Source organism: Nymphaea colorata, chromosome 11 (genome assembly GCF_008831285.2).
Source record: "Nymphaea colorata isolate Beijing-Zhang1983 chromosome 11, ASM883128v2, whole genome shotgun sequence".
Lineage (NCBI taxonomy): Eukaryota > Viridiplantae > Streptophyta > Magnoliopsida > Nymphaeales > Nymphaeaceae > Nymphaea > Nymphaea colorata.
The window spans coordinates 14,889,860-14,959,401 of NC_045148.1; the positions used below are offsets into that span (position 1 = coordinate 14,889,860).

Sequence of the window (69,542 nt, forward strand, 5' to 3'; positions counted from 1 at the left end):
GAAAAAATGCAGCAACAAAACTCAAATGAACCAAACCCATCTATAAAATTCCACATTAAGATATTAATTATATAGGAATAAGAGAGCTGAGAATCTAGCTCAGGAATTAGGGTGGCTCTTTTCTTCGGGTCTTGTGATTCCATATTTTTTGTGCTTCGCCACACAAGTACAACATGATTATAATAATTAAAAGTACAGTATATAGTTATTAAATAAACTTTCTTCGAAAAGCTGTGGCCGTAGAACCCGTGATATATATTCAATAACAAGCTAAGGAATCATAGTTATTCCTCGTCAAGTAGATCCATCGATTTGCATTTCTTAAATTGACGTGCAGTTTGTGGCCTTTGAGGCATCGTCTTCACAAGATTCCCGTCTGGTCCTAAGCTTTTTATAGCAGAGCCCATGTTGCGGAAAGCCTATATTATTAAGGTTCACAAATGAATGAAATTGATCAAGTATCTCCAAAACTCTGCATGTTAATAACACTCAAACTGTTAAAAGAAGTCTGCTGAATCAATTATTCTTTAGATTGGAAGACCAAAAGTCGATTAATTATTGGGGGAGTAACTTTTTTCTTTCTCCCTGTCCCTCTCTCTCTCTCTCTTTCAGTAATACAGATGTTACTCAAATACCAATCATGGTTGAGTTTATAGAAAGGTGGTTCTTAATTAACAGTAAAGGGAGGAACCTTACTAGCACCGCATTCGCTGGTTTAACTTGCAGAGGGAAAAGGCCCAACCTGTCAGCAGTCTTGTGTTCCAAGCCATAAGGCATCGAGTGAGCCATCACAAGAAGCAAAGTTACTGCAGAAAAACAAGTAAAGATAAAAGCACTGGCTGTCCATGCCATATGCCTTTCCCTTTGGACAAGCAGTTGCAGAGTGACCTTTGTTTTCTGCTCAAGTTTCTCCGCGACCTCCATCGGGTAGTTTTGGCATCATTTAATCTCCATAATAGACTTCATTGGTCATCTTGTCCACGAAACAGTTACTTTGTCATCATCTGCAATCAACTTGATATTTTTTTCTGGTCTTTATTTCTGTTACCGTATCATTTAAAATGGTCTTTCTTCCTGCTGCAATAATAATAATGTCTCTATAATGGACTTGGCTTAATTAATGCCCTTTATTTCTCCTAGCGACATCATTATCGACTTGTCATGGGCTGGGATCTGTTGAATGCATAGGAAATCAGGTCGGCACATTAATCAGCAAAAAGGAAAAGAAAGAGAACACCATGGTTTGGCTTGTTTCATCTCCCCAAGGTTTTGTATCAGTTTTCTTTCATTTAATACGATCACTTTGAATTAATTTCCTTTGTTTTTTCATCTGAAACATCAAAGCAGGCCTACCAAGATTCAGTATGGCCAAGGCAGCCCGACTCTTTCTAACATTTTTGGCAGAATGATCCAATTCTAAAAACTGACAGTCAAAGCAATGCAGCTGAAGAAATATTGGGGAAGTCTTCAAACATGTTTTTCATAGAAATGGTGACTCTAATGGTCATCGTTTAGATTTGCTTGCCCCCCACAGCCTGACTTCCCTCAGGAGGTACTTAATGGACTCAAGAGTCACAACCTAAAAAAATTTTCAATAATTGAGGCTGTGATTTGACGTATGCTTAACGATACACGGTCGGCTGACTCCTGGCAAGGTCGCCATGCAATTTCGGAGTTTCTTCTAATTTGATTTGCAAACACATAACTTATTAGGATTCTTGGCTTTTGATTTGCAAAACATAACTTATTAGGATTCTTGGCTTCCTTGGTTCAGGTTTGGATAGAGAAATCCTATATATATATATATATATATATATATATATATATATATATATATATATATATATATATATATATATATATATATATATATATATATATATATATATATATATATATATATATATTATATATATATATATATATATATATATATATATATATATATATATATATATTCTTCAATAGATTTTGGACTATCTTAGTAGTATAATGCACTTCATGGAGAAGAAATTGCAGGCAGTGGATAAATATTGTATCCTTACTTATGCGCGGAGGGAGAGGAGCCTACCTTGGCCATAGCTCCACCCCAACTAATTGAAAAGAAATTATATTAAAAAACTTGAAAATTTTTAGTTGTGTAATGTATTTTTTGGATTGGGGTTTAGTTTCGTCCTACCCGAATAAGTTCGTTGGACCGTTTAGCTCGCTTTTAAAAAAATCATCGCTCTGCCCCTGTCCTTACTGATTTCATTTGATTTAGGGTTTAGTTTCGTCCTACCGGCATAAATTTTTTGGACCGTTTGACCTGCCCCTAAAAAAAATGCTCCCTCTGCCCCTCTCCTTACTGATTTCATTTGATTCAACCACCACCGTTCTCGATGCAAGTAACAGGCCTACCTCCTGTGTCATTAATGCTCATAATAGTGACTATCTATTGAAAAGTGTAGATGGTGGAAGTCATTTTTTTAAAGATGTGAACGGATTCAATGATTTGCTCCTGGGATCAAGTGAACGACATCCCTGTGGAGATCAACTTTGTTCATCCAGACGTGATTTGACAGATTATACGATTTTCTGGCGACACCTAATCAGCAGGTTCCGTGCCGGCAAGGGACCTGAAGATACGTGCGTAGCGCTCAACTGTGATCGTTATGTTGTAGCCATTGATGCTCCGAACGATCGGTAATTTGCTGCATTGGTCTTAATGTGAGACCATTCTCGAAAGAGATAGTCGGCTTTGAAAAGGTACATTATTAATGCTCATAATAGAGGTTGTTATGAAGGTGGCCTTTGACGGCCCCGGATCTCAAAGGGCACTTTTAAGTTCATGCTTTCAGCAAACTGTGGTTTGATGGCTCGTCTCTGTCCTTAAGATCGTTATTATTACCTCAAATGTCGTGATCTCAAGTCGGACGTAGCGAGTCTGACTTGATGTTCATAGATTTCAATATGCAAGGTTTATACAGTTATCGATAAATGTAATTATCCTTTCTTTCAAACAATTTTTTTCAGATCCTTATTAGAAAACAAGGATCTAATTGGTTTGGTGGCAAGAAAATATTATGGCCTGTAATTTATGGGTGTTTGATGGCAAGAAAATATTTTCACTGAAAAATTGGTTTCTGCAGTGCAGCAACTAGACCTGTTTTCATTCCCCCCTTTTCTGCTTTTACAACATTGGAAAAATTTTAACTTGTTTGAGTTCAAGGCCGATGAAATTTCGCTAATCCAGGATAGCTTGAGACCTTCTCTAAGATATCAGACGCAGCTTTGGACAAAAGGTAGGGTTTATCAAACCCGCCGTAAAAGAAAACACTGACGGAGCCCGGCCACCAAGCGCAGCTGCGTATGTGAAGTTTATTGTTTAGACAGATGGGCAAACACTTGGTGGGCACAAGTCCGCCCTGTTTAGACAGATGGGCAAACACTTGGTGGGCACAAGTCCGCCCTTTGCTTTCTTCCTAAGCCGAGACATATTGCCTAGGTAAGATCACAAGTAGTTAGTCTCCTACGACTACGGGAGCGAGAGAAAGAGAGGGAGGTGCCAAAATCTTCATAAGAACACAGACCTGCAGTCGAATTTGGCACTCAAGAAGCTTCTGTCGCCTGGAATGGTTACAAAAAAATGGACAAATTTTCCTTCCTCGCCTCGATCGCACCATTTTCTTCCCACATTCAAACATATCCTTACAAAATTAACGAAAAGCTTTACGGAGATTCGATGGAAGAACACAATGCAGTGCCGTTCCGTCATCAATAATGTTCCATTGGATTCCTAATGGTCCTCATCAATTTCACACATAATCAAATTCCAAAAGCCAAAACCAAACAACCACAAGATGTATCTCGCTTTATTCCCCGAGAAAGAAAAAGGAAAAAACCCCACTAGGAAATTGAATCAAGGTTACAGATTAAAAGCGAACAAGAAGAAGAAAGAAAAACAAGAGAAAGATTCAACCATACAAAATTGGCACCTCAGATCTCAATGACCAAAAACTTGGGCGGGGGTTTTCTCTTGGGGGGAGGTCTGTCCCATGCCACCCCAAAACCTTGGCCATACCCATAACCTATCCCGATGCCACATCCCGCCCCAACGCCCACCACCAGCCTCAGGTGATTCCACAGCCAACCGCCATAGCCAAACCCACCCACCAGACCAGCACCAATGCCCACCCCACACCCAATGCCCACGCCCCCACCTGGCCCAAAGTTCAGCTTCTTCTCCTGGAGAGCGTCCTCCGACGATTTGATTGTTGGGAACCACTGCTCTTCACTCTTCTTCTTGTTCTTGTTCTTGCCTCTGCTGCCACTGCTCGTAGCATCTTGATTCCACAGGCTCCCCACGGAGCCCTTGATGTGATCCATACTTTGGTCGTCAAGATAAGGATGGGATTGAATATATTTTTGGCAATATGGTCACCATTCGGGAGCGGTACGCGTGAAAGTGTGAACTGTAAATTATACCCGAATACATTATTTTACTGACTCCCATGTCCAAGCCAAGCTTTTGCTACCCTAAAATACGTGTAAAAGTTGCAGATACGAGTGCCTTTCAATCAATCCGGAGTTTGATTGTACGTAAAAGCGTATGTCGACGGACATTAAAGTGTGTTGTTTATGCAAAAAGTATGCTTTTCAAATCACTAAAGCTTGTTGCGCAATAGAAAAAAAAACTTTGGCTCAAGTCTCGGGTACCGTCACAGTTTCCGCTGCTGCTATTTGATAATTAATGGTGCTGTTATTAATGCTACAAAAATCTCCTCAAATGTTTTCGACGCTTAGAAGATCATTGATCGTGTAAACGTTATAGAACCTTTTAGACATCGACAACTTATGCATTGATTCTCTCAAATTAATTGTGTATATTACATATATGTTGTTAAAGATGATTGGAATTTTTTTTCGGACCATGTCATTTAATTACTTATAGCACACAATGTTGACTAGAATTCGCACATATTTTCATAATCTTGGTAGGAGAAAGCTTAGCTCTCAACTGTCCGGAGTCACAAGAGTGGGCCAAGATAATATACATATTGGTTCTCGGAGTGGATGTGAGATTTGACCGAGAAGAAGTTTGTACAATCCATATTGCGGTATCTATTGAATTTTTCTGCTACAATCTTTGCTTTGGTTGACAATTGCCAAAAAAAAAAGAGCCCTAACTGAAATTATGTTATCTTAAAAGGCATCAAAATTGTATCTTTTCAGCATTGTCTTTTAGACTCGGCATCTGGTCAAGTTGAACCAGCTTAAGCAGGGGCAGAACCAAGACTTTTTTTAGGGTCGAGCCAACACGATTCGCGGGCTGGGCCAGGGTCGGGCCAAGAAGAGCGACGAGGAGCAATCGGTCAGGCCAAACTAAAAAAATTTGATTTTTTCAATGTAAAAAAAAAAAAATTCCCTGCGTTCACCCGGACCATGGCCTCGGCAGGCCCCCCTCCCTCCACCCCTGAGCTCAAGGTTCCACAAAGCCAAATTCAGGTTGGCCTGAACTCCTTGCGGGCAGCCCAAACTCGACATGCTTAGTTATCCTGCTGGACTCAAATGTTAACGTTATGCACATTGGATGTCGGGTTTGATGTGCATTCATATTTGAAACTTTTAATATTTAAAAAATGATAATGTGCTCAGAGTTTTTAATTGAGCCATTTAGAGTTTTTAAAGAAATATTAGATGATGCACCAAGAGTTTCTAAGTGAACCCCAATTATTGGTGTCATGAATATATATATATATATATATATATATATATATATATATATATATATATAGAGAGAGAGAGAGAGAGAGCAAAATAAAACATATGAAAAAGTTTTTTTTTTTTTAATCGGACCTAACTAGGTGGTAAATAGTCAGTTCAAGTTAGGCCCATCACGAGTCTCAGTAGCGAACTATCCATCGGATATAGGGACAACCAGTAGGTTGCCCACTTGAAGTTTATAATGCACGAAAAAACACAAGTCCTTTAGGGTTGGCTCTTATTTGGCGGCCTGTAGCAGAAAATTCAGTATATAAGATTATGGCGAAACATGCGCTCTTCGAACGAAAAAAAATCTCTAAATTTTGTAAGGCCTGGACGACGTCTGGCATAACATTCAATATATTGACTATCGTATTGGGCCGCGGACAGGTTAGAGGAGAACAACGTTCAACTACCAAAACAAAGATAGAATATCTAACCATCACCAACACAGCATTTTTGACAAACTGTACATGTCACACAAGGAGTAACCCGTCAGTCCTTGGAAAGAAGATGGTATTTCTTCAATAGCGAAGACCGCTTGATTGTCTGGTATGAACATAACTCTAAACCTTGACGCACCCACATGCAATAATTTCACTCGAACAACTATTTCCTGACTTTTGGAGAACTGCTACATTCTCAAATAGGCAGATTCCATCTCTAGATCAGTTGTTCTCTATTTGCTGCAGTGGCGCTCTGCTAGAATTTCAGAGTTCTTTTGCTTCATCAAGATATTTTCGATGGGCGAAGGTGGCAATGATCATGTTACAGCAGAAAAGGCTGTCGCTGATGCTGAGGAATCCAGGCTTATGGAGCTTGGTTACAAGCAGGAGTTGAAGCGTGATTTATCGTAATTGAGTCATGCTTTTTTTTTTCGCAAGGGAAATCACATCCTTTTTTTAGCTTCTTTTCTTGTGAATTTTCTTGCAAACAGTTCTCATGGATGAGAGTGAACCTTTTCTGCAGGATGATCTCCAACTTTGCTTTTTCATTCTCCATTATATCGGCTCTAACTGGGATAACTACTCTTTACAACACTGGGCTCAAATTTGGTGGGCCTGTTGCCCTTACATACGGCTGGTTCATTACTGGGTTCTTCACCATGTTTGTTGGGTTGTCAATGGCTGAGATCTGCTCTGCATATCCAACTTCTGGTGGGCTTTACTACTGGAGTGCTAGACTCTCTGGGAAAGACTGGGCACCTTTTGCTTCCTGGTTGACTGGTTGGTAAGTAATCGAACAGAAATTTTTCAGTCTGTCATACTTAAAATTTTGCATTTGTAATTTGCGTTTGCCCATTTGGTGGTCTTTCAACATTCACCATGTCAAATAGGCAACTGCCACTTTCGTCTTCATTCACAGTCTCAGTCGAGCAAATCTGGGGGATAGAAGGGCTTTACGTGATTGTTGATTAGTTGTTCAGGAAGAAATGAACCTTCAAGAAACTTTTTCTTGAATTCTTCTTCGATGAATCTCTTTGCTTCTCCACAACAATTCTATTAGCGAAGCATCTAAGAGCAGAGTACTCCACTTATTTCATTCTGTTCTACGAACTTGAATGATAAGCTAACAAAGTTGGATCAAGTGCTTGTATATTGCAGCTGCTAGCTGATGTCTAACTGTGGCTTCCAGATATCGTAGACCACATCTATGCCACGAAGATGATGGTGTAGACATACTTGACATCGACTCTTGAAATCAAGGAACCTTCAGAATATGAGGTTCGAAGTTTTCAAATCTTCAATAAACAACGAAAAAGTATTCATGCATTAAGTGGGGTTAGAGATAACTTTTTAGGCGAGCCTTTCCACTATTTGAGAATGCGACGAAACAAGACTATGTATGCTCAAACTGTCACTGCAATTTATCCAAAATTTTCTCATTTTCCTCGACTGACATCTTTTCATCGGTTCTCTTCAGGTTTAACATTGTTGGTCAGGTGAGTCTTTATTGTATCGTCTATTTCCTTATGGTCTCACGGAGCGTAATCAACTGGACATTTAGTTCATGTTTATCATCTTAGTGGGCAGGAACAGCTAGCGTTGATTTTTCACTTGCACAACTGCTAGGAGTGATCATTCTGCTCAGTACTGGTGGTGCTAATGGTGGTGGGTACCAGGCATCTAAGTATGTTATCATCGGTTTCCATGGTGGAATTCTTCTTATACATGCCATTTTAAATAGCCTACCCATTAGTTGGCTGGCATTTTTAGGACGGATAGCAGCTGCATGGAACGCTGCAGGCAAGAAATGACCACCCTAACAATGTGAGTTTTCTTTCCAAATGATGATTGACATCGTGATGAAACTACTTTTCCAGGTATTCTCGTCCTCATGGTTCTCATACCCTCAATTGCACCTGAAAAAGCAAACCTTGGGTTTGTTTTCACCCATTTCAATGCAGACAACAATGTGGGTATCCAAAATAAAATGTACATTTTTGTGCTTGGTCTTCTCATGAGCCAGTATACTCTGGCTGGTTATGATGCATCAGCTAATATGGTGAGAATTACCATCCATCTTCTCTCTTCAAATGCAATTCTATATAGAGTACACTAGAACACGTGAGGCAATGGCTGGTACTTTTTCTGTTTAGTTATAAATGTGACTCGTGCACCACTTATAACTTTTAATTAAACTTCCCGTTCCATCTTTTTGGACTTTCCCCTTCGACCATGACGCATCTCTATTGATTGCTGGTCAACAAAAGAAAGGCAGAACGGCACTTAAGTTTCCCACTTATTTACTGCAGACAGAGGAGACTAAGGATGCAGATAAGAATGGGCCAAGGGGAATAATAATGTCCATTGGGATATCCCTAATTGTCGGGTGGGGTTACTTGCTTGGCATCACAGTTACTGTCACCAACATTCCATACCTTTTAAGCAGTGAAAATGATGCTGGAGGTTACGCTGTTGCTGAGATATTCTATTTAGCCTTCAAGAATAGGTATGGCAGTGGAGTTGGAGGTATTCTTTGCCTAGCAGTAATTGCTGTTGCCGTCTTTTTTTGTGGCATGGCCTTGATGACGAGCAATTCTAGGTAAGCGCATTATCAATTTGTGTACCTCAAACTATTGTAATCTCCTCTAAAGATGAAATTTCTTTCCAGCATTCTCTCGTGGTAAGATCTTTATTTTCGTCCAAGCAGGACGACCTATGCATTTTCTAGGGATGGTGGCGTGCCATTTTCGTCATTGTGGCTTAAAGTGAACAGGCAAGAGGTTCCAACAAATGCTATTTGGCTTGCAGTCTCTGTCGCATTTTGCATGGCTCTAACGGTAAGTGGGCATGATGATCCTCTCAATTTAGAGTTATCTATGTGCTACCTTTAATGTACTTATTGATCACTTGGTTTGGAAAAATTAACGAAGAAAATTCAAGTATTTCACATCTTTTACTTTGCAATTTTAGCATATTTAACGTGCAACTTCAACTTTGTTTTTTCAGCATTCCTCTTTAGACTTGAAACGTTTATTCATTATCTGACTAAACCTTCCCACTGGTTCGTTCCCTTTGCAGTCTTTAGGAAGCCTGGTCGCGTTCCAGGCAATGGTTTCAGTTGCCACCGTCGGCATCTACATTGCATATGCACTTCCAATTCTGTTCCGAGTAACGTTAGCAAGGAAGTCATTTATTCCAGGACCCTTCAGCTTGGGCAGGTACAGTATCCTTGTTGGATGGGTTGCAGTCCTCTGGGTTGCTACCATTACTGTTCTCTTCTCGCTCCCAGTCGCATACCCAGTCACCAAGGAAACCTTGAATTACACACCAGTTGCCGTTGGCGGCGTTCTTCTTCTGTCAGTTTCTTCTTGGATTCTCAGTGCAAGGAAATGGTTCAAAGGCCCCACAACGTACATCGATGAGTAGGTTTTTTTTTCAACCAAGTCAGCTGTTATATGTAATAATCATTTGGGATTACAGAAGACGCCGAACTGGTTAGAACCACAGGCATTGTATTTACATTCTCCAGTGTCTTTTGCAAGTCAGGATCTAGCGCCTTCAAGTTTCATGCATATTCATGTCTGAAGCACTTAAAAAGCATGTCACAATCACATAAATCAGAACCTGTTTCTAACAGATACCATGGAACAAGCATACAATATAAAATTTTCAAGTGCTTCATAAGGCAATACAAGTAATGCATGAAAATGAGTGTCGTGTGTGTGTGTGTTCCACAGAGAGAGAGAGAGAGAGAGAGAGAGTAACCTCCATAACTTCATATCCATCTTTTATTGCTGCGTGTAAGCAAGTTAATCTGCCAAGTATACAAATTTCGTCGAGACAGCAGCAGCCTCAGACTAAAAAGTATTAACTTTATGTAATATATGAATGAACTCGTATATCCAAAAAATCGTCCCAATCGTAAACGGGAATACATACATGAAGCCTACTCATCCCAAAAATTATTCAACTGATAACCAACCGGTTGGCTTGTGTAAAACCAGGTTTGTTGCTTCATGTTGATTACATAAGCCATCATTAATATCAGTTGCCAAAAATTGCTCAAATGGTAAAATACATGACTCGCTAGATCCTTCCTTGATGCAGTTGCTTTGCAGCTTTGATTTACTCAGCTCCCTTACTGGCCTTGTAACTGTTCACTAATTGCATTTGAACATCTTGGGACACTGGCAAATGCTCTTTGTACTCCATGGTAAACTCTCCCTTGCCCTGGCGACAGAATCGTCCTATCACACAATTGAACATGCAAAAAAGCAAGTCTCCTCTACCTCTCTCATATCATAGCAAACCATATATTGAGGAGATGGTAATAGCAAGAAAGAACTATTAGACATGAATATAACAAGCACAGAAAGTCCCCTTCACCTGTGTCATTGAGCGCAAGGCTGTAGAGTATCCAAACATATTGTTTAGGGGAACCTGTTATTGTGGAAAAATTAATTCAAAATGTCAGAATCATTAGAAACTAATCTGTCCTTAACACGGTACATGCTCAAACTAATATTGCACGTGCATAAAAGGACTGTCAGCAATAGATCATGACAACAGGTAGCAACAGTGTGGCTAATAGAAACAAACCACCAGCCAAACCTCCCAGAGTATGAGAAACAGAAACTACTCGCACCAGAAAATGAAGCTTTGGAAACGACCACCAGAGTGACATGGGCAGTCAGTAAATACACATGCCTTTAGCAAACGTGAAAGTGATGTCTATGCTGAAAAACCTAATATATGCTACATATTCATTGTAAGTTACATATGAAACAAAAATGCATGAAGAGACAACTAAACACTGTTCTTCCGATGGGGGCATAGGCAGAGAAAGATGAACAAAAATTAACTAGCAAAAGATGGTAAACTAAAAGGAAAAGGCAAACTATACCGTTCAAAGGAGAAATAAAAAGTACAGCAAGCCTGGAGTTACTTTCAAATTTCAATGAATTTACTGCTGAAGGCAAGTTTTTTTCAACCATATGACACAGCAAACCAACGTATGTGTTACATGGGAAAGTTCCTAGTAACCCTGACTACCACAGTAGCAGCAAAAACAGCAGAAAGAACGTATAGCTAAATCAGCTATGCAACTAAACAAAATCAACATTACTTTCCAGGCCAACAAATCATATGACATCGAAGAAATGGATAAAAATTTACTCACATGTGCGGTAACTACAGAATCATCACCATCCTGATCATTACCAACAATTACACCTTTCCTCCTACAAATCAGATTCCATTAAAATTTCATTTGAATTTGTTATTATGGACAAACTAGAATTGCAGAATGGCTCAAAGGATTCTGATAAAGCACATACTTGTTAATATCGCCAGTAACAGGACCTTGGAATTCTGTCGGCACTTTCAGCTCCACCAACATTGTTGGTTCCAATATGACAGGTTTGGCTGCCCCATAGCACTGGTCAAATCAATCAAAGAAAGAAAATTAAGCGGAAGGCTGAAAATGCAATGACCAATTCTTTCACATATCCTACAAAATGAGAACCAAAAGGAAGCAAGCCAAATGATTATGGACACTGTAATAACCTAAACAGACAATTACCTGCCTAAATGCATAGATAGCAGCTAACTTAAATGCAAGTTCACTAGAATCCACTGCATGAGATGCACCATCAGTCAAGACGATGCGGATGTATTCAACTGGATGCCCTATTAGTGAGCCACTGCATAGTCCACAAGCAAATCATTACATCAATATTCAAGAAATAACCCTCTCAATATATAGTTGTGTGCAACATACATACGCCTTATAGTGTCACTTACGAATTGCTAGCTTCCTTAAATCCCTTCTCTATTGCTGGAATAAAATTAGAAGGAATCACTTGTCCAATGATCATGTTCTCAAATTCAAACTTTGTGGAAGAGTCAATTGGTAATGGTTCAATATACCTGCACGATGTAACAGAACGCACTGCTCCAATCAATCACGTCTGCACAACTGAGAAATCTACTCTAGTGTCTTATAAAACTATTCAAAGAAGGATAATTTTATCGACTTACTAGGATAAGCTTTACAACTAAAGATGTAATAGCAAGATGTCAAAAATGCCCAAAGGAAAAATTCTAGTAATGATAAATAGCTATTTATGGTTCTTCCATATCTGATATACATTGAGTTTGCCAAGCTCTCTTTTCTTCCAGAAACAAAGATGGTCCAAACCATATTTTGTGTGATCCATAATGAACTTACGATATTCTGGAAAAGATAATCTCCAGAGCGGAACTGGTGAAACATTTGTTTTCCCTTTGCAAGTATCGCAATTTTAGCAGTAAGAGCATACGATTTTACTTTTCAGCATTGTGTGTGCCAAGAATTTCACACGATTCGCCTGAAAGAAAAGATAGGACCATGACTATACAAGTTTATCTTCCAACATTATGCCTCTGAACAATTTCGCAGGATTCTCTACAAGATTTTCCCATGTCAAGTACCTAAGAATACAAAAGAAATAAAGGAACACAAAGGGAAAAAAAAATCCAAGTTTAAGAAGAAAAGCCTACAAGGAACTTCAATTGCAAGAAGCAACAAACCAAGCACGAGGGAAAAATATTTTTCACACAGAAATTACAGCAGTCTGGAAGCCCCAGATATAGCATATAGATTCTGTTTCCTCACCCACTTACCCACACACTCTTCCATACTGTCCTTGTCCTCCACTTTGCTTTTTGTGCAAATAGTCAAATTCAGCTCGCTGGGTGATCGTTTCACGAAAATTAACACGAGGCTTCCCAACAGCTGCATCAACCTGTAGAGAAATCAAAAGATAAAAGGATCAAGATGGACAATAAGCAAAAAGAGTAAGCAAAGCCAAATAGGAAAAATTACCAAACCTTGTACTCCCTTCGGATACGCTCAACATATATATCTAAATGCAGCTCCCCCATTCCAGATATTATCGTCTATATGGAATAACATACCATAAGCTCCTTGCAACTACACAAAAGTATCCTCCATCGAAATAATGGGTGCAGACTACTGTACCTGCCCACTCTCAGAATCTATACCGACACGGAAGGTAGGGTCCTCCTTCTGAAAGCGGTTCAATGCCTTTGAAAACTGAACATGTGTGCCAGCACAAAAGAAAACTGTCAGTGACTAAGTATACACCAATAATGAAATAACAGATGCTCATGGAAGATCCATGCATACTTGCCCTCCAGAATCCTTAGATACTGGTGAAATAGCCAGCGACATCACTGGCTCAGGGACATTCATTGATGTCATCGTGTATTTGATGGATCCATCAGTAAAGGTGTCACCTGACCAAATACAAGAGGAAAATGATATTAAATACATGACTGAAGAAAAGTTTAAATAAAGAGATTTGGACTAATATGCATCAGTAGAAAAGGTGAGAAAAATATATACCAGAGGCACAATCAACACCAAATACGGCAACAATCTGCCCAGCATGAGCTTCTTGAATATCCTAAAAGTACCAAAGTATTACATAATAGACAACATTGGTCAGACACTTGTACTGGAAGCTGCATAGAGAACACCATCAAGAAACACAATAATTAAAGAACTAAAGAGCATTGAAAATATTTATAGTTTGAAAGTTTACAAAAAAGGCACCTACCGTTTGGTCAAATAACAACATCGGAGCTCAACTTTTAAAAGCTAAAGGGATAGGTGACCAACTTTTGAGGGAAATTCTCAAAGAGCTGCCTACTAGAAGAAAACATTAATTTTTAATATAAAATCACAATACCCTTTCTAAAAATAAAATTATCTTTCTTTTCAGCCAAGGGGAGAATAGCTATTTATGAATGGGTATCTTTTCAACAATTTATATCAAAAATTAATATTTTCTTTCAATAAGCGGCTGCTTGAGAGTTCCTCTCAAAAGTTGAGGACCTACTTTTAAACTTTCAAAAGCTGAGAAGTGATTTGTTATTTGCTCAAACATTAGACGCTTTTTTGTAATTTTTCATTACAGTAATATAAAAAAAACTGCAAATAAAATGAGTAGATCGACTGACCTCCATCTCATCTGAATGCATGCGCACTAAGCGAGGAACCTGAACACGTCAAATAGTCAACCAAAAGTAATCTTGGATAAAAGCATCCCTCCACATTTTCCATGAAAAAGAACAGCGGCAACAAAAGTACAAGATTATAATAATAAAAAACATAATAACTCACTCAACTAACATTAGCATTTAGCTTGAGGGAAAAAAGGTTATTACCAATCTGTACAGCTGCCAACTAGCCATGTTTCAGGCCTTCAGCTTTGTTGAAGTATGTTAGACGGGTCTCGGGACCGGGTCCGAATCCATACCCGATCCATCTTGTAGCCCTTGTTGGGCATTACTTAAGCCGTGTAACCCTAATCCTTATGGAAAATTAAATCTTAAGAGAAAGAGAGAGTCTGGCGGCTAGTGGGCAACCAGCTCCTCCTCATCCGTGGTTTTTTTCCTCTTGTTGAGGGTTTTTTCACGTTACATCGTGTTCCTCGTATTCTCTTTCTCTGTACTCGTGTTTCTACATGGTATCAGAGCCCACGAGCATGGGACCTTTTTGGTGATCGTGGAGTTTTCTTCACCCGCCGCCGCTGCTGTCACCGTCGTCGTTTCCGCTGCCGCCGCCGCCGGGTCCGACGCCGTTACCGTTCTGCTGCGTCGTCCGACAACGCTGCTGACACCGCCGCTAGCTCCGCCACCGGCGTCACCGCCCTTGCTGCCGCGTCGTCGCCCTTGCTGCCACGCCGTCGACCTGCTCCCTGACGTCACGCCCTGCTCCCTGCCGTCGTCCTCTGCGCCGTCGCCTTCTGGGTCGGCCCTACTCCAGTAGTGCCCTCCATTGCTGCCGCCGTTCGCTGTCGCCCCCTTTCCTCCCTGCCGTCGCCCTCTGCGCCGTCGATATCGGCGCCCGACCTGCTCCCTGCTCCACCTGACCAGCAACATCTTCCGCCGCCCGACCTGCTTCCTGGTGTTGCCTTTCCGTCTAGCGCTGTCTCTACTCCCTGCATCATTGTTCTCCTGCGGGATCTGCTGCAGAGTTCCAGCACCTCTGCTCACGTCAGTTGCTGCGTGCTCCCCATTGCCGCAGCTGCCCTTTGTCAATGCAGGAGAAATTTGGGTGTTCGATCGACGTGATGGCGGATTCCCCTATGGGAGAGTGGATCATCGACAGTGGTGCTACTCACCACATGACCGGCGATCTTAAAGACTTTCATGAGTATAAGCTTTCGTCAGGAAAGGAACGTGTTTCTCTAGCTGATGGTTCATCTATCTCTGTGGCTGGGAAAGGGAGTCTCTCACTTTTGAACAAGTTCTTTGTTCACAATGCTCTACATGTTCCCCATCTTCCCTTGAACCTCTTGTCGGTTAGCAAGATTACGAAAGAGTTGAATTGCGAACTAATTTTTTCTGTTGATCGTTGTGTTATGCAGGACTTGGTGACAGGGAAGAGGATTGGGATTGGTCTGACTTCTGACGGGCTATATCGCTTACCTATGCGTACTGCTCAGGCTCTCGTGACGGCAGTCAGTCAAGCAACGAAGAACAGAGAGGAGTCCCTTCAATTGCTTCTACGGTGGCATGAGCGCCTGGGACACCTGCCTTTTGGAATTCTTAGACAGCTGTTTCCTGATTTATGTTCCAGGTTAGATATGACTATGGTGTCCTGCGATGTCTGAAACCTGGCCAAACATGTTAGGGCTTCATATCCTTTGTCTAACCATCGGTCTAATGAGGTATTTGCTATGATTCATTCTGATGTGTGGGGGCCTTCAGGGATTCCTTCTTATCATGGTTTTCAGTATTTTATCACCTTTATAGATGATTGTTCTCGTAACACTATTGTCTACTTGTTGAAAGACCGTAGTGAAGTTCCTACTGCCATACAAACTTTCATTGCTTATGTGAAAACTCAATATGGAGCATCTGTTAAAACCTTTCGATCTGACAATGCTCGTGAGTATATGTGTCAGCCTGTTGATAACTTCTTTCAAAAAAAGGGAATTGTTCATAAGACTTCCTGTAGCTATACTCCTCCTCAGAATGGAGTTGTTGAACGAAAGAATCGTCAGTTATTGAATATGACTCGAGCTCTTCTTCTTCAACGTCATGTTCCAAAAAGGTATTGGGGGCATGCTGTGTTGATCAGTGTGTATCTTATAAACCGTTTGCCTAGTCGTGTGTTGAATGGGCAGACGCTTCACTCTATGTTACCGGGGAGTCATGAACCTTTCTCTCTTCCACCAAGGTCTTTGGCTGTGTTTGCTTTATTCACAATCATAGTCCTCACATTAAAAAGCTTGATCCAAGGTCTATTAAGTGCGTATTTCTAGGTTTTTCTCCCACTCAAAAAGGGTATAAATGTCGGGACCCTTCCACTAGTCGTGCCTATGTTACCAAAGATGTCACTTTCCTTGAACATGCTTCCTATTTTGGTGAGAATCCTCTTCAGGGGGAGAATTCTATGTCAAAGGAAGAGTATTCTTCGAGTCAGGAAATTCTGTTTACAGATTTTTTAGACTACAGGCGTGAATCCGTTGGTCCTTCTATTGAGGTGCTTGAACAAGAGAAAAATGGAGAGTGTTCTACTGGGGCAGGAGAGGAATGCAATCATCTGTTTGGGCAAGTTTACTCTAAGCAAAGAGTCTGTACTGAGGAGATGACAGGTGGTGAGAATTCTGCTCCCAATCCAGTTAGTCCTTCCCTGGATGACCCAAGTCGTGCTCAGAAGCAACCTGTTGAAGAAGAGATTCAGACTGTTATTGCAAGTGAAGAGCTTCCCATCGCCCTGCGAAAGGGTGTCAGGTCATGTACTCAACATCCTATTGGTAATTTTGTTTCACATTCTAGACTGAGCAAGGACTACAAATGTTTTGTATCTTCTCTTTCTTTGGCTATGATTCCCAGGAATGTTGTTGAGGCTCAAAGTGATCCCAAGTGGACTTATGCAATGCAAGAAGAGATGGAAGCCCTGAGAAGAAACATGACATGGGAAGTTATAAAGATTCCTGAGGCGGCTCACTTGGTTGGATCTAAGTGGGTCTACACCATCAAGTACAAACCAAATGGAAGTGTTGAAAGATACAAAGCTCGTCTTGTGGCCAAGGGGTTTTGTCAGAAATATGGGATTGATTATTTGAAGACCTTTGCTCCTGTTGCGAAGATGAAGACTGTCAGAGTCATTATCTCCTTAGCTATGATGAAGGAGTGGAAGATGTACCAACTTGATGTCAAGAACGCATTTCTCAATGGAGACCTTGAAGAGGAAGTATATATGTGTATGCCTCCAGGATATGAAGAACCTGGAAAATGTTGCAAGTTAAGGAAAGCTTTATATGGGCTCAAGCAATCTCCTCGAGTATGGTTTGAACGACTTAGACTTGTCATGAGACAATGTGGATACCATCAAGGGAATGGAGATCATACAATCTTTGTGAAGAGAAATGAACAAAAGGTTACTATTTTGTTGGTATATGTTGATGATATGATTGTCACAGGTGATGATGCAGATGAAATAATTAAGTTAAAGAAACTGTTGGCGATCGAGTTTGATCTCAAGGACCTTGGTAAGTGAAATATTTCCTTGGCATTGAAATTGCTAGGTCTAGGACTAGCCTCATGCTAAATCAACGGAAGTACACCCTAGATTTGTTAAAGGAGACCGGGAAATTAGGGTGTAGACCAGCTTCTACTCCTCTAAATGCTGGCCATAAGCTAAGTCTTAGAGATGGGGAGCCTCTCTGTGAAGAGGCCAAAAGAAGATATCAATGTCTTGTAGGGAAGTTGATTTATCTTACTCTCACTAGACTTAGACCTGATATTACCTTTGCTGTGAATGTGATGATTCAGTTCATGCATGCTTCCACGGATGCCCACTTGAAGGCTGTTGACAGGATCTTGTGCTACTTGAAGAGAAATCCTGGCAAAGGTCTTTTGTATGTCAAGCAAGACACTCTTGGAATTGAAGGTTATTCAGATGCAGACTGGGCAGGCTGTATTGACACTAGGAGGTCCACCTCTAGCTATTGTATCTATTTGGGAGGGAATCTCATAGTGTGGAGAAGTAAAAGGCAAGATGTGTGTTCTCGTTCTAGTGCTGAAGCAGAATACAGAGCAGTGGCTATGGGAGTTTCAAAACTTTTGTGGCTAAAAGTATTGTTGACGGATATTGGTATAAAGGTTGAAGAACCAATGAAGATGTATTGCGATAGCAAGTCTGCAATCAACTTGGCCAACAACCCTATGCTTCATGACAAAACAAAGCATGTTGAGATTCACCGACATTTCATTCGAGAGAGAATTGATGCTAAAGAACTTGTACTTCCTTACATGAGATCTGAAGACCAAACAGCTAATGTTCTGACGAAAGCTCTATCTTCAACTTCATTCGAGAGAAATGTATCCAAGTTGGGCATGTTTGATATGTATGCCCAACTTGAGGGGGAGTGTTGAAGTATGTTAGACGGGTCTCGGGACCGGGTCTGAATCCATAGCCGATCCATCTTGTAGCCCTTGTTGGGCATTACTTAAGTCGTGTAACCCTAATCCTTATGGAAAATGAAATCTTAAGAGAGAGAGAGTCTGGCGGCTAGTGGGCAACCAGCTCCTCCTCATCCGTGGTTTTTTCCTCTTGTTGAGGGTTTTTCCACGTTACATCGTGTTCCTCGTATTCTCTTTCTCTGTACTCGTGTTTCTACACGCTTCAATAAGAAAGGTGGAACCAATCTCAGTAAAATCTAGAAGCTTTGTCAATTGATTGACACAGTGACATGTAAGATAAGTTGGGCAAAACAGTTATGAACTAGCACAACTGATTGACACAATTCATATACATGTGTGGTTCGGGTAGGGCAGCTAACAATTTCGTTTCCTTTTCACTGAATGAATAATAAAAGGATAGCTTATTAGTCATTAATCTTATTATTTCTGAATAATGTTTTCACATACACACACCCTGGCTGCACTCACATCTGCACCCTGCCACTCTTACCTTGCACCTGTGCAGATATAGTTGGTCAAAGACTCAAAACAGAGCCAGATGGAGGGGTGATTGATCATTTCTGAGATTCTCTTTCTCTCTCTCTCTCTCTCTGTGGTGGAATGTCGGGTTCAAAAAATAGGCCAGGAGAGTGGATCAGGCTTCAAGGTGAGCATACGCCCACCCTGGCCCATATGTCTTCACGTGGCCCATGCATCACTCCACCACTCCATGCATGGATACAACAAGCAAGGTATATGCCAATACTTATTTAGGTGGATACTCAAATCCATTTTCAAATAATGCATAATGAACTACTGAAATGTTCACTATTAATGGAAGGGGTCTCCCAGCCCGTTTGCAGCGGGGAAAAAAAAAACTAATGAAATGTTCTAAACAAAGTTAGGCAGATTATAGTGCTTTATAGTTTATACAACTATAACATTATCCAAACAAAGAAAAAGTGACATTATTTTAGTATACTTTCTTTTACTTAGATAAACATGTCTAGAAGGCAAGATCTTGTAGAACGATCAAATTTGAGAACCGAAATTACACATTTTTCAGCAAATCCAAGAGAACCACCCTTCCGAGCTCTTGTGAGGCAAATGGAGCCAGATTATACCCCTTTCACCAATGCATCCGTGGAGTAGGAGATATGTACACTTGTATACTTTGGGTGCCAATTTGCAGTTTTATGCCTTTCTTAGTAATTTAGACAAGACAAGATATATGAGAGATATCAGCTGAAATGAAATGTTTTTATTAATTTTACATCTAAACTAGTGAAAATAAGATCTAACTTATCCTGGAATAGCTTAAACTGTCAAATTGGATATTAAAACTTACTTTAATCTTCTTGCCTGTGTTAACATTGACCATAAAGTCACCCTTCCGGATGACACCCTGATAAATTCTGCCAGACCAAAACAAATAGGATACATTCAGCGCAAATGAGTAGCTGGATGAGAAAATAATATGAAGTAGGCAGAAAAAGGCTACTTCATTTGCAATATTATACATGAATAAGTCAACCACCTAAGATATGTAAGCTGACCAAAACGCCCTTCCTCTAACTTGAATGCTAGTGCAACAAGAGGTCCAACTGGTGTCCCTGACAGTGTAACCTACACCACACAAAACACATACACTTAGTTCCTAAGGCTAACAAACAAAATGCATACACAACACTACACACACACACACACGAGTACATGCATATAAGCACAGACGTTTATGTATTATTATAAGCAGACCTTCTCTTCATTCTTTGTTTGATCAAGGGCATAATTTTCAACTTCAGTGGGGCATGGCAAGTAGCTTAGCACCCCATTAAGAAGAGGTTGTACACCCTGTGTAAATCAGAAGAATTTAATAACATCTTCAGCCACACAATAACAATCAATTCTGCGAACAATTCCATGAAAAAATAGAGAGAATAAATGTGAAGTAAAAGTCAGTCGGACTCCAAATTGACTAAACCTATTTGCTCCATGAGTGTTCAAGATGAAAACCACAACTACCTTTCTCAAATGTAAAGGAAAGACACATAAATGAATATTTACCTTGTTTTTGAATGCACTGCCCATGAAAACAGGAACAAATTTACGAGCGATGGTAGCCCGGCGGATAGCCATCTGATAGACATATTTTATGATCAAATATAAATAACAACACAACCAAGAATTGTGATATGCTTCTTTAATAACTAAAAGGGAAAGTGTCAAGAATAATGGACATCTATCTAATATGCATCAGATAACATATACTGCTACTACATTTTAAGATTAAGGAACCAAAATCACTGTTCATGAGTTGATTCAGTTACATATGCATTAGCCAAACTTAAAACACATAAACATCAAGATATATGCAAGCAAAAAAATGAAAACCTTTATGCTGGAATTACAGAAAGGGACAATATCACTATTGATAATTTGATATGGTAAGTAGCGCAAAGCAAAGCACATTAACCTCTAAGTCACTAGGAGAGATTGGCTCATCACTGAGAAAAGCTTCAGCTAGTTTATCATCCACTTCAGAGACCACTTCTATAAGCTCGTGTCTCTTCTCTGTTACCATACTTTCTAGATCTGTGGGTACATCTGCAGTAACAACATTTTCCCTGCATAGGAGCATAGTGTTATTAAAATCTAAATATGTCAACAATTGCATGAGGAAAATTGTTAAAAGCACGAAAAACAACAAACCCGTTACTGCCATGAAAGAAGTAAGCTTTCATATGAACAAGATCTACAAGCCCCTGAAATTCTTCTTCCAACCCGATAGGAATTTGCACTGCTGCAGCATGATGTCTGAGTTTAGATCTTGCCTATAATAGAAAAAGCAACGGGTTTCCACAGAAGAAGCATATCAGTGGTAGCAATCAACTAATCAATAAAATTAACTTTCATGAAAGAGAAAATACTACAGAACAGAACAAAAATCAAATCAGATCAATAGCACATACAAAAAGAATAAACTCACCAACCGCTGAGTGCTGACACGTAAAAGTAAAAACATATTTTAACACATAACAAGGCTATGTGGAACATATTACCACACTTGGCCTAGCCGTTGTATAAAAGCTAAATCTCAGTGCTAATAAACTATATCCTCAATGTAAAAAAGCTTCCACACATATCCACTTTACACATACCACACCATTCAATAGATTTCATGTCAAAGGTACAGATGTTGGGATATAGAGTCAATATTATGAGCACATAAAATTAAACGAAAGGACAAGCACGATTGTCTAAGTTTTATCTCCCTATAAGTACCTGGCTAAGAACCTTCCAAGGGTCAGCTCCCATACGATCAAGTTTGTTTATAAATGCCAGTCTTGGAACTTCATACCGACGCATTTGACGATCAACAGTTATCGATTGACTTTGCACCCCGCCAACACTACAGAGCACAAGTATGGCACCATCAAGAACACGCAGTGCTCTTTCCACTTCAATGGTGAAATCCACATGGCCAGGGGTGTCAATTATATTAATCTACAAAAACACAATATGGAAAATGCAATTAGAAGTGCTTAGAATTTCATACAGTATTTCATCCGAAGGTACAGATGTTCACGAGAGCAACAAATACAGTTGGAAGCTTTCGTGAATTACTGAGCCCCTTCCTTCAGCAAAGTTATATAGGAAACCAAAAAGTCCACGAGAAAAATGTCATCCTACCGATATCAACATATATTCACAAATCGAAAGAGATGGCGTAGATAGATATTGTAGCATAACCAAATGTCCTCAACACGTAAACGCATTCCGCTTCTACCAGACAAGTGGATACACCAAAGTACATGGTTCAAAGTCGACTAACTAAAGCATTAACAACTCGAGAAAGAAGAAAAACGCAATATCCAAATCAAAATTTTGGCAGCAAGCATATTGAACTGGTTCTTGAAAGCAGAAACTTACCTCTGAAAATAATTTGAGTTGAATTCTTGGGTGGTTTTTTTTTTCAAACATTTCAAAGTTCCACCAATTAGTGCTATATTCAAAATGATTCATTGACAGCGCGTGATTGAGTGCACCAAGTTACCCAGAAGCTTTGATTACGGCACTAACTTTAAGATATCACAAAATAAAATACCAAGCAATATCAAACAATTGTCCCGCTTCTCTGGATCATTAACGCACACAAAGTACGACATAAGGTCCACAATCGAAGACAGAAAAGGCCTGACCTGGTAGCCATTCCAGGTGCAGTAGGTGGCGGCGGACTGGATGGTGATGCCCTTTTCCCTCTCTAGGTCCATTGAATCCATCTTAGCGCCAACCCCGTCCTTCCCTCGTACCTCGTGGATCTCGTGGATCCTCCCGGTATAGAAGAGAACACGCTCAGTCAGCGTCGTCTTGCCAGAGTCGATGTGGGCAGAGATTCCGATGTTTCTCATCCGGTCCATCGATTCCTTCCACCACGGAGAGGAGGAGTCTTTAGCAGCAGTGGCAGCTGCGGAGGAAGATGAGGAGAGCCACCTTCTCGAGCACCACCCACGGCCTCCGGCTCCAGCTCCCCACACCCTCACCACCAGGAGGATGGCCGAGTCCCTCCGACCACCACCCATTTCTCTCTCTCTCTCTCTCTGCTTCTACCGTGGGCCGGCCGGCGACTAGTTGGAGAAGGGCGACAACAGCCGCCGGAGGAAGAGGGAGAAGCCTAAACCCCAACCAAACGGGGTCTTCGTTTTTCAGGGTTTTGTTTTATTAATTGGAAAACGTTTTCATAGCTTCGAGCTGCACGAATTTTGATATTTATATGACACTTGCTGGAGAAATCGCTGTATCGTCAGCCCGCCCACGCCAAGGCTCTTCTAGATACAATCACTGAAATAAAAGTCTCTAGATATACGTTTATTTAATGGTAATATATTTACTAAAGTAATTTCGCAATAAGTTGAGTCTTTCTAGTTGTAAAAAATCAATCAATAGATTTTAGAAATTTCATATTCAGAAATTAATTTTTAAATACTAATCAACAAAGTTATGTGCATTCATTCATGTCCAAAGCAATCGACTCTCCATCTTGATCTAGATGCATTTTATGATCCTAAAAGCACGAGGAATGACCGAATGTGGAGGTTTTTGGTTCTCATTTTTGGGTGGTAATTGTTAACCACATGTTACTCACAAATTGCATTTATGTATGCAAATTCAGTTAGACATTACGTCAAAATGTGTCTTCAACTAATTTGCCAAGTAGCTATCGGTCACTTTATTTAAAATATATATATGTGACAGAGAAAAGAAACAAAAGGAAATGGAAGTTTTAATAAAGGAAGCAAATGGTAAAGATTCAGATTTGTTTTCTCCATATGATCACATCTGACCCATTGGATGTGAATCGGATTTGATTCGAGTTTAGATTGGCTCCCCGCTAACTATTTTGTATCCGGATTCTGAGTTATGTTGTGTCAAATTCAGAGCTCGTGGCAGAAATTGTAAAAGAAAATCTGGAAGTCACGAATCCAATTATTGGTTGGATTTAGTTTTCCTCAGTTTGACAGAATGCGGCGTCAACGTTAATCGGATTCTGCAGTAGTGAAGATCAGAGAAACAGGTGTTGCGCGCAGCTCAGCACTATCGTGAGACACCATTAGAACCACTGGTTCTCAAATCTGATTATCAAATCAGTATACTGTGATTCATGCAGGGGCAGAGAGCTAAAAAATCTTGGTTAACAGACACTAGTTATATAATTTAAGATTTTTAAGGGGCACCTGTACTTAAATGAGAAAAGTTCGATGAAATTTTAATATAAAAATGAATACTGTTTGTGGGCAATTGCCCGCACCTGTCTTGGCCCCTGCATCCATGTTAGGAACATTAATGTGATCCAGTGGAATATGTAGCATGAAACACTAAGGCCACGTTTGATGCACATGGATTTTACTGTGCATCAGGGTAAAATTGCCGATTTTGTACGGCTTTTCGTGATGCAATCAAACGCAGTAAAAATCTCCTCGTCGAAACCGATGGAGCAGGGTAAATTTACCCTGAAAAAAAGTCGGACCCTCCAGGGTCCGACTTTTTACCGTGGATTTTTTTTTTGCCTGTTCGGGCTTTGTCTGTTCTCACGCCGCACGCGATGGAGCAGCCGGCGATTCCACCCTGGCTTCTCCATTTTCATTTTCGCAGTGGACAGCCTGCGAACTCTCCCTCTCCGCGCAGGGGAACTCACTCTCCGGCGACAAAAAGTTCTCCTACAACGTGCGGCTGATCCAGGTGAGGCTCTATTTGTTATGCCCGCGTTAAGATGGGCTGTTTGGGAACCCTACCGCCTCTCTTCTTGCTCATTCGGGTGAATAGAGGAGGAGTTAAGAGAGAATGAGGAAGGGAGAGAATGAGAGCCAAAAAGAGCGAGAGAGGGAATGAAAGAGTGAGAAAGGGAGCACGAGAGACGAGGAAGGGGGACGGAAGAGAAGAGGGGGGGATAGAGAGAGAGAGAGAGGAACGCGAGGAAGAAGAAGGGCACTAATAGTAATGGTAAAATCGTTTGAGATTTTCAATTTTTTCTTTTAATCGTTAATTTTTCTTTTGGATTAATGGGTTGGGCAATTAGCTTGCCCATCTGAATAAAGGAATTCCAGTTTTAACAATTGATGGCATGAGTTTTGTGACGTAGAAAAATTAGTACGTTGGGTAAATTTTGGGGTTTTCCTTTCGATATGAAGAAAAATTGAGTGATGAGTGTGGGAGAGCCTTGTAACAGTATATGAATCACTCTTTTACTCTGCTGGCTTCGATTACTGCCTGCTCATGTATCTTTTCTGCAAAACTAAGGAAGCTTCGGTCAGATTTCAAGGATGGGGGTTCTGTTACTGCTGGAAATGCTTCTGAGATCAGGTCTGCATTTACTTTTACTCTGCATTACTAGCAGATTGTGTTATATGATTTATTCCCAGTAGTTGTGACATAGTGTCCAGCTCAAAACATTTGCTGCACATGATGCTTTTAGTTTGAATAATTTTTTCTGATGTTATGGGGAAAAGAATCATCACGATTCTGTGTTTCTGTGAGTTTTTTTTTTGCTAGCCAAGAAAAACGTGAACTTTATTCTTGTTCTGCTTAGCTTATGTTGGATCTCTCCAGCTTCCCAATCACATTTTCTTCTTATTGATGTCAAAATACCAAGTTACCTGCAGGTAGGAGGATTTCTTTCCAGGCTTGTAGTGACAACAACGATAACAACTTTCATAATGCAACGGTCAATTTTTTTGTCCATGAAAAAGTTTTCTTCCATACCAAACATTGAATATTTTACCCTTCCAAAAAATTCCAGGCCATCAAACATGGCCTGAAACAAGGAAAAGAAAAATTTACCATCTTTTCAGTTTACCGTGGAGAATTTTCCTTGAAAAAATTCCCCCTCAAAAAAATCCAGGCCATCAAACGTGGCCTAAGTGACTTGCTTCTACATGGAGACACCAAATAAAAGTTGTGGTGATGGTGCCAAATATTGGTGCATTTCCTTAGGACAAGGGACTAGTTCAACAAGGGAGAAGAATGTTTCAAGAGTATGATAGACCAACAATGTTGCTTAAAAAGCATCAAGTTGAACATGAGTTACAGCACAGTTCGCATTGCAGTTTTCCGTGAACCAGTATCAGTCCCTGTCCTACACTTATCCAGCCACTGAAAAGCCTTGCGTTTGCAGACAAAGAAAGCTGAAGTACTAAACTGAACCAGGATGGACTAGTTCTGCTCATCTCCCGACTTGTTCTTTTTCTTCATCACCTCACCGCCTCTCTGCTCATGCTGCAGAAAGGTATAAATGTTGCAGTGTAAGAAGAAAGACGCATTCATTTCAAATATGAATGTACCATAACTAAGGCGTCTATGGAAGTTACATTTCGGAGGGTCGTACACTGACGGGCAGGGTATGGATGGTTGTGCTTCCATGAGCGTCATAACAATTTCCTCTAAACCTCCATTTTCCTGTTTCAAAACCAGCGATTGAAGTGTTAGAGACGATGGTACATCTCAAAGTGCAGTAAGTTCGAGAAGCAAAGCAGAGGAACAATTTTTGTTTGACCCTGGCATATAAATGGTCTTCATTGGTTTGATTTTCAGGAAGCCAAGCAATTAAAATTCATGCTTCTTCTTGCTTGGCAGGAACTAAAGGGTCATGGTGTATGAACACGCTTCATGAAAACATGGGCACCTGCTTAAACACGACTTACCTAACTAGATATTTAGCATTAGATTGATTAAAATGTTTCATTCGGTTGTTCTATCGGCTTGGCAGGGGAAATAGTACCTTTGGAGGATCATATGTAAGTAGATCGGAAGCAAGATCAGGACGTGCCGCCATGAACGGAGTGACGCTTTCTGGTTCACAGACATGACCTTGAATCTGAACAACACATTAAAGAAGATGATAGTATTGTCAGAGGCACAAGCGCCTATAAGATAATCAGGAAATAGTTGCTAAAACAGATAAGTCGTAGCCACGATGCAGATGAAAGATTTGTGCATACGATTGGCCAGACGAAATAACATCTTTAGATCGATGTCCTTATTCACAATTCTTGAGTAGCTAAAACAAAATACACGCCATTTTGATTCATTTTCACAGGAAATTGCATCTTTAGCACGGGCAAAATTTGGTAGCCGGCCGGTCGTATCTTGGGGAACCCCTGCAAGTTGGGTCCAACCGAGAAGGCCGTTGTATGGTATCTTTCCTATGAGTGATCAATGTTGTAGAATGAAAATATAAGAATGAGTGCAAGATGCGAGGCAATGATTTACGGTTTGAAGACAAGTATTTGGCCCATATGATGTCGCTTCATGGATAAATGGCAAGTTCATCACTGACAACGGGTACATCGCGGCATCGTTTCTGGTGTAGAAATCGCATGCTAATTCTTCCTGCACAAATACGTTCATACCTGATAATTAATGCAACCATTCTAGGATAATGAGTCAATAGCGAGCTATAAAGAACCAAAATACAAATTAAATGACAACTGAAAAGCAGCATTTGTGAAGGAAGAATTGGTGTGGGAGTATCAGTAACAGCGAAAAAGAAGTCTCAGATATTTTGAAACTTTTACTTTTTTGGCACCTAGAGGATTTGGAAGTTTTTTTTATCATTAGGTTATGTTTTATTTCAATTACTTTATCCATGCATGGATACAACCCCTAGTAAACAGAAAAATCAGAAAATCAGATCTGTAATATGATGGCAAGCATACACAAAATTAGGACAAAAACTCTAATTAGGCCATAATGAGATAACCGAGGATCTCAGATCCAGGTATAGGTCTGATGTGGATCTGAAAACTACGCAGTGACATGGAGATGATCAGATGAAATAAGCGCGCGTAGAGAAAAAAGAGAGAGAGATCTGCTGTTACATCGATTGGCTCCTTGGGAAGCACATCAAGCAAGAAATCCATGTCAGCTGAATGGTCTACTGCTGTGACTATGTCTCCCTTCTGTAAGGTTCTCCTGTTGCAGTCCTCCGTATGCAGCCACGATCTTAGTGTCAGGTCCAGCACCAGCATCTCACAGGCTCTTGAAAAGAGATAAGGTGTCTCTGCACTTATCATCTTTAATGCAACATGTTAGATGTTTGTGCACTGTAAAAATTCTCAGTGGAATAATCCTTTCATGAGTAGAACCAATACCAACCTTAACTTCGGGATCTGCTTTCATGATCTTCTTGATGCGAGTCAGTGGCAGAGCATGTTGTTTTACATCTGTGCAACAGATGGAATCAGGAACTCGTGTGGCATATAAAAGGCCAACTAAAAGCACTTCCTCTGTCGGTTTCTAGTTAGTTTCGAGTCTTCTTGGCCTCAAGAGTTTTGAAGGGCTGTGTCCGACCATTTTTGAGTAGTTGACAAAATTTACAGGCTCTCTGCAACGCAGATGGAGCGGAAGAAAGTTAATGGCCTGACTCACTCTGGTTTGACCAGGGAACCCAGTTTCTCTCTCTCTCTCTCTTATTATTTGGATCATAGATTATATCAGGATCCGGCCCAGTTTCTTTCTGTTTCTCCGTTGGACATTGTTATTTAGATACTTTATTGTATTAAAGCACTAGCGCCAGCTATCAAAATCTTGACTCCTTCCATTGAAAGCCTTAAACTTGACGTCACAGCTAGCTTGAACTTTATTCTTCCCCCCAAGAAAGGAAAAGTTATCCTGAACTATGAAATGGGAATCGGGATATGTCCTGCCAAATCTGCCGACCCTATCAAGGATGCATCTTCATTGCCCACTACAATTTTTCTCTTCAGGGTATATGAATGTGCAACAAGATCAACTTTTTTCATAATTATTTTTCTTTTATTATGCCTTTTTTTTTAAGAAAAGATACAATTTTATGATTGTTGACTGATGTCCATTTTACCATGACAAGTTGATCCTAATTATAAAAGTTGGAAGGAATAGCCTCGAACAGGTAAAACTGAAGAAGATGTTTGATTTGGAATCTCTTAATTAATTAGATACAAATTGAAAACCTTTGCTGTCTGAACGCAAAAGAATTTAGGTCTTTAAGTTCTCTCCAGTGGAGCAAGTGCCTAGTGAGGAACAAGCACAAGAAAGAAAGAAAGAGAGAAAGAAAGAAGACATCGTAAACCTATGGTGTTTAACATGTCAAACATTTGTTGCTGCCAGAACCTCCGGATCCTTTCCTTATGAAACTCCATGATTAAGCAACGGGATTGTTTTGCTGCCTACAAGATTGAAATATATAAATATGTAAAACAAATAACAAATTCAGTAATTCAAAAGTTGAAGTTTGCTGCACGTGACGATCACAATCTCTCCAGTACCAATCACATGTAAAGAATTTCTGATGAACTCCAATTAAAAAAGTTACACATGTGCTACACTAAACTACATATGTAGTTAACATAATACGGATTGCCCCTTTTTATGAACAATGCAGTCACATACCTCATGATAATATGCAACTTCTATTTCTTTTATTTATTTATTTATTTTTACCAGCTGCAGGCAAAAGCCTTGAGGTTTTCATGCTCACTTGGAAGCACACTCAGCTCAGACCTTGCAGCAAATATTGCCCTTCTAGCTGGGTCTCCAACGTAATTGTACTCTTAATTAATCATGTCAGCTAATAAGAAGTATTCTAGAATTAGTCATACCTAATGTACTAGTTCTTGATTAGAGCATCATATATAATATAAATTGTCTTATGGTTCATGATATTGGAAGTATTCATGCAGAGGATCACCATTTTGCCTCTTTTCACAATTATAATGCATGACACAGGCACGATGAGTAACAAAAACACGGTCATAAGCTGCTCAGCCTTCTGCACTACCCCATTTTTTTAGGCACAGACACACACACACACACACACACACACACAGAGAGAGAGAGAGAGAGAGAGAGAGAGAGAGAGAGGGAAAGTGCACTTACCTGTTGTTGATGTGATTCTTGGGGGTGGTGAGCGAGCGCGGTTGTAGATAGGAAGTTCTGCATTGGTGGGAGAAGAGACAGAGGGCCTTGATATGAACTAACAGAGTGGGTGGCATCCATTCTATCAGCTCTATGCTGGCTGCTTAATTCTTTCCTTGCCTGGATTATACCTTTCTTCTGCTTCCTCTCCCACGCAGATTGAAAGATGCGGGTACTGAGTAATAGTTATAAACGCGAGAGAGAGAGAGAGAGAGAGAGAGGTTGTGGACAGTAGCTAGCTAGCATATCTAGAATCAATTAAAAGGTGTTGACATGTATGAATGGACTCATGCTTGTGTTGTCCCCTTATGGTAGGAGGCACGCAATGAGTTTCCACGTTCTGATACTATCCTGAAACTATATTAAAGGAGTCATTTAATCTTTTGTTTGGTAAGTTTCTAGAGGTTTTTGGCTCTTTCCTGCAGAGCTTACATACACTAGTGAGGAGGTAACCCTAAGTGCGACAGCGTAATTAAATACGAGTACACCAAACAGTTTCTCCAATATTAGAAACAGAACAAATTAGAAGGAACAAAAAAAGTTATTTTCATCTTTCTTTTGCATACGTTGTGGTTTACTAATTAGTACAAAAGAATTGCGTGGCCACATACTTTAATTAACTGCTTAATGATGCAGTACATGCATGATGAAGCTGGAATCAAGCGAGCTTCTCTTAGCCACAAATTAGTTATAATTAAATTCATCCAACAAATAAACTTAGCATGATTTTTTTATTTCCCGAACAAATTTACATTCAAAAGTACCAATTGAGCTTCCTTTTTTTGTTTTTATTTTTTAGGTTATAGTGATTTTTTTGGTTTGCTTCTAAAATTGTTGCCATTGTTTTCCATTGAACATAGTATCGCTAAAATGCTTTAAACAAACATTTAAAACCTTGAAAAATCGCTATCTTAAAACGATTTGTACTTTTTGCTACTTTTTGAGAGAAAATTGCGTTGACCCACTAATAAATATTCTTCAAGATAATAAATTGTTGTCTGATCAGTTCCGTGCTAGCTAGTTGGCAAAACTCTATGTGATGAGAAAACATTTTTGAGAAAAAGTTAAAAAAAGAAAGGAAAAGGTATGAACGACAAAAGCATTTAATTTCTTTAATATGTCAGCCAGCTGTTTCTTAATTAGTGCGCAAAACAACCTAAGCAGCCATCTAATGATCTAGCTTAACAAGGAATCGGAGTTCTATACATTCGGAAAATAAAGAGACAGATCGATGGACAAATTAAATAGATAAATTTGCAATATTTTTATAATTTTAAATAGATTAACATTTTGAAGGAGAAACATGATTGCTGTTGACAATATGCACACATATTAATGCACAATGAAGCATTTTTTTTCATCTTGTTGCACCATGGTATTTTAAATGAACGAGATATCTAGATTTATAATCTATTCTTCTCATTAAAAATTAAAGTTGAATTGATGAGGCACTACAAGGCTATTAGTAGTTTAGATTTGTAGCATACAATTAAGAGTACTTTCCTTGTTTTCTCCACATTGTGGCTATTTAAATTAAAATTTTCAATTAATTAGTACTAGATATGATCTTCAAGCGAGACAATACATGATCAGGTCAGGTATGTATTGATCAGTGTGCTATACTATATATATATATATATATATATATATATATATATATATATATATATATATATATATATATATATATATATATATATATATATATATACTAATATCTTTCTCTGTCAATATATATATATATATATATATATATATATATATATATATATATATATATATACTAATATCTTTCTCTGTCAATATATATATATATATATGTGTGTGTGTGTGAGAGAGAGAGAGAGAGAGAGAGAGAGAGAGAGAGAGAGAGAAAGAGATCTTCCCACTAGAAGAAAAAAAGAGACTTAATGCCAACAAATATGATAAAAGACTCAATATTAAACCAGATGAGTCTCATAACTGTAGCTAGGTCAATTATTAAAAGACATATGGATGAGTATCAAAATAGCTATAAAACTGAATTTATCTTGTATTACTTGTTGTCAACTTCTTGAGGTCAATTGCATTTAATTTGACGTTGTTTCCAGAAATTTGTATATCAAATTTGTTGAGCAGACACAGCCAGTGTCTATGGTAATGGTGGAACCAGAAATTTCAATGGCGGAAAGTATTATTTAAAAATCATCATACTTTACGTTGTGTTAATATATATAAATAAACAAATAGGTGAGTCCCTTGTATAAAAATAAAATAAGAAAAATTGTCTAGTTGGTGCTGCCCAGCCGACATGTGGCATGTCAATTTCTGTTAAATATCAACAAAGAAAAATGTGTGATTATTTCGGTGGGTCGACATTGATCTTCTTCTTAAAATATTAACCGCAAAAAACGCCAAAAGATTTGCCATCACCGTTAGCACATAGTGTCAAGCCTTAAGAAAAAGGAAAACTTCGTCTAGGCTTTACATTTCTCGCCAATTTGCAGCCATAGGCCTGACTTTTCTGAAATTGTTAAGAGGAACCCATGTTTTCTACAAGGGGAGAATCTTCACACCTGCGTTTCCCCTGTCCATGTGTGTGTGCACCGCGTGAAGACCGGTTTCTTGTCTCACCGACTCCACCGAGGGGATGAGGGTTGACCGGAGGTCTCACTTGTCGATTGTGTCAAGAACAACCAGTGGAGTGCTGCAAATGGAGGCAAAAAAAAAAAAAATTGGCCACTTGTGAGCTGTTGTGCGTGCTTATCCTTCCTTCCTTGTCTTCTTAATCAGCAGTGCGGTCTCATTCCGGAGTTCTAAAGCAAAGAAGAAATGGGGAAGGGGAAATCTTGCTTCTTGGTGGCTGTCATCCTCATGCTGATGTCTCTCCCTCATGGTGTCACATCAGAGTTAGCAGGTAAGCTCAAACTTCCACATCTGCATCGAGTTCTTTTAGTTTGGACCATTGCTGAGAGGAAACTCCCTTCTCTGTTTCCTTCGCTTTCTAACTTTACATACTTCGTCTGAATCTCTACAACTATGCTAATGTAATATTTTTCCAACATCTAACTTTCCCGTTTCGAGTTCATGATTATCTGTACATTTGGCTTGGTGGCGACGATGTTTTGAACGCTTGCTTTTCCATGGTATGCTCTCTTTTCTTTACTTCCAGCAGGATCTGAAGGGAGAAAATTGCGGGTGTTTCTGCCTCCTAGTCCAAAGCCAAATATTGTGAGGAACTTTGTCCCTCCACAGACCCCTATCGTTGCTGAGCCGCAAAGCCAACCTCCGCCGCCGCCTGCACAAACACCCTCATCTTAGCCACGCTTCTGCATGCTCGACGGCACCAGAAGTTAGTCCCATCATGGAAGGAATTGCTTACTAAACCATATGTAAACTGCATAAACCGTAACAAAATAATGTGTTTAGTTTCCTTGGAAATCTACCTTCTTTCTGTTCTGCTTTGTTCAGCCCTTATGTCTCTCTGTTGCTTAATGTTCCTTCTTCCACTCTCTCTCTCTCTCTCTCTCTCTCGGGCGTGTGAATCTTCATTATGTGAATCTGTCGTCTGTAGAAAAAGCTGGTAAAGGCTCCACAAAAATTTCAGTTGGCTTCAGGCTACCTTTTCTCGTGTCTATTAAATGGTAAGAACTAAAGGATATGCTGGTTGCTTTGCTGTACATATTTCATGAGTTCAAGTCCAGGCTGCAGCCATGCTCTGAGGGACTACTTTTCCTCGTGGAAAAGGAAGCCTGCCTCTCTTAGGTCGGCGCGTTCACCATGTTCGGAACACTTGATGATTTGTCTCATCGTCTGAAAAAGTTAGCAGATGGGTTGCAAGGCCACACTGAGCATATATGGAAATTTGTTCAATTTTCCAATGGAAACAAGAAAAAAGGCTTCAACGAGAGTTTTTAGGGTTTATGACAGGAAGGCCTCAGATTGCAGGCTTGCCGGCAAATGATGAGAGGAACAGGACGGAGTGAACGAACCCTGAGCGCAACTTCCGTTTCCCACAGCAAAGATGTTGGCTGGGGAAAGGAAATCTAAAACGTAGTGGAATATAAGTTGGACACATCAGTACTACAAAATTGTTCTACATTAATTACTCCTCCTTTTTAGGTCCACAGGCATTGATCAATTGAATATAGTTCTCAAATCTGTTCAACACTTGGAAATTAGACCAAACTGGCATACCAACCATGTCTAAACAAATCGCTTGTCCCCATTTTCACTGGTCTGTAGATATATATGGATCTGATCACTTGTTACGTGATGAAGGAAAGCTTCTCCTCCTGCTTGTTCTAGTCTGGATGTAGATAACGTTTGGATGCAAAATTAATTGCTCTCATATTAGAGTGGGCCATTTCCCAAGGGCTTGTGTCATTGTCTAGTGAAAGGCAAATTCTGCGAGCCATACAGGACACTACATCACATAGCTAAGTCGTCATGCCCCAATAAAAGGCAATACAAGCTATGATCCTAATGAATACCCAGATAAACATTTTAAGAGACGTCATAAGTTGTACAAACATGCTAATTTTTTCATTATCAACTTGGGTAATGCACTTCATTTTATTACTGAGCCAGTAATTAAAAAGGAGGAAATTTTTCTGAGAAATTCCCAACCGGCTGGCTTCGAATTATCTGTGTCTAAGTAAGATCTGGCTATTCAGAGTTCAAGATAACGCGTAGGTCTGATCCGAGACCTAAAGGATGTGGGTTTTGATCAACTTAAAGAAATGTACAGAATTGAAAGGATTATTAGCTGGAGAGAAATGACCCAAGCGTCCAGATTTTCGATATCTCGTGGAATCTTACATGGATCCAATTCACTGACATATATATATATATATATATATATATCTACCGTATACACTTTTCCAGTTTCCACTTTAATCAATCCGTTTCCTCCATATACCAGCCAATCGAAATTCTTTATGTAAAGACAATGGGAATTGTGGATGAGGAAAGCCAACAACTTTATGTTGAAAAAAAATTATTCCCCATCTTGTGCAAAAGTCATTGGCCCCTTTTCCTTTATGACTTCTTCCCCCACAAAAGTCTGACTTCTTGGCTGCTTTTTGTAACATCACATGTAGCAACACCAGCTCGTTGAAGTGGGAGATGATTCCACATTACTAAAAAATAGTATTTTCAAAGATCGGGTCTGGAGACATGGCAGATCCTCAACTTGGTTCTGTCAATTAGAGGTATAAAAAACACCGTCTCAGTCTATATGAACGAACAATGTCACATCGAATTGAGTTTGTCATCAACTGATCAATACACATCGTAGTTAATTTTAGGCCAGAATCAAAGCAATTTCACTATCTTTTTTAGATTTTAGTTAGGCCTTTCATTGCTCCCACAAATGCATGCATATTAAAACGAATTCATGAGTCTAACTTTATGAAACATTGTTGAAGATTCAAGAACGTTATTTGCTTAAAAGAATATCGATATACATAGAGAGGTAAAAATGTTTGTGCGATACACTCTTCCAAAGCAACGCCCTTTTGCATGCATGTGCTTAAATTCCAACATCTTGAGTATGTTATCAACTTCCTTGGTCATTTTATCAATAAATCGAGTATGAACTCTTTGATGTGCTTGCTTTTCTCTTTTCAAAAGTTTCGAAACTAATAGAATATGTGCAACTTCAGCTTTCATGCCTTTACAGGGCCAAATCCAACATGAGTTCCATGGGTATAACAATATGTACGCACATATGCAAAGAACAGATCCCAGTACATGTGCCTCAGCATGGTGACATTGTAGGTGCATGTGAACACAGACTTTTTCTTTCTTTAACCCTATGTAGCAGAAACAAGTCTTCGTTTGACAGTAAAACAAGCATGCGCTTGTAGGCCCCTCGCATTCACACATACACAGGTCAAGAAAGAAGCTGCCAGTCTTTATTTACAATTATTTTCTGAACTAAGAGCATAGCTCCACCATAAATCCGATTGCATGGTTAATAGGACGATGATATGAACATTTATCCAGCTCGCACAAAATATGGTTATCAATTCTTTAAGTGCGCATCCATATATCGTAACAAAGAGAGTGCGTTGCCAGAAAGTATCTAGAACTGTTTATAGCGAATAAGGGGCCAGCCGGTGGTGTATATATAAACTCATGAGAACAGTAGTCTAAGTAACATTTCAGATGTTTATCCATATTTATATTATGAAAGTAACAAAAAGAAAAAAAAAAACTTATTTGGCTTTTGCTCTATATTTTTTGCTCTCTTAACGTAGGCTGCAGACTTATTTACAAAATCATATTATAGTTCGGAAGCGTGTGCTCTCTACATAAATTTCCGTAAGGACTCGTACTTTGGATAAGGCCAATAGCATAATCTGCAACTTCGATCTAAATGACAAATGTCCATTTGTTGAACGAGCTAATATTGTTCCTGTTTTTAGCACACACACACACACACACACATATATATACGAATGACAATACTCCTATGTCTTGACATATGTACTAAAATATTATCAATCTCTCGAATAGATCATCCAAAGATGATCAAGCTCATGAGTACTATTAGTCATGTTAGCAACAATGGAATCCGCACTTGCTCATGCTCACTGAGTTTCATATATACTAACAAATTGATGGAGATGTAGAGGCACCTTGGTTAGTGATGTGTGATTATAATAATGATGTGTTCATAATCAAAAAGACATTCCACTGTCCCCTGGTTCCTAGAAGAGAATAAAATATTTTGAGTTTGGACTTTAGATTAAAGGCCAAGTGCTCATGGGATTCCACATTTTCTCATTGGGAAATGTTCACCAGAAACCCTAGCTAGTCTGCTATCCTTCCTTTTACCTTAGGAAAAGAAAAAGCTAAGGCAAAAAAAGAACATGGCAGACTTTGCCTTCCTTTTCCTTTTGACCTTTAGATCTTGCCTGAGGGAAGAAATCAGCGCAGCAAGAGAGAAGAAGAGGAAAAGAAGAACACTGTATTAGATACAACTGTTAATGCCATAAGCATGCCACTGTAGAAATTACCACCTCTTTCGTTCTCTCTTTTTCTCTCCACGAAGAAAAACAGATCAACTGTACTAGATAAAGGAAATCGCCAATATCACGAAGACAGACAAAGATAAAACCCACTAACTTTAGATGTTTTATATTAACAACACCCAAATATAAAAAGAAAAAGAGGAGGAACTCCATACACCATTTTCTTCCAATCGTTACATGATACGTGTAAAGGATGCATTCCCAGTTAATACCATCCAAATTCACCCTACTGTTGACTGCGAATGCTTCTCTTACATCCCATGTAAACCACATCAAAATGAAGAAACAGAAATTCCCAAGAAAACACCAAAGGAAACAGAAAATAAAAGACCGAATAAAACCTAAAGCAAGTCGTCGGACCGTCTCCCCTCGATTCCCCGCTATGCAGCATCACTCTCCCGGTTCTAGCGAAAGCGCCAGAACGCCGGAGAGGGGCGACTGCACCACATGTTTTCTTCTTCCCTTCTCATCTTTCTGCATCCAGTAATATACGCTTGGCCCTCGCCGAAGTACTCCCGGCGTTCTCGCCACCAGGATCTTCGGTGCTTGGCCGGAAAACCATCATCTTCGCCTTGGTACCCGTTGTTTCTCCATCCATCTCTCGTGCCATCTTCCAGACACCAGCAAAACCAATGCACATGATGCTACGTTACCAAGAAGTTGAAAAATAAGTAAAAACTATCAGCGGCAACAGCAGTAGCAGCACGTCAGAAATGAGGAAGCGATAAGATAATAACGGAAATAGAGAAGGTTTTTGAAGGCGAATGGTGTCCAGAGAAGCCGAAGGTGAAAGAAGAGAGGTAGTAGTTTGGCTGTGGTGGAGAAAGAGAGGAGAAACCAGAAATATAAAGAAGGAGATAGAGAGAGAGAGAGAGAGTGTGTGTGTATGTGTGTTTTTAGGGAGGGAGGGGAGGAGTAGAGAGAGTTTATAAAGGAGAGTTTGTGTTTTTGGCTGGACGTGTGTGTACTCTCTCGTGGATTCTTGGTCTGTTCTCACCAGGGCATGTTTGTGGGGAGAAACGCATTCCCCACTTCCCAATCTTCAAAGATCTCGAAATTTGATATCTTTCTGTCATTTCTTTCCTATAAAATCATAAAAATATGGCATTCGCCATACCCACCTAACCATGCACAAATATTCAATCACCCGGTTGTCCCTTGCGCTTCTAGTCATAGAAAGCTTCTAGTCATAGAAAGGAGAGAACGAGGCACTGGGGTCAACACCCAGTCAAAGATTTGGCGGAAGCTCACCCATTACTTTGACCGGAAAGTTTGACTAGGTTGAGCTGCTGGATCATGGGCCATGGTTCGAGACCAGACCGAGACAAGTTGGTGAACTCTTTGGCTTTAAACTAAAGTAAAGGGTCGTGTGTGAATGTGAGACCAGGCTTTGACCCAGACCACGAGTCGAACCCACTGACCCAGGTCGAGTCCTACTCCTCGCCCACGTCACAAACACGTAATTTTCCACCGCGGAGGGAGAAGTAAAATAAAATATTCAATCATTGGGCATTTGAAAACGACGTGGGACCCAGCGGGAGCCACGTGTCGAGCTCTTGCCTGAGGATGAGGGAACAGGGAGCGGCGCATGCGCGCCGTGCGTCGGCCGTGGGGCCCGCACGAGGGGCCGAGGGACGGGTCGGATCTGGGCGCGCGATTCCCCGAGTGCAGTTTATTGGGATCCGAAGTAAGTGGGGGCCAGGTGAGGCGAGGGGCTCAGTTTGGTGGGGCCCACCCCCAAGTCCAAGTGTGCGTGTGGAGTGCGTGCGCTAGGGACTGGCAGTACGTGGGAGGATGGCTGCATTGGATCTCGGTCCCAGGAGGGGGACCGGATCCACTTTTGAACTGGCAGGCAGGCATCCACCCACCCACCAACGCCTCTCTATCCTTGCCTTCCTCTCCTCCAATGAAAAAAGGAAACAAAAAGCTTACACTTGCACAAATTGGTCCATGTGATGTGATATATATATATATATATATATATATCACATGGAAATCAGGGTTTGATCAGAACTAATTTTCAATTTTCAATTGGCAAATTCGCATCCAATCCAGGTTTGAGATGAGTAATAACATTTTTAATAATTAGATGCGATTATGTATAGAAGATATATGTGGTAGTACTGGACCCAAACTCCAAGTCTAACTGGATCTTATATCAGATCTATGGTCCACAATTATATATATATATATATATATATAAAGAGAGAGAGAGAGAAGGGAATCCAAAGGGTTAGCACAATCAAAGAGGACCCTTAGCCAATAGGCAGATGGTCATGGTTCCAATATTCAAACTTCATTCTGACCTCTCATGGGGCTGAGCTCCAGCGTGCTTACCCGAATAAAGTTTTATTGGGTTTTACATTGTGGAAGTAGTAACCATATAAACAACAGGTAAAACCACCTCAAACTTCTTAGCGTCTTGAATTATTTTGTTCACTACCAAACATAATATAACAAACACATTTGTTCTTATAATTGTATTTATTTGTGAAGAATAAGAACTTGAAATGCAAACTTAGATAAGAAACTATGTTTTCCATAGAGTGAAATATCTGTAAAGTTTCTTGGCCTTTGACCTTTCAAAGTTCAATCAAGTTAAACGTTGATTCTTACGACACTAATAATCTAAGATCACATCTGCACGCCAACTTTGTTCCGGAAAAGGAACATAAACAATAGATGTTAATTTTCATGACTTGAGTTGGCAACCATGTACAGTCCCCACCTTTGAGAAAAGGTGTGCACTTTCTAGTTGCACTGCACACTTTTGTTGTGGGAAGGAAGGGGATGCAACTTTATTGGTATCATCAAGGAGGAGTTTGACCGCCCGGTGGCCCTCACCGCCGGTCATGTCTTCAGTCCAAATGCAGAGCTTCGTTTCTGGCTGTCTCCAAATGATTGGCCACTCAAAAACATCCCAACCTGTTTGCCGACTTAGTTTTATGGATGACATGTTGAATTCTCATTGTCTCCCTGCTCGAGTGCTCACCGCTTTCTAGTCATGACGCTCAGCCCACTCTCCACCAGCTTGATTTTATTTTTTTTAACGTCCACTGACCTCTAGAACCATGCTTCAAAGCTCCTTGCTCGGCTCAATCCAAACCCGATCAAAGGAGGCTTTTGGAAGAACAATGGCTGCTTCATCACTTTCAGCCAGTGAAGCATGGGACATTTTTCACTTCTTGCTGCTGCGGTGCATGTTCACACCGTTTGTGGATCTGTGTCATGGTTAACAATGTTTCCTTTTCTAATCATTAAAATGAAAGTGATGTAGTTGTTCCTTTTTTCAATCAGTAACACTTCTTCAGGTTCAAAGGGTTTTTCACTCCAGAGTTTTACACTGTTAGAGAGGCGACTGTTGGCTTGGCAAGTTTATCTAATCTAACTAAGTCTCCCATCCTGGAAGTGGACTCTTCTTTCACAAAAGAAAAAGAAAAAAAAAAAGGAAAGAAAGAAAGAAATTTGGTCAGAAATGGCACTGCTTGTCCTGCACCCAAATGCTTTGCTGGGGATTTGTGGGCCAAGGTTGAGTGCTTTCACACCCACAGCACATGGGTGACACTAAGTTATATTTTCTATATTTTGTTTCTTTATTTTACTGTTAATTGTTTGACCAGACCATGGTCATGCAGGTTGGACTTGCTTTTAGTAGTTCATAAAGAAAACTCTGAGTCAGTTGCTCAAGTGCAATTCTTAATCAATGGTCCTGAACACATTTTCCTTAAGCAGGTAAAGAAAGTGAGCAGAACATTTGGAGAAATCACTCTCAATCTAAACTTAGCAGCGTTCTGGCAATTAATTAACCAAAACTTGGCATATTTGTCAAAGTCTTGCCAATATTTTCTTTGCGAGTGAAAAGGGATCCTTGAAAACCTTGTTCTGGTAAGATCTTTGAAAAATTCACCATACATAGTAAAAATAAGAACATGGAAGAAACGTATTGCGATTCAGATACATATTGCAGAAATACAGAGATTCTGTTAAACTAGAAATAGCCAGCGAAGGCACAGAACTCAAAATATTGCAATTTAATTGCGATTATTTCTTCCATTAGGTATACTGAGCAAGAAAATATTGCAATGTTTTGACCATAAAAGTATTATTATGACTGCTTGAGCAAATACTTTGATAATTTAATCACACTGTTAGTGCAATTAAATTGGGATTATTATTGAGAAAATTGACAACCTTGAATGCATAAGTGATCATTTTGACCACCTGAAAATACAATATTTTGATCACAATCTGGAAATGTGAAAAGTGCACAAAAATCTTGCTGCCATCAACTACATCAAAGTGTTTCTTGCATTAGGTATACTAAGCAAGAAAAATTTTCGATGTTTTGAACATGCGAGTATTATTATGACTACTTGAGCAAATATTTTGACTTAATCAGACCATTATTGCTAATGGGGATTATTTCTTTCAGGTATAATATTACTTTCATATGAAAAGTGCACAAAATATCTTACTGCCATCAACTACGTTAAAAGTTGTGATTATTTCTTGCATTAGGTATACTGAGCAAGAAAAATTTTCGATGTTTTGAACATGAAAGTATTATTATGACTGTTTGAGCAAATATTCAATCAGACCATTATTGCAAATGGGGATTATTTCTTTCAGGTATATTGGAAAAAATTGCAACCTTGAATGCACAAGTGACCATTTTGACTGCCTGAAAATACAATATTTTGATCACTCAATCAACTCGGGGATACAGCATTTGGCACTTAATCCTGGAAACGTGTGCACAAAATATCTTACTGGCATCAACCGTACATTAAAGAAAAAAAGTTATCTGCTGATCTCCTTCTAAGCTACGTTAATTGGTTAGCTTAGAAGATGACAAGGATATGGAAGATCAATATGATCTCTATTATTACATAAGCATACAAATTGAATTGCGAATGGATGGATGATGGAGGCAAAGAAGTCTCCATCTGCCACAGACTACAGACTCTCTGGAGTCAAAAGTTTTTTACAAATTGAGAAGGTTGGAAATGGGACTCCACCCAAGTAGCCATGGTTTTTTGTCTGAAGGTAGAACAAAGTTAAGCTCAAACATCTCCTTTGAAGCATGGCCAGTTTCACAAAATCCAATAAGCTTTGCCACTATTTCAGCACTCTCCTGAATGTGTTCCATGTCATTAGGATCGATCCAGAGCCTATAAATCAGCTGCAACTTTCTTTGCTTTCCATCTAGGGGGATTCTAAACTTCCTGTACAATCTATCCCTCTCCTCTGGAGCTAAGCGAGAGTTAACTCTTTTAGCAAGATTTTCTCTTTCATGCTTGAGGTTTCTCATGCTGTGTATGACAAGACAAGATACAGATATATAAGTAATGAGCAGAACAATAAAGCAAACTTGTAAAGACAGCATTTCGATGACAAAAATGGAAAAATACTTGGAGGAATAACTAAATCAAAATAAGAAAAGATTTTGAAGAATACCAGGAAGAAAGTGATATTGCAGGCTCATCTCCTACTTGTGCAGGGCTGGCATTTCCAAGTTCTGCAAGGTGTTGCTGTAACCAGGTTAGCCTGCGCATTTCCACCTCCAGATAAATCTGATCAGCTGGATCTCCCTTGAATAACAAGTAGAACTGCGTTCTATGTATAATGGATACTTGACACAAATCCCATAACTGGATTATCTGCTTCCGTTGATTATCAAAAAATATGTGCCATGATGCAGGAGAGTTGCGGATATCAGATGAATTTTCGTCTGGTGCAGTTTCATTTCCTGTATTATCATTTGCTTCAAGTTCCAATACCTGTGGATTCAATTTCATTTTAATCAGTGCATAAATATAAAAAATCAAATAATCTTGTTTCAAGTTCATTTCTCACATCAATGTTATTCAACATGATACCTGGCAAACGAGGAGCTTTTTCTGGTATTGCAGTTTAGCTACACGTTCTTTGAGTTCTGTAACATAAGCTCTTATACTCCTTATGTTCTCCTCAGCTGCATTCTTGAACATCTTCTGAATTTTTCTTACGTTGACAGAGTTGGAACGATGATAGCAAGGTGTTCCCTCCCTCGAAGATGGTTCATCACCATCTTCACTTCTGGTTGGTGTAACCTTATGCGCCTCTTGTGACATTTCACATGATGTGATATCATCATTTTCTGGTGGTCTATTTTCAGGTTCTGACTCTAAAACACTCTGAGATGATGACAGAGGCGAGCACGGTGATTTTATAAAATGTTGCTTGTTAACACTATTGCTCAATTGCAGCGGAAGAACCTTTTTCTTCTTCGGTTGCATTTTAGATTTTGGTGTTTCCTCATTGGATGCATTATTGCTTGGAAGAGCCCAAACCAGCTTGTCAATGGACTTCTGTACAATTTCAAGCTGAGCTTCCAAATTGGCAATTGAGTTCTCCTGTAAATGCAGTCTACTGATCTCTTCCTTCAAGGTTGCGCTGGTGTTTTGGTTATTTACCATCTCTGCAACATCAAGTTCTCTATTTGTTGATCGAACAGCACGCATCTCCCTTAGTTCTGCTTGGAGTTTTGCCACAGTCTCAGCCACATCTTGGTTTCCTAACTTATGAGAAGCAACCTCTTTCTGAAGAACTTCAATAGCTCGGTTAGCTTCTTCACCAAGCTGCTCTTGCAACTTCTCAAGTTTCCGTATTTCTTGCACAAGAATAGAGGGAGAAGCCATAGACTGTCTCATTGGCTGCCTAGCTAAGGACTTTCTCAACTTTTTTAACGTCCCTGCTTCATCACAAAGGCCATTTTCTGGTGATGTTAACGGACCAGAGAAAGAGAGACATTTGACGACTCGGTTATGTGAATCACATGGCACCATACCCTGAAAAGTGCAAGTGTTAAAAATAAAAGTATAAACAACATTAACAGTTAAAAAATGAATAAACAAATGAACTTATAAGATAGAGTTCTTACCTGCCGCTCGTCCAGTGCTTTTCTTTCGTCCAGCTTTCGCTTCAGTTCTTCATTTTCACTCTTCAGCTGATTAAGCACCAGAACATGTTAGCAGACAAGCTGCCTATGGCTTAGTAAGATTAGTACCATATTAAATAGATCTGATGTTACCTTCTGGATTTCCATTTCTTTTTCCATCAACAAAGCTTCCGCTGATGGTTCTGGAGTGCGTAGCTCTGCTTCAAGCCTAGCTACCTCCTTCTGCAAATGTCTAACTAACTGCTTGTCAGAGATAACCTGAAACAGTTAAACCGCAGACATTTCAATTAAAATTCAAGAAATGACTGATTATTTGTCTCTAAGAAAGACCTTTCTATCAGAAGCCAATAAATGACATTCTTTGTCCGAAAGAAAGACCTTTGGATCCAATCAAGAAAAGACAAAACTAACAACAGAGTGCATAGGTAATCAAGATTTATTACCATGTTTACTTTGGCACTGTTTGTAACTTCCTTTGCACTCGTTGCAAAAGAGAGTGTCTTGCGAGATTGTTCTACGTGGCTTGATGCTGGACTCATAGTACATATGATTGCTGTTCGTGCATTTCCTCCAAGAGAAAGTTGCAAAATGCGTGTGAGCTTTGAATCCCTGTATGGTATGTGAGCATTCTTCTTTCCCTCACTGAAAAACGAGGGAGAAACATTAGTTAAAACAGCACAAACTACAATGAAGTAGAACAAAATGTTGAACATGCAGGGCCTTTCTAGGTTAGACACATCGCTTAAGAAATAAGCCCCAATCAAGATGGCATGTTCGCCATGCAGCTATGCATCAAAAACGCATCAGACATGACACTTTAAAGGACATAGGTAAACACAACTTTGATCAACTCTTTATAGTCCAAATATTTGGCATGGGGGACATTTTATCTGAAATCATCACAAAAGGATTACTACAAAGACAGGATATTGCATATGTTTTTATGTAGTATTAAATTATTGCAAATTACTAAGTTGAGACAAAAAAAACTACCAAAAAATGCGTACTCATGAAATTCAGTCCCACCTTTTTCTGCAGTATTAGGACACACACCCCCTCCCTCCCTCTCCACCTTTTGGGAGCTGGCAATGGGTTTTGGTTGTGGTTTCTCTGCACTCGATAAGAAGAAGCTAATTTGAATTTTATTTATTTTTAGGAGCTTTTTTCTCCCTCTGAGCTTCAGAGGGTTCTCCAATGAGGATATGAGTAAAGTCCTTCCTTCCTTTAATTTTTCCCATGCAATGAAGATAGGAGACAACATTAATTGATCTCCTCAGCCTTGTGTATCGAAAGTTTTGATGTGGTCATAAGTTTCCTGAAAGATGTGGTCATAAACCAAATTTATCTTACGATTGGCTGAAATCATCTCTAGACAAGGTGATATCTAGACAAGGTCCATGAGGTGCATTGGACAATTGAGTTGGGTGACTGACAAGTTTGACTGAAAGCATCAGCACAGTCCAAGTTGTGACAATTAGCTGAAAAAATGAGATGCTTAAAGTTGCAAACAGATTCTCATTAGCATTCGCATGGAAGTGAAAACAAGAAAACTGGCACCTGCCAAGCTTTAACGTTTTTAAAACTGAGCTGTAAGACAAGGCAAATGTGCATTCACAAAATATCGTTCTTGGGAAAATATCAGCTGAGGGTTTTCTCTGGTATTTTTCATCGAAGTTATTTTTTCTCAGGAAAGCAATGAAAAAAATATCAGTATTTTTTTCAAAATTAAAAAATTAAAAAAAATCCTTAAAATTCTAAAAAATGCTAAAATTTAAAAAATCACAAAATCTCTGGAAAAAAACACGAGATTTTTGAAGTATCACAAGATTTTTCTGTTTCTTTCGTTTTACCAGTTTTTCTCGTAAATATCACGAGTTTTTTTTAAAATCTCGTGATATTATGACAGTGCTGTGAACTAAATGTCAAGTAAATTCTTATTGTCAGTAGTGCAGGGCCATAATTAAACAAATCCCAAAAGATAACTATCAAACCTAAAATGGCCAAGGAAAAATACTAAATATCCAGAAAGGGTATGTAGGATATGTTACAAAGCTAGACCTGCATTTTTCTGTTTGACGTGTACATGCAAGTTAGCAAGAAAAAATGCATGGTATAAACGACAATTAAAAACTCAAGGATAACATCCAACCAAAGTTTTGAAGCTAGTGGCCACACTAAATCAAATACAACCTGAGCTTTCTGATCACCGTAGTAAGTGTCAACAAACTGCGGTTAATATGTGAGCCTTCCTTGAGCCGTATACCATCAGCATGTGTTTGTGATGCTCGTTCACTGCCTGCTAGGTCCACAAAGTTCTGCCCACAAGCATTAACTTAAATTTTTGTACAAGCTATTATATACATAAAATTTACAAACAAAGAGGTGGAACTTACAAGATTTGCAAAAAAGGACTTCACACAGCCTGAGTTTGCACGGAGGCTACTCTCAATAGTCTGGAGTCCACATTAAAGAAAGGTCAATAGAACTTGAACGAACAAAATTAATCAAATCCTTAACACAATGAGAAAAGTTAACTGACCAGCCTGATTATTTGATGAGATCTAGAGCTGGCATCATTTAATGCAGTTTCACCCACTTGTCTTTGAGCTGCAACAAGTCAAAATTGAGGGCAAAATGAAACTACAATTTCATACATATGTAAGAGCTGGCAAACGAGGGAGAATTTTTTACATGTACAAAAACATAAGCTTGCATCAGCTTGATGCATTTTAAAAGTATACCCTCTCCGTTCTCATTCGGACGAGGGTGGAAGATGAGGGATTGATTGATCAGGCTCCTTGTCACTTGTCAGGTCAGATACTTGGAATGGAAATATTACCTTTATGGGTTGCAGACCACAAGTGGCTTTAGTTTAGGCACGATAAAAAGAACAATAAGGAAGAACCATGGAGAATTACCTTCACAAATGCTTATAATATGCCTTAGATGTTGACCGTCAGTAGCTGTTTCTTCCACTAGTTTCTCAACAACAGTTCCTTTCTGAAAGTTCACCAAAAAGCTAAAAACTGAAAACTTGCATACTAAGGGAGAGCTTATGCAGTCAGCAACTAGATTTCTGCAATTACCTCTGGGTCATCCAATAGCCGAAGTGGACCTGATTCTGGTTTAAGGAGATCCCTCACTATTTCATTATAGATTTCTATAGCAGAAATCTTGACCACAAAATCCCTCTCTGGAGTCTGTACATCAATTAAAAAAATCAAGTAAAAAGCTATCACGTGAATCATGTATCAGTAAAAGTAACTAAACACGTATAGCAAAATCTGGTCAGAGAGCAACTCACACTTCTTATGTGCTTGTATATGTCATTTACAGCACTTTCAGTAATTCCTCTCATAGTAAAAGTCTTTCCGCTGCTTGTCTGGCCGTAGGCAAAGATGGTCGCTGGAAGGGAAATTAAGAATTTGGAAATATTAAGACCGGAAAATGATAATTTTTGTTCTTTCAACGCATAGTATGTCTGTTATTCAATAAAAAATAGTTACCATTGATTCCTGTAAGTGCAGAGAGTGCCACATCTTTAGCTCCTTCCTCATAAACTCTCTCAGTCAGGCAATTTGGTGTAAAAACTTTATCTGTTTGGCAGTTCAACAGCATACTTAGAAATGAATCTGAAAAGAAAGCAGCCCAAATATTTGAGAAAACAAGTAAGAAAGGGCCAGAGTTGTACCGAAAGTATAAGAAGCAGATGTTCGTTCGTGAGATGGATTCTTCAGTACAATTGTATTGTCATCCGTGCATTCCCAAGCTACCTGATCCTTTTGTATTTCTTCTAATCTGTTAAGAGGCCGCACTCTAACCGTGACAAAGATCTTCTCCTCTTTAGCTTTGGGTCCTCCAGGCGTGGTGATCGGCGTACGCTCTATCTTTGAAGCTGGGGTTGCTGGGGTCTTAACGGTCATATTTGCTTGCTTGACCCTCCTTGATGTTTATACTTTATATTAAGAAACTGTGACGACGAGACTTCGAAATATAAGGAAACCACATCAAATCTTACAAGATTTACATCAACACCAGCAGACGAATATCTAAAATTCAACAGTTCTCTTGAAAACTGCAGCAACACTTTTTGAGCAGTGCTTATTGACGCCCAGGAACACTTCCCAGACCATGAAACGGTACCAGACTAAGACTACGTCATTGCATTTTCGATTCATTTATTAATTAAAAAAACAATAGGATAATAATTTACAATATTTGAGAGAAAAGAGAACAGATTGCCGATTCTTTACGTCCTCTATAAGTGAAAGGAGCTCCTAGTTACATAATTGACACAAGAAACCTTTTTTTTTATAGCCAAACATCAGCATTTACTAAGTTTCTGAGAGCCAAGAAATAAAAATGGAGAAAGTGCTTTGTGTTCCTTGATAGACAAACTCTTACAAGACTAAAGTTCTCTTCTAAAAGGTAAGAAACGCGAACCTTATTTTACAGGATTGGGAAAGAATTACGTATTTCCTTGTAATAGGGGAGAGAGGGCGAGAGGGAGAAAGCGGGAGTTCTATCCAAAAGCGAACTCATTCTTTCCCAGTTTATCAGCCGAAGATCAGGTGAAAAATGGTCATCAGAAGAAGACCCAAAATTTTCCACCAAGAATCCGAAGCCCTAAACGGAATCCCTAAGATTCTCGTTGGCACCACTACGGAAACCAGCGAACCAACCAATCTGAGAGCAAGATGAAGAAGGAAAAGAGTTCAGTTGCAAACACCAGACACGGAAAGAAAAACTCACCAAAAATCAAGCCGGATTTCCCGATTGCCCTGAAAAATCCGGCAGAAATTCTACAAAGACCCTCGATCGTCCAGCCACTAGAGTAGACAGTCGCCAAGATCAGAGAAGGAAGAAGAAGCGAAAAACTGACAAAGAATTCAGAGATAGAGAGAGAGAGAGCAAATAGCGTTAAATGGCTTAATGGGCATAAAGAAAAAGCGTTTTAGAGAGAGAAAACAAAATGGGAAAAAGACGGAGAGAGAAACTAGCCGTTGAAAGTCACATTCTCTCTTCACGCATTTTTTAAAAATTTAGGAATTCCGTTATTTAATTTGAATATTCGGTGGAGTTAGTGAGGGTTAGCATACCGTTGGGAACAGCGGGAGGCAGGCAGCCGTTTCGTGAATGCCACCGGCATTACTTCAAATAGACTAAAATGCCCCTCCACTTTGGATTCTCGCTCAGTGGGTCAGATGCGGAACCGAGTGTGTCCCACCTGGACTTGGACCTGACCAAAAGGGCTCATCCATGGAGGATACAACCTCTTCGAGGTACTGCTCATATCGACTGGTATATGTAAAATGAATTACGTAATTTTATGGGTATTAGATCCTGAAAAAACAAACATATATATATATATATATATATATATGTGTGTGTGTATATATATAACAGAGAGAGAGAGAGAGAACCAAATAGGGGATATTAGTTTGGCCGATTGAGGTCCAAAATGCATCCTTGAAAGTGAAATGCAATGGTAACGTTCAAAATAGTTGTTTCCATTTCAAGGGGAAGCCTACAGTCTCTAGTTGTAAACTGAAAAGAGACCTCTTATTTCTCCCACGCTCCATTTCTTAAACTCTTTTTTTATTGTTACCAACAACACCCTTGATGTTAGGCTAGAGCCAGCCTACTCATTTGCTTCTGCAGTGTCATTCAAAGTTTTGTTTTTCCTCGGTGTCTTATTATTATTTTTTTTAATGTGATACTTATCTCTTCCTTGAAGTTGAAAAATAACTCTGTTGGCACAAATATAGCTAGCCTTCTTCATTGTTCCAGTGCGAGCTTCATACTGGCTTCCCGGATAAGCCATTAGAAATGTTCATTTCCTGTCAAGGAGTCTATTGTTGTTTGTTCAATGTGGAATACCGGCCATCTGGGCAGTCAAGTAACTCCAGCTCCATGCTTGGAGAGTACCATATTAATTTACAATCATATGCTTATCTGCAGCTACTGGTAGTCGTGTATTATTTTTTTATTGTTTTCGTCAAATCTGATCGCGCCATTAACCTGCGTAATTGGTTTCATGAATTGTCAGCCTTTGAATCGTGTTTTTAACGGAAAATATTTTTAAACTCGACTACTTTTGACATTTTTTGTGGCTGTCGATTTCCAAATGTGTTTGTATGTTAAATTTGAGACTCAGGGGCTCCTATCCAATCAACCGCGAGGATCCCCACTTATATGCTCACGTTAAAGTGTTTGTGAGGAAGTTGAGTCCAACTCAAATAAATGCGTGGAAATCAGAGTCAATATATCAAAATTGCAAAAAGCTCCATAATTTCCCTACATTATAAATTTGAACGAGTCATTGTTTGCAAAGGCATGTAATTTGGTTCAACTCCATAGATGATCCTCTAAGTTCCCAGCGGCATTGCTTCAAGCGACAAAGGGTCCATCAGTCTATTAAAATCTTCTAGTTGAAAAAGGTCAAGCATATGGCGGTTAGGATTTTTTTTTTTCTATTGGCATAATCTGGTAGGAGTTGCCTAAGTCGGCGCTCTTCAAGAAGATAAAATCCTATCGTAATGTGAAATTTTGTGTTTCTGATTCAAAAACTGATGGGGGCTTACAACGGTTCCCAGCATAAGAGGAGCCAGTTGCATAAATACCCACACACCATTCTTCATGGCTCTTTGGGCTTTCCTTATTTAGGGAGGGCCAAAGACAGTAATGAATAGACGTGACACGAGCAAGTGACAGCTACGGTTCACGAGTCAAGCAAGGCCAGCACGAGCCCTACGAGACCCGTCGAGAGTTCAGGCCAGCTAGGCAGTGGAATGATTATTGCATTTTTTTTTTGTTAACGAAAGAGGACCAAGTAGAATTGAGGTAAAGACCTACTTTACAAAGGCAAAAAAGGCATTCAGTAAACTAAACCAGTTGTTTGTATTAAACATTGTGAAAGATATAGCTAGCTTACTCAAACTTATAACATTCTGTAGGAATCGAACTGAGGACGTTACTATAACACGAATTGGTTGAGTCACTTGGTGTGGAGAGAGAGAAAGAGAGAGATGCATGGTAACTGTGACCTTCACAGACGTTTTGACATGTCCAAAAAAGAGATTCACTGAGATCATCGAAGAAGCCTAACCTCAACCTAGAATAGATTAAAAGACGTGCATCTGATAACATTGGATTCGGTTGTTCTCTTTTTCCCGGAGCATAACTTTCTTATTCGAACTTGTAAGAGCAACCTTCGCTTTCACCTCAGTTGCCAACAGTACAAACCATGTAGGCGAGGGATTTCATTCGCTTTTCAGTTCAATGAAGGTCTAATGAAGTCTTTCCTTTTTCAAGCCGTGTCCTGTAGAAACGCGCATATATGCCTGGAGCTGATTACTTAATGCTAAGCAAAACGAGTGCATCGATCAACCGAAATATGACTTCATGAGTGATGCAATGAAAACCAAACCCTTGTCTACATTACAGCACGGCTCCACTTTGACTACCATACCAAAGTTACCAAACGCACTCTTTCCAACCTACCATGACGCTTTCAAAAGGCAAAGAGCTCCCTCCTGGTGCTAAATGAAAAAAGTCCCAGACATGAATGATGATGCTTGCACGAGAAGGACAGTTATAAACCTATTAGGCATGTCAGAGAAGATAAAAGCCCGGAGATGCACACACAGGGTCACAGAAGGCTACAACCTAAGCCAAACCCAACGCATACCATCCATGAACACCAGCAGCAGCAGGAACAACTCATAAGATATACTAGCGAAATTGAAAACCAAGGCTGACATTTTCGGTCAATGCCCGGAAGACCCCTCCACGTCCTGTGGAAGCTAACGAATAATTTAGCATGAAATGTTCAAAATTCGCAGCGCATAGGAGCAGCTGAGACTCAATACGAGACAACGTGCAACCACAGCGTCAGCACCCAACAGGCACTCAACAACTTCAACTTCCCCTGGATGAGCACGAAACTTTGTGGTCCCAAGCGAAGCTACTAAATCTACATCCATAAATAACCTAAGAAATGTGGTAGCGGACTGTGGGGTAGAACAGGTAAAGGAATAACATCTATTCATATTAATAGCACAAAGTATTACGAAACGAGAAGCAACAATACATAGAGCAAAAAATATCTAAACTATGATTTTCATAAATTCACGTAAATTTATAACGTGGTTCAGAGTTCAGAATAACAAAGAGCTGGTAGTCAAGAGCCGACATAATGGGAGGGTACCTGAAACACCTTCTCTCATCATATCTTTAAAGTACCAAAATCCTCTTGAGACTACTGACAAATAACCCAACAATATAACTGTCAAACAATCTACCGAAAACCCTTCTTTCATCACCCAGAGCAAGCTATCAATTCGGTTCTCCCCGTGCATTGAAGTAGATTATGATTTATCCATATATCCATGCAACAGAAGCCAGCTTTTCTGCCTTAGTAGATACAACATATTTCCCATAACCAATGGCAGCAGTAAAAAACTGAATCGCCTGCTTAACACTGCAACTACATTCATCTGCTCTGGACTTATTTTCTTTTCTTTTCATGCAGTTCCCCATTTCTCACTTTTTTTTCTCTTTTCTAGTTATTTTTCCTTTTTTTTCTTTTTTTGGAACATAGGACACAATATCTCACTAGCAAACAGCATGAATTATCCATATGCTCTTGGGTCATGAGCCCGGAAGTCACCTGGAGGATGTAGGTTAATCTCTGGCAGCAGGCTTTGCATTGAAGGAGAGTCCAAGGTCCTTACTCAAGTGTCATCTGCGTAGGGTGCCATGAGAGGCAAAAAACTGGAAATCTGGATGGTCAACCTGAAGAAGCCTCAACCAGTTGTCAGCAGCTTGCACTAAGGAGCTTGTCTGCTGTCGCTCGCTTACACCGTTAGGAATCCAAACAGAACCTTTGAACTTGTATGAAGCTAAGGCAAAGACAGGCAGAGATATCATTGGAGAACCGTGGGATACATGTACAGAATTGACAATTGGCACCTGATCATTATCTCCACCTGCACCAATTAAGCATAAAAGCTTTATAAATGAACCAATATAAGACACGTATAGGAAATAAGTAAACTGACAACAAACTTCTTTAGATGACACATCAGACAATTTAGTCTTCACGTGAGAGAAGAGCTTGTCATCCTCCTTTTTGAACTTAAATTCCTGTCATAAAAGTGGGAGTACTACAGAATCCAGCCATTCATGCATGATGCACCATTTAAAAGAGCAAGTGAATCCTATCAAACAACTGATCAAGTCACTCCTATTAATAGATCAGGTTATCGGGACTCAATGAGCTGGTGGAGCACTGTATCTTTTGCAAACCATTTTAGCCTGCAGCAGGCTGTCACCTTTGTCCAACTTGTGGATCGAGCTGCTGACGCTAGGAAGTTTTCCAATAATGGCATTAGATGAATTATTGAAGTCAAGCCAGATTGAAGCAGGATTCTTGTCACTGAGAGTTGAGACAAGATATGAAGTATAGCAACTACCAAGAAGACTCTCAGTTGCACTATGGGAGCATAAAATGACAATGCTCCCTGAGCAAATTTCGTTCTGTGAAAGACTTGCGTGTTTCACCAATTCATATAACTAGCAACAAGAAACCATTTTATAAATAAGCATCAAAAGGCCATGACGTGAAAAGTACGGCATGGATGAGTAGGAAAACAGCGCCGTTTAAACTCAGACAAGATGAATCAGGATACGGTCCTGCTCTATGCTTATGGACCAGGTTACAAGTAGTCACAATCTAAAGTAGATACCATAGTAAGAATTTGACTAAAAAACCTTTCAACAAGACTTGTAGGACAATCATCTTCTAGCTTTCAAGGTAGTAATCACAAATGAGTGACTTCTTGATGCAGGAAGAGTTGAAAAAAGAAAATATTTTTCCAAAAGGAAGTTTGACAGACTAAAACTCTAAAGAGGTTGATTGGATAAACAGTTATTGAATTTATTACCACTTACCAGCTGCCTTTTAGCAGACAGGCTGGGAGGCTACTTCAATATGATGTTTCACAAAACATCACATCATATCAAATGGGTCCTTCTACATTGTGTTGTGCATCCTTTTTCTGAAAGAGGAGCACAATATACCAAGCTAAAACATTTACAAAGCCTAACAACTGGTCATAAACAGAGTTTCTTAATGCTTTTATTTCCTTTAGCCCATTTTAAGCACTTGCTTCCAAGAATAGCAACTATTATTTATCTAAAAAATCGAAACACTAATCCTACTTGTTTTGACATATGAATAATCTTAAGACTTGAACATTGGCTGCTCTTTTGTTCTTGGCATAAAATCAAATGTACTAAAAGTTACCGAAAAACTTCATCTTCGTTCAAAATGAATATTTTGACAAAGGGTAAAGAAATTAGCTTTACAAGTTCTCACTTAGAGCCATTAAACAGCTTCTTAGGAAACCATTCCTCGATCTTGCTCTCAGCAAAACTTTGGCAAGGGAAACTCTTCAATTTTAAGAAGTCCAGTCCCATGGGAAACAGCAAGCTACTAAACATTGTTTCTATGTGATCTCTCGATCAGAGATTGGAAGGGACAACACTGTTCAAAGAAACAAGACCCAAACATCACTTCTCTAATGAAAGAAGGGAAAAGGGAAACACATTAAGGAAGCCATGTCCCTCACAACACTTCTAAACTATTTGGTTATTTCTGCAAGTCTCTTACAATATAAGAAAAAGGAGAAAAAGCATATCAATTTTCCTCCTCACAATTTGGACTACCGTCTGTCCTTGCTTTCTTACCTCAGAAGGGAAAACAATTGATCGCTCATACGATGCAAATGCAAAAGTATTACTATGTACTAGTTATAATACAATACATTTTCTGCTCCCTTAGCAGTAATTTAACATGATAAAACATCCTTCAGCATACACAGTATATGTTCACATCATAGAATGATTAAAGTCCAAACAGTTACTTTTGCAGGATACTAAAATGAGGTCCTGGATAATGATACTTCTAATAAGACTTTCATGGAACTGTAAGAAGTGTATGTGTTTGGAATTGGGGAAGAAAACAGCAGCAGCAGAAGAACAAGATAAGGGAAAAGTAAAAGGAAGAAGAGAACCACATTCACCTTTTATAGGTGTTGAAAGAGAATGATAAGTCAAAAAACATGCATCTAAATCCTTCAGGGTTGGCCCTGTTGGTATTCTGTATATTGGATACCTGCATTTTTAACATCAAATATTAACAAAAAAAGAAGAAGAAGAAAAGATTGATATACTCACCACAAATGAATAAATAAACAGATACAAAAATGTGACAAAATCCTGGCCTCATATTTTTTTAATATAAATATCCATTCTCTTCAAGTGCCAGACCCAACCTCTAGCACCAGTCAAAGTAAAGTATCTGATAAAAAATCAAGCCCAAATTCACTTGGCAAAGACAAAATGATTTGAACAAAAGAAAATCAAGTTTTAACTCCCATCCTTTTAATTGAACCTCATCCCAAAATCCTTGCTTTAGGAAAAGAAAAAAGTCTCGCTACAGTACCTCTATAATTTTACAAAAACAAAGCTTTTGGGAATATTTTTAATAGCAAACTTATTCCAACTTGAGTTCCCGCAGAGGTTGCATATTATTTGTGAAGTAAAAAACAGTATGTCATAAAAATACAGTCATTATCATCCCAAAAGTTTAGCAGATGAAGGTAGAAAGCAAACAGACAAAGTTCAAAATAAAGTCAACTAAAGAACATTAAAATGTTCAATTAGTTTCTCAGTTAGAACAAAGTTGCATTGGACATGTAACTTATCCAATGCAGAAATGTTAAATGAACTCACCAAGCTACAGACATCCAACTAGCCCACAGCAAATCACAACTTCTAAGTGTCTTCAGATCAGGAAATCTACGAGCAAGGTCTGCAATCTGTAATTCATATATATCAGGAAAAGATACCAAAAAAGGAAAAAAAAGAAACTTGAGTTAGTTGCATAAGGGAACAGATAAGATAGACAGACTTACCTTGTCTGCTAATGGTTCACGGCTATATGGTGGATCCTGTTCAAGAAATTCAAAGAGCAAGCAAGGCGATTGGGAATTTGCAACATCACTGTCATCACTAGAAAATCCTTCCTGAAAGGAAGCATTGTTTTGCATTAAAGACAGCCTGTCTATTCTAAGACTGGCCTCCATTCCTGGATGGTGTCTCTTCAAGTGCTCCCTTGTATATTTCATACCCCTCTCATATTCACAATCACTACTTCCATCGCTACTAGAGTCTCTGTAATAATCACCATCGCTATCCTCACCAGGACGTCTACATCATGACCAAAAATAAAAAAATGTAAGCACTAATTTGAAGTTGAAACAACGTAAACTACTATTTTTTTACTAGTTCAAGCAGCAGGTTGAACTAGCATTCCACAAGCCAGAGGAAGAATGAAAACTTTGCTAAATATTTATAGCTCAAGAACTGTACACCAATTACAATTGCATAGCTTCAAACTTAGAAGTTTATAGAGCATCAGAAAAACATATCAACAAAGCAAAATAAGTGGGTTTATACACTGTCACATGGATATTCTATTTCAGTTTAATACCATATCCACCTTAAGTTGAAGTTGTTTCCGGTATCTTTGTTAATCATATATTTTACATGGGTTTTACATGGCTTTATGTGCCACATAAAGCACACAAACTATTCACGAAAGGAAGGTCAGAGGTTGCATCAGCAGAAAAAGGGTATTTATCGATCCAATTTATGCTAGGGGAACCAAGCATGCCCACTATACTTACACATACACTATGTAATGATATACCCTGCCAGTTGACCACCACGGGATACTTCTAGTAGAGGCTACTGAAAATCTCATTTTCTTCTTTGGTGTTGCGCCTCCTTACTTGTAATGCGGCTAGGATCTGATCTGCCTAAGAAATACTTTGTCATGCCTGTTAGGCATGAATATTGAAAATGACAATAGAAAATCTGAGAATTGATAAACCATCATGTGTTATCCATTAATTCGCATGGCATTTGACACACATGTGACGTGACCTATCAACCAATGGATACAACTTAAAAAATACAACTAAAAATAAATATTTATCACGGAAACATAAGAAAAATGTTTTCTGTTCACTTCTAAATTTGCTCACGAAAACACTTTGGAACTAAGTTGAAAACACAACCTGTTCATAAAATGTAACCGGCCTTTAATGGGTCACAAAAACAAAACATAACTAAAGATGGAAATTAAATGATAAAGAGTTACAGACTACTCTTCCAATAAGAAACTGTAAACATTTAATCCTACTATTATCGCTTTAACCCCCACAACCACCCCCCACCAACACACACACACACACACACACACACCAAAAAAAAAGAAAAAAAAATGTCGGTTGGCAAGTAATAAACACGTGCCTAAAATATGCATTTCCAGAGCGAGGAACCCATAAGCTAGAACGAACCAATAAAGAGTTCAAAACAAGGCAGCTTCACCACCACCAACTGCACAGAGGCAAATAAACATAATGCAACCATCAATGCTACAACCTACTTCACGTCTACAACTGCTCAGGCATGTCTAAAACAAATAAAATTACATCCCTTACATTAATTACAACAAGAACGCTTCAAAAAAAAAAGTAGAAATTACATAATGCGTTTAGAGGTCACATGCAGAAAGAGAAAATGAACAAAGAAAAGAGAAAGAAAAGGTCAAACAGGCAGACATATACGGGAAGCACAGAAAAGAAAAGAAAGAATCAAACCAGCAAACAACATAGGAAGTAAAATCGAAAAGAAGAAAAAAATCAAACCAGTAACTGCAGATCACACAAAGCAGATCAGTGGTCATAGACATATCTAGTTCTACCTCTGTTTAGTTGCGGTCCTGGAGGAGTGAGCATATATTTGGATTGCAGACAAGTAGGGCACGTAGTACTGCACTACAGAATCGCTACCGTTTAAGACCAGTGGCACTCCCGCACCATAGGCGCTCCACTCCTTGAAAGATTCCCACAAATCGCCCAGCGTAAAGAAAGGCTGGAACCCATCATCATATGGTTTCCGTCCCCTCATTCTTGTCTACGAAATCGTCAAACCAAGGAAAAAAAGATACAGCCAACTTCAGAATATCATTCAACGACGTTCAAGAAAATCCAAGGGAAAATGAAAAAAGCAAAACAATTAATAGGAAAATAATTAAAAACTCCACCAAGAAAATAATTCTTTTAAAGAAAATAGAAAAAGAAAGACCAGAAATCCAGTTACAGAAAACCAAGAGTCGAAGAAAGTGGCAACGAGGTGACCTTGGACAGATATTGCGCAGGCACAGAGGGCGTAGTCGACTCGAGGAACCGATTAAGGTTCCCGCAGGACGGTTTTGCTTGCAAACTTGCCGCAGGGACCGGCATGGGAATAGGCTTTGCACATTCCTCCGTTCCTGTGCGGTTGTCCGGTTCCCTATTCTGCTGTGGTGCCACAGCTGGCTTCGGCTCCGCAATCTGGATGCCTGCGCTCCTAAGCGCCCTCTGAAGCTGCTGATTCCGGTGAACTCTCATCGGATTACAGGGCCTCTCGTCTCCCTGACTCCGCCCAAGTTGCAATCCCGTTCCCAACATTTTTAATGCAAAAAGCTAATGGAGAAGGAAGAGAGGAAAAGCAGAGACCGCACACCACAATAACACAGCAGAGGACCACGCAACGCCAACAATAATGTCCGAGATCAGGAATTTTCGAGAGGACCAAGAAAATGAAGAAGAAAGAGCGTCCTAGTCCAATCTATGCTCCTTAAACGGAAAACACTAATGAGAAATCGCGATCTGCAAACTATGTTCACAGACAGAGAGAGAGACACAGAGAGAAACAGAGACCTAAACCTAAGTAGACGAGGAAACCCTAATCCTTTCCCCAATTATTCAGGGTATTATTCCGGTGCGAAACGATCGAAACCCGCCGGAAAACCGCGAAACCAACCCCCCTTCCGGCGGATCGAGGGGCGGAAACTTCACGGAAATCCTGTCGAGAATCGCACAGCAGGAATGATCGGAGGAAGGAGGCGGAATCAGAGGCGGAGGAGAAATAAGGAGGAAGACAAACGGGAAAATTTGCAAATTATTTTAAAAAAGAAAGAAATTCTCTTCGTATTCTTTTCCTCGTTCTTTTTCTTTTTTAACGACCTCGCAGGAAGATGAGGCCGGGAAATGGAGGGCGAGTGAAATTCCACCCCTTGCCCCTCCCACTGAGGCGAGTGCGGTGAAATGACTGAAACGCCACTCCGAGCCATTGCTGGACCCACCAGCCTTGCGCTGCCGCGTACAGACCTCGCCAACCGACCCACTTGGGTTAACACACCGAGTCGCGGCGCGTCATTGGGTTCCAGCGATGCCAAATGGCAATGGCTGAATATAGACGGCTTCTTGAGGGCATAATAGACAATGCGTCGTCCGGTTGTTAATCTCTGATCTCTCCATAACAAACTCATGCGACTTAACTTCCTGATATCGGGTCGGTTCTTTTTCGTCAGTCCTGATTCGTATTTTTTGTGAAAGTTAAACTCCAGTCAAGCCAGACTTGGTGCCACCGATCGAGTTGATTCAACACCAATCCAAGTCCGTGCTAGAGTCTAGTAAGGTCCGGTCGTAACTGGGTGCGGACCTGGTTCGAGTCCCACAAAAGCTGGTCAAGATCCAGAACCGACGAGCATTGCAGGACCCATCGAGTCCAAATCGGATCGAATCAACAGAACTCGGTCTTCCCACCCAGCCCTAATACGATAATTAAGAACGCTATGGGGGCGATCTAAAATGTCATTAAAACACATCTAGTCACGAAAAATTTACCTCCACAAGGGCCATCACTTCCCGTCATTTCCGCCAAACTAAATGGGCAAACAGTAAAACCGGTCTTGGGCGCCATTTCCGTCCATGACTGGCAAGTCGCGTTGACATTATCGATCCAAAAAATTGCAACGAGAGGAAGGAGACCACAAAGTGTGGGGGGGAAGCAGAATGAGGAACCACAGCCGTACACGTGGCGAGATGCATAGAGATTTGAGACAGGCCTTGGACGTTTGCGCTCCGGTCCACTACGGCACCTCCACGCGCCAGTGAAGGGGCAGGGAGCCACGTCGGAGGGCATCCACGTGGCATCTCACGTGGCAGGAATCGTGGGGAGGATATGCTCAGGGGGCCCGTCTGCCCTGACGCCCAATTTGGCGCTTGACGCCCTTGACGCCTGCTCCCCGACGCCTTGGACGGTGACGGCCGCCCGCCAAATCGTTGGCTCAAATAATTTTGCAGGTTTTCCAAAATTCTCTTCTGAAATTTTTCGACGGCTGCCACGCGTCGAGCGCGTCAATGCTGTGTCATCTACCACATCCACCGCAGTCTTTCTGGATTCGGGTCCTATCGGATAGCGTTGCGTTTGGATCGTTGCTTAACAAACTGTGTTCATTTATCATTGTCAATTATTCAGAGACTATAGTTTTGGAACCGAAGGGATCTCATTTAGAAAAGTGTTTTTTAAGAAGCTCAATTATTGACGTAATCTTGCAAAATCTTGTGCGAATAAACGAAAACAATTGCTTTCCACTTAGAAGCATGACTTATATAGAACATGGAAAAGAAGAATCTACAAAGCTGTCTTTTACTATTATTATTTTTGCAGAAAGTTAATGTGACCCCCCACATTAGAGCCATTGATGTTTCACACTGGCAAAACTATTTTTCCTTTAATTAAAACTTGAGTGTTCTTCTTATTCTGGAATTAATTGTAAATGTTTGGATGAAAATCTCACAACTACCCAATTTTGATGCACATCTGTCTTCGATCAAAAGGTGGAAGCCGATCGTATTTAGATTTGCTGGAAAGCATTACTACTTGTTGAAGATCTACTAACTACTTGTTGAAAATTAAATGCTATGTACATGAATCCTTCTGTAAAGTTTGTGGCTGACTTTCTCTGTATGATCTCCTCCACCATCTTTATTTATTCTTTCGGGATTCATGAGCTTCTTTTGCTTATATTCGACTTAAATTGCTCTTAAGAAAGAGTAAACGCTTTACAATCAAAAGTTTCTTCTCCGTTTTGTTGGTTTCTGCCATTTTAACCAAACATGGGAAAAGCTTTCACTAGTGAATCTTATCTATTTTCTCCTGTTTTTTTCAGAACGTTTTCAATAGAAATGAAACGAAGCACGACGTCCACATTTTCAGGGATAAAAGTATAAGCGGCTTGCGATGAGAGAGAAGTGGATTCAGTGGGCACGCCATAACTGGGGGCGAATATGCAGAGCACTTGCCATAAAGTGCTAGTTATGAAGTTGGATAGGGACTTGTATCTAGGTAGATGACATCCACTTCTTATAAGTGTTATATGACTTAAAAATAGCATTGTAAAAACTAGATTTTAAGATGTTGAGAGGTAAAAATATCCTTTTAGATATGGACGAATTAAAGCTAAGTATGGAACATGTTGAAATGGGCCAATGTTGGTTTGGGTGGTCACAGCTAAATTGAACATTTGAAACCCAAAAGTATGGTTGTATATTCTATACGTGTGATATGACTTGAGAATATTACTGTATATTTAAAGAAAACCTTCAAAAGCTTGTATTCTTGCTTGCCCTACTATTGGTTACTTTGGTTAGCAAATTTTTTAAAGTAAAAACCGAAGTTGGTTGTGAACTTGGTGTTCACGTCAGTTTGAATTGGATCCTTATCATTGACATTAGAGTCAGATTCAACACATATATTTAAAGATTCAACACATATATTTAAGGCCTAACATTTTGAGGTCATGTTTACTAAAGTGTTTAGGTAAGTTGAAATTTGATTGTTATAATTGATAATATTAGAGTCAAATTCAACACCTAGACTTAGGGTCCACCATGTTTAAACTCATGTCTCATAAGGCGGTAGACTAGAGCACTCTGACCTGAGCAGAGCCTTAGTTAAATAAAATCTATTCAAGAAAACTTTAGGGCTTATTTACCATTTTATAATACTACAAGTTGTCATTATTCATAGTCTTTTTAGCTATGAACTGAAACTGACGATGAAGTGGGTTGAGATTTGATAGGCCAGGTATTCAAAGCGATGCTGCGGGGGAGTGAGGTTCCCCTAGCCTTTTTATTAGCAAAGAATAGAGAATGCAGGATCAGAGAAGAAGATACAAAAAAATACAAACAATCACCTCAAAAAAGGATCAACGAGTCCCAAAATTCAGGAGCAGCGTTGTAATTCCAAAATTGAGCGACATTTACATTCATTTTATACAGAGAAAACTCAATCACCTCTTTTGCAGGGTTGCAGTTAGAAACTGCAAATCTATGCCTGTAGACGATTTAACATAGAAATACCCATTCCCTGCTATCTGTCTGTAACATTCTCTTTAGTTTCCTTCGCCGGTTATAAATATTTCAAGGAACCATTTCTCCCAAACTTCACATTAAACTTGCTAGTGACCTTTTTTCAGCAGTCAGCAGTCCGTGTATAGTGCAAACATATATGCACACCACTCTCATAATCAAGTCTTGACAACCAGAAATTCGGCATTAGAAATAGTCTTTTGCCATAAAATTGGACACTTTCCTGCCATACCATCAGAGAACGAATTGCTATCAGACATAGTTCTGGTTGCTACTGTAAGAGAAAACTTGCAGATTGGCAGTCTTCCCCAAGTGCCACTCACAAATGCCGAATCCAACCTGCATAAGATCATCTCCATGCCTTTCCCATTATTACAGTAGGTATGGGACTGCTCATGGTCATCATCAATCACATGTAAATCATTCGAATGAATGAAATAGTTGAATTCGCTACACAATAATAACATGTATATCATTAATAGGGGCATTGCTCGAAGAATCTTTCATTGAATTGAACGTAAAGCTCCTAAAGTCGGTGGAGGCGACTCCTCTCATTCTCTGCCATCATCATCTTTCTGATCGCCTACCAAGAAATCGTCCACATGAATCACCGGAGTCTCCACCCACATTTCTTCCTCCTGAATTTTCATCTGACATCTTCGCCCCATCACCTTCCATCTCCCCACTGAAGCCATCTCTAATTCTCCAACGTCGACTAACCTCAATAATGTCCTTTACGAATTACAACAAATGCTGCATCTTCTTTCTGCGTTGATCAATAATGTTTTTGAGGAAGCTTGCTACGGCGCTTAAATGCTTACAGAAAAGCAGCATTCAATTCGTCGATAAAGTTAGCATCGAGGATTAATGTGCATAGTTTAAGTGGAAGGAGGGATTAATTTGACAGTTACGTAGTAATGTAAAGATAGAGTTTTCGGATTTGAACCGTCCAAAGGTCAGGGAACTAATTTGAAAACACAAAACCATAATCAATTGTTAATTACTGCACGAAAAAGATTAATCTCCAGGCAGACTTCACATGGACACGTGCATGGTCCACTCATATTTATAGTATACCTAATACCAATGTCTGTCAGTGCCATCAAGATACCAATTTCTTCCACTCTAAAAACTTCCACCAGTTAATGCTATTGATTAGCTCTCACCTGATTAATTTGCTCTCAACAGCCATCCGTTTTTATTTTATTTGTTACTATCATTTATTACCTCTCTCCCTGATGTGCATGTGTGGTGCATAATCTTCATTCAGACATAATGGACGACAAGCTACAGGAAGCAGTTGGGGTCTTTGGAAACAACTGGAATTTCTGCTCATTGTGTCATTATAACTCTTTCATCTCTTGAAATGAAGGAATTCCTCATAGCACAGAGATGCGACTGTGTGTACGAGCCAGGCGCTAAGCTACAGGCTACTTGCCAAAAATTCATTTAAATACATATAAAATTGAACTTCTGACTCCCCTCGATTAAAAAATTTCGTACAAAATACTTTTGTATTTGCATTTGCATTTGCCTGTGATCTATGTTAAACGAAGCTTAGAAGGGTATTTCTTTTTCGTTTAAGGGTTTTGTTTTCTTTGTTGAGAATAACTCTCGATTGTTCCGATTTTGTCCTTAAGGAGAGGGGATCCTTTTCCTTTTTCCTTTTTACCGTTTAAGGTATTTTGGTACTTTTAGCCTTCAATATATTTAAAAAAATTCGTGTCGTGCGTCCTAGCTTTCAAAGCTTTTATAATGATATTGTTTGCACAAAGTAAACTTTTACCAGGAAAAAGGAAAAACCCAAGGAATAAAATGGGATGAACGAGAATTATACAAAATTCTTGACTTCAACAACATCTTTCTCACAGTAGAGGTAGGCCCCCAAAAGGCTAGCAGTAAAGCGAATGATGAAGATGGTTTTTCAGAAAATGAGCACGAAGAGGGTGCATCTGTTTGGACCTTATCCACACTCGTGCATACTCCACTATCGCCGTGGAGGCTTTAGAGGTCAAGTCCTATAGGCCATCTTGTAGTGTGCAAGTCAACTTCAACAACTCGAGGGAGCTCTTGGGGAAGATGCTAAGCTTCAGGTAAGGCTGCACAAGAGTGGAGTCGAGCTCGGTTTGAACTCGAGTCAAGCTTTTTATAATAAGTTTGAGTTGGACTCGACTACACAAAATCAGGCTCTAACTTGACTTGTTTAACTCATTTAACTTATTTAGTGTTAACTCATGTAAGCATTAACTCGTGTAAAAGTTAACTCATGTAACTTGTCAAAATTTATTTTTACCCTAAGAGTTAAAACTAGTAATTCAATGAACTGGTTTTCGCAAATATTATATAGAATACCGGTGCGAGTCAAATCGACTTGCTGAAACTCAACTCGACTCATTTATTGTTTCAAGTATATTTGTAAGCTCGAACTCGACATGAACCCAATTTTATCGTACGAGTTTGAGTCAAGCCCCCATTGGCTCAGCTCATTGTGCAGCCCTAGCTTCAGTTTATGTCCTCAATTCGACTACAACCAAGAATTAGGCCCAAGTCCTTATCAAAATGAACACCAAGAGTTATGAAGGGAAATGTTCATTGAAGAGCCTCCCTTTTGCCATAATTTTAGAGGCGTTCCTCGCATTTATCAACTTTGAGCACAAGTCCCGCATTTGCTGGTTCATTATAACATGATTGCCTCTGATATATATATATATATATATATATATATATATATATATATATATATATATATATATATATATATATATATATATATATATATATATATATATATATATATATATATATATATATATATATATATATATATATATATATATATATATATATATGCATGAACTTAAAAATCTGTAGCTTTTCGTATTATTCTTTGAAGTTGATCAAATGAGTTCGTACATTTGGATCATGTAAAAGGAAGTGGGAGTAGAACCACTTCCATTAATTCTCTCTGTACGTATAACTGAGTTTTGACCTTGAATAAGAAGATAGTGGCATTGGTATGAGTCCATTTCATGTAGTTGTCCACAACAGTTGGAACCCATATAAAGTAGTTGGAAATGTGAGACTCGTGTCGAGTTCGAGCTTACAAATATACTTGAAACAATAAATGAGTCGAGTTGAGTTTCAGGAAGTCGGCTCTTTTATACTCGACTTGACTCGCAAGAGTAGTCTATATAATATTTGCGAAAACCGGTTCACTGAATCACCAGTTTTAACTTCTATGGTAAAAATAAATTTTGACAAGTTACATGAGTTAACTTTTACACGAGTTAATGCTTACATGAGTTAACACTAAATAAGTTAAATGAGTTAAACAAGTCAAGTTAGAGCTTGTTTTGTGTAGTCGAGTCGAACTCAAACTTGTTATAAAAAGCTTGACTCGAGTTCAAACCGAGCTCGACTCGACTCTTGTGCAGTGTTACCTGAAGCTTAGCGTCTTCCCCAAGAGCTCCCTCGAGTTGTTGAAGTTGACTTGCTAGTTGTTTAAGGAAATCTAATCCTCTTAATTCATATCGGGGCTGGAAGACCACAGTCCGGGCCGGGTCTGCTTCCCTATCATCGAGGTGGATTCAAATCCAAACTAATATGGACCTGCCCAAGTCCATCTTGCATGTTGGCATCCATGTCCTTAGAGAGGAAAGCTTCTTATTTTGGCTTGAAGCAGGTAACTGGTCAAAGACACTTACCCAGCTGCCCTCAACATGCCATACATGAACTTGCCTGTCATATCAAAATTAAAACAAAACTTCAATGTCTGGAAGTGTCTATGTGATACAAGCAATTTCTTGATGGATGTCTCAGCTACTTGAACAAATATATAATTTAGGTCACCTTGCTCATGCATCGAAGCCGTCATTCATCGAATCATCTTGTTGTGCATGAAATGACTGACAAGCCTAAGCGGAAAGATTCCACTTATAAACGATCTGTGAGACTCCAGTATTTGCCTGTGGAAAATGTAGTTACTTTAAGAATATGACTGACATATCGTCATATCCTTTTTCTTGCATCCAATTATTTATCACACTGCCACCAACATAATTGGCGTGCCTACTACTAACTTGCATGGAAACTGTGACGTTGAGTTCAACCCCTTTTTTTTGCAGTAGATCTGGTAACTTTCAAAGTAGCAAATTTTTCTAAGAACTAGTAAGAAAGAAACTTTTAGGAAATAGAAACTGAACTGATAAAATGGTTTCCTCAGCGAAGGGAAACTTTTTTCTGTAGCATCAAGCAGAATCGAGTAAAGTATCCATTCATGATATTAAATTATGGGGTGCTAGAGAAGTCGTCAACCAGATAACTAGTGCAGTGTCGAAAGATCACAGGCATATAACCGCTTTCCCTTGTATTCGAGAGTAAGTTTGGTGCACCACGCGACAAATGTGCACCTCCGAAAAAGAAAGTGAGAGGTGGGGTATTTAGAAATTTAAAAACATTTTTTTTTTTACTTTGAACATTTTCATGATTTTTTATCCCTATAAAAAAGTATTTTCTTTTTCATAATCAGGGGTATTCTGGTCATTATATGATATACAAATTTTTGTGCACACAATGGTGCATATAACATGTAAAAGTTGCATGAGCCGTTATGTGTGAGTCGCTTGTGTTAAAATAAGGAGGATATTTTTGCAATGTAAAAAAACAAATTTTTTTGTCGTTATTTTATTTTTTTCTAATTTTCATTTTTATCTTGTAAAAACAACTTGTTTTTTTTATGTGACTGAAGGGTACTTTTGTTATTGATACAAGAAAATTTCGTGCACCTATAACGAGCTTTGCTGGTCGGCATCTCATTTTAAATTTTCAAGGACATCTGTTATGGCTGGTGATGTTTCATATGTGACACCAATCGACATTCTCTCAAATTTTAATTCTTGATATACACATATACATGTATTCATACATACATACACACACCAACCGCGTGCTAAATGGATGCGGCCTAACTTGATGACAATTTATTTCAGTTTTTTAAAAGGAATATGCGGTCGATAATTAGTTCAAACTGAATAATTGGCCACCACTTATAGTGAGCTTGTTGCCTTCGGATAAGTCATGATTACATATGGTGCACCAAAATTTTTATTTATTTATACATATTTTTACATAATTTCTTATAATTATTTACTTTGTTTATATATGTTGTGTCCTTTCAAAAATGAGAAATTCTATAATAGCATAGCCTTCAAGTGAAGCTTTTAATTTATCAACTTTTCTCTAGAATGACAAGGGAAATGGTTTTGACTTTTTGAGAGGAAATTAAGAGGAAATTAAGTTGCGAGTTGATCCTAACTCCACCGCCATGACCACAACCTTCAAGACCTTTTCTTCCGACTGCTGTTTTTGAAGATGATGATTCATAACTCGATCAGCACTGTGAACTGAAATCAATCATGGCGGTTGCCCCTAATGCTGTCAGCTCGAGAGCATGATGCTTGTAGTTTTAGTAAGAAGGAATTAGGTAGATCTCAACTCCATTATGCGAAGAATCTACCGAAGTTTTGTGTTAGATGGTAGAGCCTCTTGCCATGGTCAACCCACTTAGTGTATGTATGTGGAAAATCTTTCGTTCTCACACGAAGAAACAACCAGCCAAGAGATTTCAAAGTGGGGGGTTGCCATTTTTTCTAACCTCCTTTTAAGTAGGGTCGGCGGAGTCCTCAACCCTCCCCTACCACCTCCTCCCGTTCTTTCGGTTCCGGCCACCACCATGAAACGTGGCCTTCTTCTAATGGGTCCAACCTAACTTGACAGCACCCAGCATTACTCACCCTGCTGCCTTCTTCTTCTTCTTGTCCCCTTCTATATATGCAGAGAAGTGAAGGCACTCTGCTTCTTCTGTCCATCATGACTCCTTGCCATCTCCTTCTCTTCTTCTTCTTCTTCTTCTTCTCCTCCTCCTCAACCAACCTCTCAGATCTCTGCCCACCGAGCTCCTGTGGCAATATCAGCATTAGATACCCTTTCCACCTCAGAACCAACGACGCGCCGGAGAGGGAATTTTTCTGTGGGTATGAGGGCTTCGGCATCTCCTGCAGCAATGGCATGACCCCCATCTTCACCCTCCCCAGCGACGTCTACGTGGTGAGGGAGATCAACTACGAGACCAAGCAGTTCTCCCTCGTCGACCTCGACCTGCACTTCCTCCCCTGCCCCGTCCCGCACCGCAACGTCACCCTCAACCCTGCCTCCCCTCTGAGGCTCGACCCTGCTAACAACAACTTCACCTTCTTCATCAACTGCTCCTCCTCGCCATTCCTTTCTTCTGCCGGATCTTCGCCTTTGAACGACAACCCCACCGCTCCCATAACCTGCTTGAACTCTTCTTCTTCTTCTTTTGCTTCCGGGAGGCTATATGCCGTCCCAGCGCATCAGGCATCGTCGGCTAGGGTCGACTGGCAACCGGTCTGCAGCAGGTCTGTGTTGGTCCCGTACTCAGGCGTTGCCAGTAACCGGTCCGGCGGCGAGCCGGCGGTGGTGAGGAGAGGCTTCCTTCTGGATTGGGGTCAGGACGGTCGCTGCGCCGCATGCGAGGGGTCGGGTGGGCTGTGCGGGTGCGGCCGAGGACGGCGTTTCATCTGCTTCTGCGACAACGGGGAGCATGCTTCAGATTGCCACGATGGTACCCTCTTTATCTGTCTCTCTTGCTTGATGTCGTCCATCTTGAAGATGAACGACTCGAAACGTAAACTTCATTTTGTAATAAAATTATGTTAGCTTTATTTTCTGAGTCGATTGATTCAAAGGAATATCGTGTCCGAATGAACAAATTATTTTTGTTGATCTTTTCGGTTCCGTGGCCTTCAAAAGTCATTGTGCCTAAATCATCTTCTGATTTAAGAGCAGATCATCTAATCTTGAACGTGGTAGTTCGACACCTGTTACGTCTTCTCTCTCTCTAGAAAGTTTTCTAGGACTCTCGCGTAACTAATGTCATGCTGATGCCATCAAGAGAAACATTGTTGCGCCCCTCAAGTTCGGCCTTCGGGTTGGATTTGGATCAAAATTTTGATCCACAGAGAGAGAGAGAGAGCCGACAATATGAACATTTATTAACAAAATTGAGTGACGAGCGGTCACAAATAACATCAAAGATTCAAAACAC

At 39.6% G+C, this 69,542-nt stretch overlaps 8 protein-coding genes and 1 long non-coding RNA gene across 16 annotated transcripts in view; 4 read left to right on the top strand and 5 right to left on the bottom strand.

The window, feature by feature from the left end:
- Positions 1–3,978: 3,978 nt before the first annotated feature.
- LOC116263577 (uncharacterized) lies at positions 3,979–4,368 on the bottom strand. The gene has a single exon (XM_031643314.1). It carries the CDS (start codon positions 4,366–4,368, stop codon positions 3,979–3,981), a length of 390 nt encoding a protein of 129 aa, XP_031499174.1.
- A 1,780-nt stretch (positions 4,369–6,148) lies between these two features.
- LOC116263729 (amino-acid permease BAT1 homolog) lies at positions 6,149–9,710 on the top strand. 2 transcript variants are annotated; one of them, XM_031643478.2, is made up of 9 exons: positions 6,149–6,297; positions 6,396–6,598; positions 6,715–6,975; positions 7,669–7,687; positions 7,772–7,991; positions 8,069–8,250; positions 8,501–8,790; positions 8,899–9,028; positions 9,270–9,710. In XM_031643478.2, the coding sequence occupies exons 2-9, from the start codon at positions 6,489–6,491 to the stop codon at positions 9,615–9,617; spliced, it is 1,560 nt and encodes a 519-aa protein (XP_031499338.1). In that variant the 5' UTR covers positions 6,149–6,297; positions 6,396–6,488; the 3' UTR covers positions 9,618–9,710. The 2 variants fall into 2 exon arrangements, with proteins under 2 accessions (XP_031499338.1, XP_031499339.1); XM_031643479.2 differs by having other exon boundaries at positions 6,438–6,598.
- Positions 9,711–9,952: 242 nt separating this feature from the next.
- LOC116264064 (elongation factor G, mitochondrial-like) lies at positions 9,953–23,409 on the bottom strand. The gene is made up of 20 exons (XM_031644000.1): positions 22,874–23,409; positions 21,957–22,178; positions 21,384–21,505; positions 21,148–21,298; positions 20,739–20,810; positions 20,430–20,525; positions 20,212–20,300; positions 20,023–20,089; positions 14,217–14,255; positions 13,600–13,660; positions 13,381–13,490; positions 13,213–13,287; positions 13,062–13,130; positions 12,855–12,976; positions 11,994–12,119; positions 11,773–11,893; positions 11,528–11,628; positions 11,371–11,431; positions 10,578–10,631; positions 9,953–10,421 (listed from the first exon to the last, which is right to left on the bottom strand). Exons 1-20 carry the CDS (start codon positions 23,252–23,254, stop codon positions 10,317–10,319), a joined length of 2,244 nt encoding a protein of 747 aa, XP_031499860.1. The 5' UTR covers positions 23,255–23,409; the 3' UTR covers positions 9,953–10,316.
- Positions 23,410–24,548: 1,139 nt separating this feature from the next.
- On the top strand, positions 24,549–29,842 carry LOC126410510 (uncharacterized). Of its 7 annotated transcripts, none has more exons than XM_050080411.1 (3): positions 24,612–24,911; positions 25,470–25,532; positions 29,652–29,842. In XM_050080411.1, exons 1-3 carry the CDS (start codon positions 24,623–24,625, stop codon positions 29,777–29,779), a joined length of 480 nt encoding a protein of 159 aa, XP_049936368.1. In that variant the 5' UTR covers positions 24,612–24,622; the 3' UTR covers positions 29,780–29,842. The 7 variants fall into 7 exon arrangements, 3 of the variants coding, with proteins under 3 accessions (XP_049936368.1, XP_049936369.1, XP_049936370.1); XM_050080412.1 differs by lacking the exon at positions 29,652–29,842 and adding an exon at positions 26,163–26,293 and having other exon boundaries at positions 24,625–24,911; XM_050080413.1 differs by lacking the exon at positions 29,652–29,842 and adding an exon at positions 26,935–27,045 and having other exon boundaries at positions 24,629–24,911.
- On the bottom strand, positions 26,212–28,571 carry LOC116263578 (uncharacterized). The gene is made up of 6 exons (XM_031643315.2): positions 28,323–28,571; positions 28,046–28,240; positions 27,438–27,557; positions 26,947–27,042; positions 26,537–26,624; positions 26,212–26,444 (listed from the first exon to the last, which is right to left on the bottom strand). Exons 1-6 carry the CDS (start codon positions 28,344–28,346, stop codon positions 26,440–26,442), a joined length of 528 nt encoding a protein of 175 aa, XP_031499175.2. The 5' UTR covers positions 28,347–28,571; the 3' UTR covers positions 26,212–26,439.
- A 2,874-nt stretch (positions 29,843–32,716) lies between the features above and the next one.
- On the top strand, positions 32,717–33,542 carry LOC126410558 (uncharacterized). Its single transcript, XR_007574775.1, has 2 exons — positions 32,717–33,018; positions 33,274–33,542. It is a non-coding gene; the product is annotated as an uncharacterized LOC126410558 (long non-coding RNA).
- Positions 33,543–41,884: 8,342 nt separating this feature from the next.
- On the bottom strand, positions 41,885–48,987 carry LOC116264004 (kinesin-like protein NACK1). The gene is made up of 15 exons (XM_031643877.2): positions 48,834–48,987; positions 47,773–48,051; positions 47,588–47,677; positions 47,386–47,486; positions 47,168–47,281; positions 47,000–47,081; positions 46,621–46,688; positions 46,475–46,534; positions 46,272–46,396; positions 44,525–44,723; positions 44,214–44,339; positions 44,064–44,129; positions 43,021–43,971; positions 42,599–42,921; positions 41,885–42,453 (listed from the first exon to the last, which is right to left on the bottom strand). Exons 2-15 carry the CDS (start codon positions 48,002–48,004, stop codon positions 42,126–42,128), a joined length of 2,865 nt encoding a protein of 954 aa, XP_031499737.1. The 5' UTR covers positions 48,005–48,051; positions 48,834–48,987; the 3' UTR covers positions 41,885–42,125.
- Positions 48,988–52,110: 3,123 nt separating this feature from the next.
- LOC116264006 (uncharacterized) lies at positions 52,111–59,206 on the bottom strand. The gene is made up of 6 exons (XM_031643878.2): positions 58,355–59,206; positions 57,919–58,130; positions 56,063–56,357; positions 55,881–55,966; positions 55,169–55,260; positions 52,111–53,071 (listed from the first exon to the last, which is right to left on the bottom strand). Exons 1-6 carry the CDS (start codon positions 58,664–58,666, stop codon positions 52,824–52,826), a joined length of 1,245 nt encoding a protein of 414 aa, XP_031499738.1. The 5' UTR covers positions 58,667–59,206; the 3' UTR covers positions 52,111–52,823.
- An 8,894-nt stretch (positions 59,207–68,100) lies between these two features.
- LOC116264514 (rust resistance kinase Lr10-like) overlaps positions 68,101–69,542 on the top strand; it is a 3,272-nt gene continuing 1,830 nt past the window's right edge. The window contains exon 1 of the mRNA XM_031644789.2: positions 68,101–69,059. Coding sequence (XP_031500649.1) covers positions 68,246–69,059 — 814 coding nt within the window. The 5' untranslated portion in view covers positions 68,101–68,245. The remainder of the gene's footprint in view (positions 69,060–69,542) is intronic.

Bases quoted from the DNA above. Each gene is read 5' to 3' on its own strand.
- LOC116264004 (XM_031643877.2), bottom strand. From the start codon at position 48,004: ATGACCGTTAAGACCCCAGCAACCCCAGCTTCAAAGATAGAGCGTACG. The intron at 46,689-46,999 runs GTAATTCTCCAT...GACTTGTTGCAG, and splicing joins TATTATAAGCATTTGTGAAG to CTCAAAGACAAGTGGGTGAA. The intron at 42,454-42,598 runs GTATTCTTCAAA...TGTCATACACAG, and splicing joins GCAATATCACTTTCTTCCTG to CATGAGAAACCTCAAGCATG.
- LOC126410510 (XM_050080411.1), top strand. From the start codon at position 24,623: ATGCAATCAAACGCAGTAAAAATCTCCTCGTCGAAACCGATGGAGCAG. The intron at 24,912-25,469 runs GTGAGGCTCTAT...TGCAAAACTAAG, and splicing joins ACAACGTGCGGCTGATCCAG to GAAGCTTCGGTCAGATTTCA. The intron at 25,533-29,651 runs GTCTGCATTTAC...TATTTTTACCAG, and splicing joins GGAAATGCTTCTGAGATCAG to CTGCAGGCAAAAGCCTTGAG.
- LOC116263729 (XM_031643478.2), top strand. From the start codon at position 6,489: ATGGGCGAAGGTGGCAATGATCATGTTACAGCAGAAAAGGCTGTCGCT. The intron at 7,992-8,068 runs GCAAGAAATGAC...CTACTTTTCCAG, and splicing joins AGCTGCATGGAACGCTGCAG to GTATTCTCGTCCTCATGGTT. The intron at 8,251-8,500 runs GTGAGAATTACC...TATTTACTGCAG, and splicing joins ATGATGCATCAGCTAATATG to ACAGAGGAGACTAAGGATGC.
- LOC116264006 (XM_031643878.2), bottom strand. From the start codon at position 58,666: ATGTTGGGAACGGGATTGCAACTTGGGCGGAGTCAGGGAGACGAGAGG. The intron at 55,967-56,062 runs GTAAGTCTGTCT...TATGAATTACAG, and splicing joins GTGAACCATTAGCAGACAAG to ATTGCAGACCTTGCTCGTAG. The intron at 55,261-55,880 runs GTGAGTTCATTT...TTAAAAATGCAG, and splicing joins AGTTGGATGTCTGTAGCTTG to GTATCCAATATACAGAATAC.
- LOC116263578 (XM_031643315.2), bottom strand. From the start codon at position 28,346: ATGAAAGCAGATCCCGAAGTTAAG. The intron at 28,241-28,322 runs GTTGGTATTGGT...GTTGCATTAAAG, and splicing joins AAGCAGATCCCGAAGTTAAG to ATGATAAGTGCAGAGACACC. The intron at 27,043-27,437 runs GTAAATCATTGC...TGTGTTGTTCAG, and splicing joins CAAATACTTGTCTTCAAACC to ATTCAAGGTCATGTCTGTGA.
- LOC116264064 (XM_031644000.1), bottom strand. From the start codon at position 23,254: ATGGGTGGTGGTCGGAGGGACTCGGCCATCCTCCTGGTGGTGAGGGTG. The intron at 20,811-21,147 runs GTTAATGTGCTT...TATGTCTATCAG, and splicing joins TCTCTCCTAGTGACTTAGAG to ATGGCTATCCGCCGGGCTAC. The intron at 10,422-10,577 runs GTGAAGGGGACT...TTCTGTCGCCAG, and splicing joins CCTTGCGCTCAATGACACAG to GGCAAGGGAGAGTTTACCAT.
- LOC116263577 (XM_031643314.1), bottom strand. From the start codon at position 4,368: ATGGATCACATCAAGGGCTCCGTGGGGAGCCTGTGGAATCAAGATGCT.